The sequence below is a fragment of the Triturus cristatus genome, chromosome 7, assembly GCF_964204655.1.
Source record: "Triturus cristatus chromosome 7, aTriCri1.1, whole genome shotgun sequence".
Classification (NCBI taxonomy): domain Eukaryota; kingdom Metazoa; phylum Chordata; class Amphibia; order Caudata; family Salamandridae; genus Triturus; species Triturus cristatus.
The window spans coordinates 388,846,510-388,918,598 of NC_140590.1; positions in this window are offsets into that span (position 1 = coordinate 388,846,510).

A 72,089-nucleotide genomic window follows, 5' to 3' on the forward strand; every position below is an offset into this window, starting at 1 on the left:
GGGCAATCTCTAATTCATATACCTCTCTTAACAACTGCCAAAACTCCGCAAACGTTGGAGGTTTAGGCTCAATCCAAACCCTGGCGATGCATAATCGACAACAAGCCATAATAATAGAAAATAAAGCTGCTGACATTAAACCTGGCTCATCTATAAGCCCCAACAGTATCTCTTTCTCCGAAATAGCAATATTAGTTCCTGAGAGTTTACATAACTCCTGAGCAATCCGTGACCAAAAGGCGGATAGTGAGGGACATGTAATGAACATATGTCTAATATCAGCAGCATACAATGTACATTTAGGGCAAAAGGTTTTAGGTGTCATATTGAACGTAGCCCATTTTTAAATGATTTCAGGCGTATAGTATAGGAGAAATAACATCCGATGCTGCTGGAGTTTTAGGTTAATAGACGTAACAGAGGTATTAATGATCGATAATGACCTATACAGAACAGTTGTAGTGATGCTAATACCAAAATAACAATTTAGTTTCTCAACGGCCTGAACAGCGTCATCTACTACACCTATAATTAAACATTTGTACATTTTTCCAATACAACCCCTGCCCGAAATTGTAAGAATGAGCTTTCGGGTTCCCCCAGCGTATTAACACTCACTAAACCTTCCCCATTAATAAAAAAATCTCTAATTTGCAAAAATTTAAAGAAAGAATGATTGAGAACCCCGAATTCGTCTCTAAGGGAAGAGAATGGCCTAAATCCATCCTGATCATACAGTTGCCCTAACTGCAGTACACCGCATTGTTGCCAAATCTTCCAAGCAGGATCACCAAATAAAACCCCCAGCCTGGGATTCCCAGATAAATAGGTGCTAGCATGCAGTTCAGGGATGTTATACTGCTTTGAGATATCTCGCCAGATCCAAGCAGCATGCCTCAAAATCTTAAAGCGAACGCGTTTGAAGTAATTTGGGTCTGTCATCTGAGCAAGTACAAACCTATACTCCGACCCGCATGTTAACTGATATGAAGTCCACTTTTGAGACGTACCAAGACCTTCCATCAGGCTCTGCAAGCGCGTAGCAAAAGCAGCCCAAAAGTATAGTTTAAAATCCGGTAATCCGAAACCGCCCCTCTCATATGGGAGTTTGAGAAGTTTAATAGTCCGCCTGGCCCTTTTATACCCCCAAATAAAGCTGCCTATAATGCCATCCAGTCTTTTAAAAAATGAAAATGGAACCCGCAGGGGAATACTCCTGAACAAATACAAAAACTTTGGAAGGACATTCATCTTAATAACATTGCAGCGCCCCCAAATAGTTAGAGGCAGTTGGTGCCACCTGCGCAGGTCCGTAGCCACTTTCTTAAATAGTGGTTCGTAATTAATCTTCACTATTTCTTCCGTATGACTGTTAAGACTAACCCCTAAATAAGTAGCCTTTTGGGTAACGCCCAGAATAGGTGGGCAGGGGATAAATTCAATATTAGTGATTGTTTGAGTTTTACTAGTGTTGAGCTTATACCCGGAGATTAATCCAAAACGCTGAGCCTCCGAAACAATCTCCCCCATCGCTTGGACGGGGTCCGTAGTAAAAACAGCTATATCGTCCGCATAAGCGGTTATTTTAATATACACTTGGTTAAAGGAGACCGGGCTAATCCGCTGATTCCGTAGCAAATGACAAATGAAAGGTTCAATATATAATGCAAAAAGTAAGGGGGAGAGGGGACACCCCTGTCGGGTGCCCCTCTGAATAGCAAATGTATCCGAAGTCAGGCCGTTAAGCCTAATAACAGCCTGCGAGTTTGCATAAATTTTCTGGATTGCCGAAACAAACTTGAGACCGATCCCTACTTCCAACATTATAGCCCAAAGTGCCCCCCACGTAACTCGGTCGAAAGCCTTCTCGGCATCCAACATTAACATCGCTACTTTGCCACCCAGACATTGGGCCGCATCAAACACAGCTATGGCAGTATTAATATGGGTTGTAGTATCCTGCCCTGGGACGAAACCGTGTTGTTGATCCGACACTATTAACTTTATATATGGAGCGAGTCGGGAGGACAAGATCTTGGAGAAAATTTTGGCGTCATGATTAATAAGTGAGATTGGGCGATAGGAGCCTCTCTCGTCTTGAGGCTTCCCTTTTTTAAGAAACACAATTATATTTGTCTGTTTCCAGGACGGGGGAGCGTCCCTGCCGTTCAGAATATCGTTCACCATCTTTAAAAAAAACGGTCCCAGAATTCTTAAGAAAATTCTGTAAAACTCCAATGGTAAGGCATCCCCCCCAACAGCTTTCCCTGCAGGTAAAGCCTTAATTGCTTCCAAGATTTCTGCTCCGTCCACATCCCTGTCCATTGATAGGGTAGTAAGAGAGTTTAAAGCATTCAAGCCACTCTCCTGTAGGTAAGCAGCTAGCTCATGATGATCACTTGTCATATCATCCCTATATAAATCTGTATAAAATTGCCTAAATTGCTCCAAAATCTCTACAGATTGGTGATATGTTCGACCGTCCTCCCCGATGATACTCTTAATTTGCGTATGGGCCCTAGAATCCGCTAGCTGATAGGCTAACACCCGTCCAATCCTCTCTCCATATTCATATTGTCTTAATCTAGATTCGTGATACTGACTGGCCACCTTCTCCCTTAGCTCGCGAATGATCTTAGCTCTCGCTATTACAAGTTGCTGGTGGATATCAACTTCTCGAGGATCTCTATTTTGTATAGCTTTAATGTGTTGCTGTTCTAATTCCAAACACTCCCTTCACCCGGCTGCTGCAAGCAGTACTCTAACCTGATTTTGACGAAATAAATACTGTTGAGTGATGCCCCTGATGAATGCCTTAAGGCTGTCCCAAACCATAGACCATGAAGCAGTATGGGCGTTAGTGTCTATAAAATCCACTAATTGTCCTTGCATGCGCTGAATATAGTCATAATTTTTTAGAAGAGTTTTGGGAAATGTAAAACCCCTTGCCGCCCGCAGTGTTGTTGATCCGAGAAAAATTGAGACCAATAGAGGGTTGTGGTCCGACGTAATTTTTTGACAAACCTCGATATTAGAGTCTGCTAAGCGAGCTTGGTTGACGAACACCATATCTATCCTAGAGTATTGACGGTGTGGTTGCGAGAAATATGTAAAACCATTAACTAATGGATAAACCTCCCGCCATAAGTCGACCAACTGGTGTATTCGCAATAAATCTTTAATAGCCGCCCTAGTAGATACCATTCTAACCCGACCCAAGACATTTGAGGAATCTAATTTCTGATCTAAAATGCAATTAAAGTCTCCCATAAGTATAAGTTCACCATCCCAGCCCAGCAGCTCTGAGTTTAAAAAAGAAATGTCCTTAGAGCAGTCGCTATTCGGACCATAAACCACACAGATAGTAAGTTTGTGTCCGTGAACCAAAAGTTGAGCGATGACCCATCTACCCCTGTTATCGCTAAGTGAACGTAGTAACGTAAATTTGGTAGTTCGTGCTTGCAAAAGAGCAATACCACGTATTGAGACAGTCTGAGAGGTGCATGTTATCAGCTTAAATCCCATTTGCTTAAAAAAGTTACGATCCTTGAAAGCCAGATGAGTCTCTGTTAGACCAACAATCTGTGGTTGATATGCTTTTAGTTCCTCCGAAACTAATCGCCGTTTAATAGAAGAGTTCAGACCAGCCACGTTCCAACACATTATACGAACTCTAGACATTTTCTTCCAAGTATTACACTTAAACACAGCCCCTCCAATCCAAAATCTTGTCCTAGAACGACAAATCCATCATAACCTATAACCTTCTTTTTGACGCTCTTTTGGCTTTTTTCAACTTTTACCCCCCCTACACCTACCCAATCCCCCAACCCCTACCTGTGTCCCCCCCACAACCCTGTGCCTACGGAACGGAATCACCCCCTTTCCCAGCTGTCAAAAAGACAGCAACACACCAAGGTGCACCCCCTCAGAAAGCGCCTCCCCTCCTCCGACCACCGATGACTAATAAGTACAGCAAAATACAGATACATTGCAAAGCCCCGCCTAACCGTACCAAATAAGTCATTGCACATAAGTAATTCATCTCAAGACGGAACGTGAAAATACATAGATATACAAAAACCATTATATGCTCCCCATTAAGAGCTCCCCTTATCATTTCTTTGATAATTGTTGCCATTTAGATAGACTTATCTTAGCCTCTTGTTCATTAAAGAAAATGTGTGACCGCCCATCTTTGATCACCTTGAGACGGGCAGGATCTTGTAAAAACACGGATGCACCGACAGCTTTAAAAGGATCCATAAGCTGCCTTAGCTGCCACCGTCTGTCCATAGTGTGTTTACACAAATCAGAACGAACAAAGATAGATATTGAATCATATTGTACTGGGGCCATAGGTCGAGCTTTAAAGAATATGGCTTGTCTCAGTAAAAAGTTCCCAATACACACCAATATTGGTTGGGGGAATGTTGAGGATCGAGAGGGGCTAGCTGCTAGGGGGAGCCGATGCGCTCTTTGGATTTGCGTGTCCATATCCCAGTCAGCGAGATCAGAGAATGCTTTAGAAAAAAGACTAACAATAAACCCTCGGGCATCGGCACCCTCCCTTCCTTCAGATACCCCAAAGACCCTCAGGTTCTGGCGTCTTTGCCGATTTTCTAAATCCTCGACCTTAGATTGCATAGTAATCATCAGCTGATCTTGAACCTTAATTGAGGCACAGGCAGCAGCATTGGCCTCCTCCACTTCGGCAACCCGCTGTTGAAGGTCTAAGACTTCAATACCAAGATTTGAGACCTTTGTAGCAACCTCCTCCAGAGCAGTTTTAATCTCCTGTCTATCCGTTCTGGCCTGAAGAAAATAGTGCTGTGTCTCCTCGTTTTGAGTTGCCAGTACTGAGAGTACTGTAGATAAGGTGGGTTTCCGAATGCGGAACTATTTTAGGATTCGAGACTTCGCTACTGCATTTCTTAGCGGACTCAGCTGCCGTTTCCACTGCCGAACCCACAGGTGTCGGGGATGCCAGACCCAGAATCCAAGAGTTTGAGGAGAGCTGCTGATCCCCTACTGTACTAGTTAGATCTTCCCTTTCTGACATTTTATCACTGGATGATACCGGGGTTATTACAAAGGGGATTTGAGTAATAGGGCTTGCAGAGGTCTCTGTACTTTCCAAATTTGTAGAAAGTGTTACACCATCAGTCACACCATCAGTCACAGTGTCTCTGGTTTGAGCTGTCGGGGCTTGGCCTTCTCCCGCCACTATCGGTAGCTCTACGGGAGTACCAGGAGCAGATCTAGGTCTCTCCGGCCGTGTTGCCGGGCCTATTATTGAATTGCCCAGACTAGCAGGTAAACCAATATTAGATAATCGAGCAACCATAGTTTTCACTTCTCCTTTTGTGGACACCCATTTGCGTAGCGGGCTTGCTCCCAGATCCTTTTTTGAGGAGTTGATAGCAACCGGTCTTGTAGAGCCTTTGCCTCCAATGACAGCACCAGCTACTTGTGTCTTCCCGTGGCCACGACCCTTTCCACCTCTACTGCCACCCCCACAGGCTTTAACACCTTTAGTTTTACAAATTTTAGACGGCCCCGCTTGGGTCTGTGGCTCTACCTGCTCTGGCTGCTCAGACTTCACTACATAGTCCAAAATATAGTCATGAGGTAGAGATAGGCTTGGAGATAGAGCTGCATCCTCAGTACTCCCAAGCGGTAAGCCATCAGTTTCTGGGAGGTGGTCCGTACTAGATAACCCAGTTTTCCCGGCTTTCCCAACCTCCTCCACATCCTTAGCCATCCCGCACTCAACTGCAGCATTAAGTGCCTCGGCTATGGGAAAACCCGGAGTGGAGGTTTCCGAACCAATAGCCTGGAAAAGAACAGAAGCTTGTCCAGATTTCAGAAAGTTCATGATAGGTTTACCGAGGTTGCTTGTGTTAATGTTTGGTGACACGCTTGCATAGGTGCTCCCGCTGCCGCGGCCCCCCCTGTCTCGGCTGAGTACCTGGATAGGACTGTGCTAAGTATTGCTGCTTACAGCCGTTAGCACCTCCTCTTCGTTAGTTTCTGTAGCAGCTGCTTGTGGAACTTCTGGTTCTCCACCGTGCTCAGCCCGGACTCGTCGGGTACTCCGAGGAGGGGCCATCCCGGTAACACGGAGTTGCTCACCTCGCACTAAGCTGCAGTGCGTCTTTGCAGATCCGGAGCCTGAACGCCACCTCGCGCTGCGAGCGCCGAAAACAGAACCGCTAACTTGCGTGAGACGGCACATCAGGTAAGTGCCTTACAATCGGCTCCTTTCCGCTTTTTACTAATAGTATATTAATTTGGTATAATAGTTGAGTATTTCACGATCCTCCATTCTTCGACCCGTCTTAGTCTTAATCCCTTTAGCGAGGCGGAGCGGTAGCCATCGGTCGGTGGTCAGAGCAACGGGAGGGGAGCTCTAGGAGGAGGCGTCCTTCAGCGGCGAACCAACGTCCGCCATCTTCCTTTCCTCCCATCTTCCTTTCCTCGTCCTGGGTGCACTTCCTTGTGAAATTTGGAAAATGTTCTAACGAAAGCGAAGGCTGAAATGTGGAGATTTCCAGAGCATCCTTTTCTCTTGTGCATTTTTTAAACCCACGCCTGCATGGCCAGCCACCTCCAAGACCTGCAGCGCGTGCTTAGGACCAACAGAATGCCTTTAACAGCACAATGCCCATGACTTGTTAACTTGCACTTGAATCAATCCACATTGGCTTTGCTTATTAATTTATTTCACTTCTGTTACTACCGAGCACACCTGTGGGGATCGCTGTTGGGCTCGTTTCCTGCTCCTTTCTGTACTTGTTTTGCAGGCTGAAGAGTTTGATCTGTCACAAGATGTGCAGTTCCCGCATTGATTGTCCATGATTGATTCTACCCCAGTGTGTCTGTCTTGATAATCCCAGTTGTCTCTGCGTGCATGCTATTAATGCATTGGTGTCCTTCGGCATTATTTTAACTGGCACTAACTCTGGAGAGAAAGAAAGGTGCACTTTTGTCATAAAAAAGGTGCATTTACCACGAAAACATAACGATAAAACGTTCCTGGTTGGCCATATCTTGTATAAATAGGTAGCGACTGCTTGGTAATGTGGGGTGTGGAGGTTTGTCTGGATGGACATACAGTAACCAGTATGAGCGACCCTGGCACCCAGCATTCATTGCGGATTCTGCCTTGGGGAGGCGCTTCCATAGAGAAGCGGTTGCTGTATTCTTTTTTTTTTTTTTTTTTTTTTTTTTTTTTTGAAAAAGTTTTTATTGAACAATAATTCGGTTACAAGTATGGGCCTACAACCACCCGGGCCGGCCGCTAGGTACATAAGGAAATATACACAGATCAAGGCTGCAATCCGTTCCCAGGGCACTGCCCCGCAGTGGCTCAAGATAGTTCTCGAAGAACAGCAAGTGTCAGTCCAACAAGAACAGAAACAAAAGGAAAAACAATAAAAACAAAAGGCGAGTTACGAGGGATACCAGTGCTGTTCAGGCTCCCCCCGGGAAACTCCAGTCAGAACTTTGAGCAATCCGTTAAAGAGAGGAGTACCGGGAGGCCGGGGACGGAGGGGGGGGGGAAGGGGGTCAAGGGAGATGAACGTCCATATGTAGTCGTTACAAAAAGCGCCAGGCGCCGTCAAGGGTCAGGGGGACATGGCGATATCAGTGTCTACCAGGGGGGGCGTACAGATGCCTCCGCGATACGCATTCCATTGACCCCAAATTCTACCCCATGCCCCCGGCTTGCCACGGGCCACATACACTGTCTTCTCCCGAAACATACACCAGTCCATATTCTCCTTCCATACTGACACGGTGGGCGGCCGTTGAGCGCCCCAAAGTTGCGCTATATCCCTCTTGGCAATCATGTTCCCTAGGGCCGCCCACCGAGTCTGAGCCGCGTTGTAGTCATTGGGCTCCCACACATTCAGGACACAGCGACGCACCTCCGGCAGCAGCACCACCCCGGTGACCTGTCCCATAACCGTGTGGACCCGGCGCCAGTAGTCCGCCACCTCGCGACACTCCCAAAGGATATGAAGAAAGGTGGCGTTGAGCCCGCAGCCTCGTTTACAGAGCCCGTCGTCGGAAAATCCCATCGCGACCAAGCGCGGACCCGTAACATACACTCGGTGGAGAATCTTGAGCTGTACCAACCGGAGACGAGCCGGAATGGCAACCTCCTTGGGGGACGACAGTGCAGACTGCCAGTCTTCGTCGTCCAATTCGACCCCATCCCCAGTCCAAGCCTCCCGAAGGCGCACCAGGAGATCCGCCCGGTGATTAATCAATTTTTTATAAATTAAAGAAATAGTACTATCAGGGACATGTCCGTCAAGTACGCGGTCCTCGAGGGGCGAGGAAACAGGGATCTTGGTCCCCTCCCCGAAGACCGAGAGCAGGGCGTGTCGAACCTGGGCGTAGCGGAAGAACTCCCTGTCGGTCAGCTCGTATTCGGCCTGGAGCACCGCGAAAGTCTTGACCGCGCCCTTGTGCCACAGGTCTCCCACTTTGCTGATACCAATCGTGTCCCACTGGTCAAACCCCTTGGTGGTCCACAAGCTGCCCAGGCGGTCGGAGGCAAACAAGGGAGTAGCACATGTCATTCGCTCACTCCAGCCCATGGCCGCAGTGGCAGCCCTCCAGGTCCGCACAGCAATCTTAGTAGGACCCGTAAGGGTCCGGTCAGCCAGGCGGGAATAAAGTGCCCTGTTGTAGTTCCCGCCGGGAAGCAGGAACTTGTCCATCTCATATGCCGGATTCAAGCCGGGCGCATACGTGGCGTGGTTAATGGCAGATAGCTGCGAGGCCCAATAGTACCTGCGAATGTCAGGAAGCGCGATGCCCCCGTCATACCAGGGGAGAGTGAGCTTGGCAAGAGCAATACGCGCCCGGCCGTTCCACACCAGTCTCCTCTGCAGGCTCTCCACCTCCCGAAAGTAGGCCACTGGGATAACGTCGAAGGAGTTCTGGAGTGCATAGAGGAACCTGGGAAGGGACATCATTTTAAACAGCGCGGCCCGACCCAGCGGGGACAGGGGCAGCCTGCACCACCGGGCCGTGTCCTCACGCAGCCGCCGAAGTGGACGCAGAAGATTCTGCTCGTAGCGAGCCACCGGGTCCAGCGAGACGTATATCCCCAGGTATTTAAAGCCGCTCAGAGATATTTGAATCGGGAGCCGAGGCGGCAGGAGAGGAGGACCACCAGCGATGGGATAAACGCAGGATTTAGACCAATTGATCGTGAGACCCGAGTTGTTCCCAAAGGAGGTCAGAACGTCAAAGAGGACGTTGAGTGACTGCCGCGGTGAGGTGAGATACAGGAGAATGTCGTCCGCATACAGCGAGACCCGATCTTCAAAGCCCGGGCCCCACCGGATCCCTCCAAGCGAGGGCTCCCAACGGAGCCAGGCAGCGAGTGGCTCCAGGGCGAGAGCAAAAAGCAACGGGGACAACGGGCACCCCTGCCTCGTGCCCCTGCCGAGGGCAAAGGGCCGAGAGACCCGCCCATTCACCACCACTTGAGCCATGGGTCCCGTGTAAAGGAGCCTCACCCAGCCAATAAATCCCTCTCCAAAGCCGAATTTATCCAAGACGGCCCAGAGGAATGGCCACTCAATAGTGTCAAATGCCATCGTGGCGTCCAAAGAAACCAGCACGGCCGGTTCGGTGAGGAGCTCCGCCCTGGCGAGGACCCCGTGCAGACGCCGCAAGTTAAGAGCGGTGTTGCGGTGCGGGATAAAGCCGCATTGGTCCGGATGAATAAGGTCGCACACGACACTCAACAATCGATTGGCCAGGACTTTCGCAAGGATTTTAGGCTCCGCATTGAGCAGTGAAATAGGCCGGTAAGAGGTACAGCGGTCACGCGGTTTGCCCTCCTTGGGGAGAACGACTATAGTGGCCAAGCGCTGGTCGGCCGGGAGGGAACCCGCCGCAAGAGAGTCGCGGAACATGCGGCTGAGGAAGGGCGCAAGCTTATCAGGACGCAATTTGTATAGTTCAATGGGCAGACCATTAGGACCCATAGCCTTGCCCGAGCGAAGGGAACGAATCGCGGTCGCTATTTCATCCGACGATAAGGGGGCGTCCAGCCGCTCCCGGTCCTCAACGGACAGGCCGGGCAGAGCAATATCTCTCAGTAGGAGGCGAGAGTCATCCTCGTCCCTGTCAGTCACCGGGGAGTACACCGCCCGGAGGTGGTCAGCGAAGCATTCCACAATCTCATCCGGCTCAGTCACACACACACCATCCGCAGCACGCAACTCGGGGACCACACGATTCACTCTCTCCTTTTTGTCCAGCCATGCAATCAACTTTCCCGCCTTGTCCCCCGCGTCATACAATCGGCCCTGCTGCTCCCTATACATAGTTTTGGCCGCGTCAGTGACCAGGGACCTATATTCGAACTGTTTCAGGCTAAGGGCATGTAGCCCGTCCGGAGTAACATTCGCCTCCAAGGCCGACTCCAGCCCCGAGATGTCAGTCTCCAGCTTCACCACCGCCTCGCTCCTAACCTTCTTGGCCACCACTATCTGGGCGAGGGCGTGTCCACGTATAACAGTTTTAAAGGCTTCCCAAAGGGACAACGCAGACGACACCGACCCCTCGTTTTCACTGAAGTATTGGTCCATGGCCTTAACCAGGCTGTCACGAGTCACAGGGTCCCGCAGGTACCAGGGGTTAATGGGAGCTATCCGCCCTGCGGACCGCGACCCGGTGTCAAAGACAAGCCACAGCGGAGAATGGTCGGAGATACCACGCGCCAGGTGTCTGACCTCTCGAATCCGACCAGTCTGCGCCGCGGGCATAAGGAAGTAGTCTAACCTGGAGAGACTCCCATGCGCCCCCGAATGAAAGGTGAACTGGCACTGGGTCGGATGCATTAGTCTCCAACTATCCACCAAGCCGAAGGTCTCCAACATCCCACCCAGCCATGACTGGGCAGCGGGGAGGGTCCTCGGTGGGTGACGATCCAGTTCACCCGAAACCACAGAATTAAAGTCCCTGCCCATGAGCAGGAGGCCGTCCGGGAGGTCAAGCAGCATTCGACCCAAATCAGTGAAGGTGGAGTTCTGGAGGCCCGGGGGGACGTAGACTGAAACCAGGGTAAGGGGCTGCCCCTCCCACCTCCCAATCAGACACACATAGCGCCCTCTGTCATCCGAGACTATCCTCGTGATCTCCACCGGAAGGGAGGCACGCAGGAGAATGCCCACCCCCCTGGAGCCAGTTGTGAAACCAGAATGGGCTACGAGGCGGTATCCCCCCCTGTTCATCGCATGGCAGACATTGCCGACCAAATGCGTCTCCTGGAGAAACACCACATCAGGAGTCAAACGACGCAAATATTGCAGTACAACACCCCGCTTAATACGGTCCCCCAACCCATTGACGTTCCACGACATAAGCCTCAACCCGTCTCCCCCCATCCCCTCCAATAGATCAAGAGGCCCCCAGCCCGCAGCACCGCTCCCAAATATGGATAAAAATCAATACCTCGCCCTGTGAACAAAAAACACACAACTAAACAACCCCTCTTCCCTCCCAACCCCACCCCAAGTCCAACGCCCTCCACCCTGCACCCCTGCGGGCCAAAGACCCCCCCCAACTTGCAGTGTGCCTGTCGCCCCACTAACCCCATTCTACAAAAAGACCCCGGAGGAGGAAAGGGACCCGAACCCGCCCGCACCCCTCACGGGTCCTGGTAAAACACAGTATGCAAGAGAAATAAGACCCAACTGTACAGTGCAAAACCGCAAAAGCAAGGACCAAAGGTCAGTCTAAGGGGACCCGTCACCTGCGGTGCCCCCAGAGGGCCCGGGCCGGCCACCCCCGTCCGGCAGCGAGTCCAGCCAGTCACTTGCGGCCACAGGAGTGTCAAAAAAGGCTGTCCGCTCTCCATGCTCCACTCGAAGTTTCGCCGGGTAGAGCATCGAATACTTCAGGCCTAGCTCGCGGAGACGGCGCTTCACCCCCTGGAATCCCATCCGCTGTTTCTGGACCAGTTGCGTGAAGTCCGGGTAAAAGTTGATGGTCGAGTTCTCGTAGCGGACCGGGCCACGGGTCCGTGAAGCCTGCAGAATAGCATCGCGGTCCCTGTAGTGGAACAGTTTAGCCACGATAGGCCTCGGGAGGGCCCCCGGCCGCGGCCGGCCGCCCGGAACTCGATGGGCCCGCTCCACAGCGAAGAATTTGCTTAGGCCAACCGGGGACAACTGTTGCAGGATAAGTTCCTCGACCACGAGGTCCACCGGGCGACCGTCGGAGGACTCCGGTACCCCAATGATGCGGATATTGTTGCGTCGGGCCCGTCCCTCGAAGTCCTCAAGCCGCCGGGCCATAAGGTCGTTTACCACTCTAATGTCCCCAAGCGCGGCCCGCAGATCCGACACCTCCGCACCCAGGGTGGAGGTTCGTGTATCAAGGGCCTGGACCTTCTCGTTGGTTTTAGAGAGGTCGGCCCGAATCAGGGTGACGTCGATCGCGACAGTGTCGATCTTACGGGCCAGGGCCTCATATTGCGTCGCGATAGTTTCCCTGATGCCCTCGATGGCACCCATAATGTCCTGTAGGGAAGGGTCCGCAGCGACGGTCGTGCCTCCCCCCGCAGCATCCGGGGAAAGGCCAGCAGCGCCAGGGGACCCCCTGCCCTGGGTATAGCGGTCCATGTTGTTGCTCTGGACCGCTCCCCCGCGCAGTGAAGCCTTGGTCTTGCGCCCCTCCGGACCCCCTTTGCCCGCCATGTGAGCGCAATCACTCAATGGGACCTCCGATCAAGGGGTGCGCGGGTGCCAGCGAAAGGACCACAAACTGTCGGTGTAGGGGTCGGAGGCGTCAGACCCGCCAGTAGCAGATGGAAGCAAACCTCGGGCAGAGGCCCAGGAGGCACCTCGCCACCCCGAGCACGCACGCCAGCTGATCTCCTGAAGGCCAAGACCGAAACCGAAAGTGCTGAATCGGTAACTGGCGCCGCGCTGAGGCCGCTGTTGTTCAATTGCAGCCCGGCCCCACGGGTCACCTTCACCCCGGCCACCTCCGTCGGGTGGGTCCCAAAAGTTCCGGCGACGATAACTCAGGATTCCCAGGTCCGATTAGAGTTATGAAAAGAGATATATAGTCAGCTGGTCCTCATCTCTCAGATTCCATACACCAAGTCAGGATATTCTCAGGATTTATTCCGAGGAGCAGAAAGGGTCCGGGGAGCCCTGTGCTCACGCGACCATCTTGGATGCGCGCTAGGCTCCTCCTCGGTTGCTGTATTCTTTCATGATTATCTCTCCTTTACTGCTCTTAAGATGGATTGTCAAAGGCTGCCCTAATGCGGCACTGCCATCAAGGAACAATTAATAAAGACGCCCGCAGTCAGTCAAGCAGCCACTGAAGGGCTCTAACGGCCAGAGCTGCCGACTTCGGAGCTGGGAAACCAGGTCCGAGTCGGGGCATCCACTCAACATCCTGTGATTCTGGGTAAATCACTGAGAAGCATATTATCAAGAAACGGCGTTAAAATTATAGCCGCTTTAGCTGCCGCTGAAGCGGCGATAATGGGCTTGATAATATGCCCTTGAGAATTCCAATAGAAGCCCAGGTTCTGGTGTCAACATGGGCTTCTATGGGAATTATCAAGGGCGTATTATCAAGCCCATTATCGCCGCTTTAGCAGCTGTTTTCTGCCGCTAAAGCGGCGATAATTTTAACACTGTGCTTGATAATATGCCCCTTAGTCTCCCCGCACCTGCCAAAAATATGAATGTGTCCTTGTGTTTTATAACTGGTGCTCATGTAAAGGGCACCAATACTTTCGGGTCGAGTTCGCGCTATATAAAACTGCTAAAAGTAAATAAATAGAATAGACCACCCTCAGCCATATTATAGAATAAACTGGTGAACACCACACACAAAGCATACGTATGTGTGCATGCCTGTAGGTGTATGGGTACCTCTATGTGCGGTTTGTGTGTATGTGTGCACTTCATGTTGTTTCTGCATAAGTGTTGCTCTGTGCGCGCATTCCTGCCTGGGGTGTTGCATGCACTACTGCAAAGCCAGACCGGTTGGCTTTGCCATTGCCAATGCTGGTTTCCACTTCCTTTCACAGTTGCGAATCCTTTTTTGATTAGGCAACTACCTAAAATACCAAGAAACAGAATTGTCAATGCGAGTGATCCATTTCATAGCAGCAACACCATCCGAAAGCAAGGTCAGCATGTCTCATACATGTCTCACACATCTCTCATAGGGTGACCAGACATCCCGTTTGTGCCCTGACAGTCCCAGTTTTCGGTGGACTGTCCCAGTGTCCCGACACATTTCTTTATTTCGAAGAAATATCCTGGTTTTTGGTTTAAAAGTCAGGTAATTGCAAGGATAACTGGAAGTTAGGCTCTCCTTGCATGGGCGCTTCAGAAGAATGAAAAAAATAAGCAATCTATTATTTTTCTGTCGGGCAGCACAAGAGCAGGTTGGCTGCATGCTTCCAGCAGAGGGGAGACAGGGTGGGGAGGAGGGCAGGGGGAATAGGGTTGAGGTCCTGCCATCGATAATTTTAAGGAAATGTAGCCGTGTGTGTGTGTGTGTGTGTGTGTGGGGCTGTCTGTCGTGAGGGCACATACTTTAAAAGCCTACTATCCATAAACACACGCACGCAAAAACTGAGACGGGCCAGACATAGAAATTAGACTAAAGGCTTTAGTCCTACTTTTATTTCTGGTGTGTCCTGGTTTTTGGCTCTCAGAATCTGGTCACCCTACTCATAGATGGTGCTAAAGGAATTTGCATCACAGCCAGTATTGTTATTAAAGCTGTAAACCAAGTCTCCCATTCTGCAGAGAGTAGGTCAGAAGAAAGAGTGTAAATGACTTTTTATGGCCTGGCCATGCAGATGTTTTAGCAGGATCTTGAATACTAAAAAGATCTAAAAGAATGACCCTCCCAATCAGGAGTAGTTGGATCTTGTACTCTAGGAAGTTTAGGTCTGGCAATGAGTGAGTCCAACCTGTTTTCATGTGAATGGGTAGAGGACGACTCGTACTAGACTAGATGCCTGGGCCTTAGTTTGCAGACGGGTTATTCCATCACAAAACTGACAGATATCCTGTTGCCTCATCACATGTGAATTATATCCTGTTGAATTTGTAAAATGAAGAGCAAAACCCTCCACCAAACTCTAAATCAGGACCTAACTCGAGATTAGTGATAAAATTAGGCAAATCCCGAGCCCATTGTATATCATGATTCAAAGGAGAGATGTTTACATCATTAGAGGCAGAGCGGATGCAAACACATCTAACAGGTGTGCTGAAGATGAACAAAAATGACATCCTTCCATGAAGGTCAAGTCAAGTCAAAACAAGCTTTATTCGGTGCAAAATGTACCACCATAAAAGTATTCTAATCAGAAATAATGCTTACAATTTAAAAAAGTAAAAATGTGCAATCAGGTTTAAAACGGCAAGACATCATGCTCAATCAATACATCAAGGTACAGTACACATTTGCATAATATATAGTGCAAATAAGCAGAATGACCTATGCCATTTATATACAAAAAGTGCTATTGTATATCCCGGTATAAGGCACAGTGCAAAATAGTCAAGATAACCTGTATCATATAGATACAAAAGGTGCATTGTGCTATCGTGTGGCCCAGTGAATGATACATAAAGTAACTACATGGCCTATGACATATAGATACAAAAAATGCAAGGTGTTTTTTGATTTATCCCGGTATAATACACAGGACATAATAGGCAAAAGGGCCTGTATCATATAGATACATAAAGTGCATTGTACTGTTGTATGTCCCAATGAACAATACATGAAATAACTACATACACTCATCTGGCTTATCTTGTAATAATGCTTCCAAATGTGAATAAATCTTTCTTCGTCTTATTGCCATTAATGTTAGTTAATTAAAGTTGCTTTTTTGTCGAAAAAAAGGACCATAAAAGCATTCTACATCTATGCATACAAGACACAAAAAACGACAATTTAAAAAAAAAAAAATGAGTTACAAGTTTAAATAAAATTATTAGATAAATGTGTATATCTAGAACATTGTATCACAGAATAAATCAAAATTCATAGGAATAAAGCAATAGGACAGAACATCCTGATAATTCTAAGTTAGCAGCATAACTTTATCACTCCAGAAGACTTTCCTTTAGTATTTTATTCCGCTTATTCCACGCACAGCCTAAAAACTTTGCCACCCCGCAGATCAAAGATGGAGTGCCGTCTGTTCTTAGAATTCGGAGGGCAACAGAATGTTTGGTTGTGCCAAGGTTTCTGCAGATTGGTTTTAGCCATCTGGCCCTTGCCAGTTTATATGCAGGGCAAGCAAAAAGAAAATGAGCTGTGCTTTCCTCCGGGGCAGGGCAACATGGGCATGATTGTGCTGAAAATTTCGGAGAATTCCATTTGACTGTGAACAAATTTAGGGGTAGGGACCCTAACCTAAGTTGGATATAAAGAGTTCTATCTCTTGGGACTTGAATAAAGTCCATATATGGTTCGAAACAGCTGTATTGTTTGTACGAGAAGAACCCCTCGGTTAGTTTTCCCATATGAGGATTTCTTAACTCCCGATCACCTACCCAGTTCCAGTAAAGTAGTTTAAGCTCCTCTTTTGCCGGAGGGATCTGACTTGCCCATGCCCCGGACAGCCCAAGATCAGTTAGTAATTTCTTGAGGTTAGCCAGCCATTTAACTTTGTTGCCTAGGTCGAGTGCAAGGACCTCTGAGAATGCTGCTGCATAACCAGAGAGCTCCTGCGTCCGCCGTAGGCGTGCCCAGAAGAACAAAGGACGGGACCACTAAAGGGGCGCCTGCCCATATCACATAAAATTGGTCTCAAGGGGGTACTAGTGGGAAGTGAGACTAGCTCTCTGAGGAATTTATGTTCCGACTTGGAGATGTCATCAGTGTTATCAAACCCCCAGAGCTCGGCTCCATATAGGGGCGAGCTCACTGCTTTACTCTCGTAGACCGCGAGAGCAGGAGCGACCGGTTTGCTTGATGATAAACTTTGTGTTTTCCTGATGGCTCCTGCTACTCGCTTGTGGTTTAATAACATTTTGTCCAGATGGGATCTCCAAATCATCTTGTCAGAGAGTCTAACCTCCAAATAATCAAAAGTTTTGACTCTCTCTAACTGGGTTCCATCGAGGGTAAGGCTGGATCTAAACTGTTTATGAGGATTAAAGGCCATAAACTTCGTTTTTGCAGTGTTTATCATAAGACCACGATTTGTACAGAAGAGATGAAATCTATCTGACAACTTCTGTAAACTAGCTGGAGTTTTGGAAATGAGGAGTGTGTCGTCGGCGAAGAGGAGGGTCGCGATTTTGTCCCCAGCCAGAATGGGTGCGTCGGCAGGGTCTTCTCCCAAAAAGTCAACCACCCCGTTCACATACAATGAAAATAGGGTGGGAGCCAGGACGCACCCCTGTCGGACCCCCCTACTAACCGTGATCCTATCAGTAACTTGGCCCTGGGAACCCCATCTTACACAAGCATAACTATCCTCGTGTAGACTGATCAGCAGATTTAAGATTTGTGCTGGAATGCCCATTTCTGCTAGGACTGACCACAGTTTCCCCCTAGGAACCAAGTCGAACGCGGTCTTGAGGTCGATAAAGGCAAGATAGAGGCTGCCCCTACCAATCACTACCACTTTCCAATACAGGAGGAGCAGCCTAAAAATGTGATCAATAGTCCCAGTGTTCCTTCGAAACCCCGCCTGATACTGGGAAATAATGCTACCATCATCAATCCAGTCCTGAATCCTATGTAGGAGTACCCTGCCGACCACCTTCTGGATGACATCTATCAGGCTTATAGGCCAGTAGTTGGTGGGGTCCTCCTTGTCCCCCTTTTTATAAATTGGGACTACTTCGGCTCCTTTCCAGGAGTCCGGGACTGGTGCTCCCTTAAGGATTAAGTTAATCAGAAGGAGAATCTAATTAGCCCATTTGACAGGTTCAAGTCGGAGTAAATCTCCCGGAATTCCATCCGGTCCTGCAGCTTTGGCAGGAACGATGCGGTTGATTGCATCTACAATTTCTGTAGCGTTGAAAGGTGTACCTTCATCGACAGAATGTAAATAATGGGCCTGTTCAACAAGCTGCTGGTTGTCCGGGGAATCCTATCGTGAGTATAATTTGGAAAAGTGGGCATACCATTCTGAGTTGGTAATGTGATTAGGGATTGGGGCAGTACCTCTGGAGTCAACAGCTTTAATCAAATTGCAAAAGACTGTAGATTCCCTTGGATTGCAAGCAACTTTAAGTGCCTGCCAATAAGATTCCTCCCAATCACGTTTAGCATTTTTGATGGCAGCATTATACTCTTTCCTGGCTTCTTTAATTTTAAGAGGAATTTTCCTTTTAAGGGCAAGAGATGAGGCCTTTTTTCTTTATTCTGCAACCCTTTGTGAACCAGGAGTTAAACCCCTTTTTATTTCTGTCCTTGTGGTTAGCGGTTTGCCTAATCTGAAAGTGAGAACTCATCTGAGTGATAGTTTCTTCATAGATAGAAGTTGCCTTGGGTATTGCAAGTGGATCTATATCAGCTGCCTCCAATTCCTTAGTTCCCAACAACAGGAGTTCAAAAATAGACTGGATTTTAAAATCTTGGCCAACAACCTTCGTCCACTTCAAAAACCTGCCAGAGTTGGAGGGGACGACATCCTTAGTAAATAATATGGGATCAGTGCTTGGGACCTGCTCGGGCAATGGCCAAGAATTCTTCAGGGAACAAGACAAGAAATGATGGTCACTGTCCACTGTGGAACCAACTGCCATATCGGTAGATGCAGTCCAAAGACGAATATCTAATAAAATATATTCGATACGTGAGGTAAACCCTACTCTGTTGAATGTATGGGCTCCTAAACAATCAGATGGAGCTCTACCATTCAATGCCCTCAGACCAAATTCGGAAGTGATTGCATTGATTTGGATAGCCACCTGAGTCCACTTCTTAATGGGTACTAAATCTAGAGAGGGTATTCCCCATTGGAGATCTTCATCTGCTGTCCCTAGGAAGTCATCCGAACCCAGGGGTCCGAAGGTACAATTAATGTCTCCTGCTATCATAATTTTCGAGAGTGGGTGGCAGCTACTTAGTTTTTCCTCAAGAAGGGAGAGGATGGGCAAGGTCTTACCACCAGTCATCCCTCTTACGTAGATATAAAAAAGTTCAAGGGTTTCCCCACCCTTTAGCCCTTTTATAGTAAGCCACAAGAATTCTTGGGATGGAACTACATGTTGTTTTACTGTCAACCCCAAGTCGATACTGATCCACACAATCAGGCCACCAGAGGGGCGCCCCTTACCTGTATGCAAAGCTGAGGTGAAAAAAGTAGTGTACCCTGATTTGTGGAGTGGTGTCAAACTCCAAGTTTCCTGAAAGATACATAAATGGTGATCTTCGAATAAGCTACTCCAATGGGGCAATGGTATCTTATTCCTGAGACCCGCAATATTCCAAGAAATAATTTTTAATGGAGTATTGCATGACTCAGGTTGTTTCCGGTCCAGGGAAGACATGGCTTGGCAGTTCGGGCTGGACTGTTCCCATGAGGCACAGGGTCAGACTGATTTGCATATGGCTATGTCTGAACTGGGGTGGCAGAGTGGGCTAAAGAACGGTGATGGATTAAACCCAGATCAGTTGACTGGGGGTGAGTGCTTGTAATGTTCAACACTCCGTCCATTATTTCCTTTGGTTTTTGCTCAGGTTCATTAGCCACCACATCTGCAGCTATATGATTCATGGTAGTCATCGGGTTAGTTAGTAATTGGTCATACCCTAAAGTTTCTTGTCCTACCGGCTCTACATTGGAAATGATGATAGGAGTAGCACACAAGGTCGATCCACCTAATGATGTGGAATCCAAGGGTAGGCTTCTAGAAGCATAGGGGTAGTTAGAGACAGGCCCTTCACATCCCCTAGAGCCCAGGTCAACGGTGGATACTGTGCTACAGTTTCCAAGAGTAGCCATATACGGTATATCATACAAAAAGACATGGGGGCGGCCAGGCGAAATGTGTTTACCCTGATGAAGGTGTTTATTCTGCCTTGAGTCCTGAACAGGGTTGTGTGGAAGTCAATCGATTTGGCTCAATGGTGAGGGGGAACCACTCTCTAGAGGTTCCTGGTGGCAAACTGCTCTTCTCTCTACTGTGAGTGGACAACGCCTGATCTGTATTGAGGACGAGTCAGGGGGAGATGTGCGATACTCCAGGGCAACCAGGTTATCCGCCAGATCTGCGTTTCACAAGGTTAGTTCAATATTGTCAAACGCCCTATCTGCAGATGGACATCTACTTGCTCTTAGTATATCCTCCCGTGTTATAGAGCGACAGCCTCTAGTGTGCCGTAGCCAGTGAAAAGACTTGTTCACTAGAGATTCTCTACTCTCAAAACGACATGTAGAGTTTAGTTTGGGCACGTTTACCATAAAGACAGTGTGCGTTTTTCCCCTTTGGTCCCAATGGTTATAGGAAGATGGAAAGGACATTGGAACCCGCGATTTTAAGTAAGTCTGAGGGTGGGAATCAAGTGATAAAACACTGCTCCTAAAATTAGAGTATTTTTAAACTAAAGGATGATTCTCAAAGAGGTTCTCAATGCAGGAGACATGGGGTGTGTTATGAGTATCATAATTATGCTTGTGCACACGATGGGACACTGGGACCTGTACCTTTCATGGCCCTTCTTCCCCTTTCCAAGTGCTCAGTATTGTAATGGGGGAACACTCTAGGGTAGATGGAAACTGGTTTGGGAGACAAGCTGAAGGAGAAGGACTGACTAGGGAGGTAAGTTTTATAATTACATTTTTCAAAGATTCAACCTCAACCTTATGAGACTGAAGAATTTCAATCAGATTATTGTCAGAACATCTGCAGAGGCAAGTCCCATTTGGATAAGTTGGGGGGGGGCAGAATAGGAGCCGTGATTTCAACAGGTGTAATAGTGGGAAGGTCTGCTAAAATTGCAAACCTGTTTGAGCAGGGTATAGGGATACCGGGTTGGCTCGTTGTTACACTCGAAGAATCAGTCTGTAAATCCGGGGCTGGAACTGCAGTTTGTTTGTGGACCAGAACCTTTGGTAATTGCTCATCAGATTTACATCGTGATTTTTTAAACATTAATGGTATGATAGATGACGAGGGGACATATGTGTTAGCTATTGTTAGGGGGGGGCAGGAGGTTTCTCAATCAGAAGATCCTCACACTCTCTGACAAGGGTGTCTATCCGATCCATGACACAATTGTCGGCGGCACTTTTGGGGATCTTCCTGGCCTTTTTTTATCTTCCCTACACATGTATTGGAACCGCTGCCACCCCCAGCCCCCTCCATAATTTTCCGCTTCCCCATTTAGGCACCAAGCGCCAAACAGTTGACAAAAAATATACAATAAAGGCTAAAGATAAATTACAACTTTTTTGTTGTAGATTCTAAAGGAAGTACATGAGTTCATATGTCTATCTAGACAATAAAGGGGACAGACTTGTAGTCACAGTACCTCTAGATTGATCGGCCTACTGGTGTAGGGAAATATGAAGGAAGGCCCAACCCAGCCTCCTCCAGGCGATGACGGGCAAGGACGGGCCCGCCCTTGGCTCGGGCTTAGGCCAGGCGCCGCCCGCGCGCGGCCCGCGCCGCGGAGAGAGTATCTGCGCTATAAGCGCGTTGGTCGAGTGGCTCCTCCCCTTCTCTGCGAGTCCCGCTGCACCTGGAGCAAGAAGGGAGGATCCTGGGGGATGTAGTCCTCTGGACTCAAAGGGTCCTGGGCGCGATCACTTTGGCCACTGCAATGGACCTGGGACTCCTGTCCCACCTGAAAGGGTAAACTGCGGTCCCCAGGAGCAATGGCACACACAGCGGCAGTCACGGCGTCCCGCGCCGCGGAGAGAGTATCTGCACTATAAGCGCGTTGGTCGAGTGGCTCCTCCCCTTCTCTGCGAGTCCCGCTGCACCTGGAGCAAGAAGGGAGGATCCTGGGGAGATGTAGATTTCTGGACTCAAAGGGTCCTGGGCGCGATCACTTTGGCCACTGCAATGGACCTGGGACTCCTGTCCCACCTGAAAGGATAAACTGCGGTCCCCAGGAGCAATAGCACACACAGCGGCAGTCACGGCGTCCCACGCCGCGGAGAGAGTATCTGCGCTATAAGCGCGTTGGTCGAGTGGCTCCTCCCCTTCTCTGCGAGTCCCGCTGCACCTGGAGCAAGAAGGGAGGATCCTAGGGGATGTAGTCCTCTGGACTCAAAGGGTCCTGGGCGCGATCACTTTGGCCACTGCAATGGACCTGGGACTCCTGTCCCACCTGAAAGGGTAATCTGCGGTCCCCAGGAGCAATGGCACACACAGCGGCAGTCACAGCGTCCCACGCCGCGGAGAGAGTATCTGCGCTATAAGCGCGTTGGTCGAGTGGCTCCTCCCCTTCTCTGCGAGTCCCGCTGCACCTGGAGCAAGAAGGGAGGATCCTAGGGGATGTAGTCCTCTGGACTCAAAGGGTCCTGGGCGCGATCACTTTGGCCACTGCAATGGACCTGGGACTCCTGTCCCACCTGAAAGGATAAACTGCGGTCCCCAGGAGCAATAGCACACACAGCGGCAGTCATGGCGTCCCACGCCGCGGAGAGAGTATCTGCGCTATAAGCGCGTTGGTCGAGTGGCTCCTCCCCTTCTCTGCGAGTCCCGCTGCACCTGGAGCAAGAAGGGAGGATCCTAGGGGATGTAGTCCTCTGGACTCAAAGGGTCCTGGGCGCGATCACTTTGGCCACTGCAATGGACCTGGGACTCCTGTCCCACCTGAAAGGGTAATCTGCGGTCCCCAGGAGCAATGGCACACACAGCGGCAGTCACAGCGTCCCACGCCGCGGAGAGAGTATCTGCGCTATAAGCGCGTTGGTCGAGTGGCTCCTCCCCTTCTCTGCGAGTCCCGCTGCACCTGGAGCAAGAAGGGAGGATCCTAGGGGATGTAGTCCTCTGGACTCAAAGGGTCCTGGGCGCGATCACTTTGGCCACTGCAATGGACCTGGGACTCCTATCCCACCTGAAAGGGTAATCTGCGGTCCCCAGGAGCAATGGCACACACAGCGGCAGTCACGGTGTCCCCTTCCATGAAGGATCTTGGGTAAAACTTTACAAACAGCATTATCAGTGGCAGCCTGGCTACTGATGAACAAGATTTCAAATTAGGCTGTGTCTCAGCATTGCCAGCAGGCGAGAGCGATTACAAGCTAACCAGTGAGGATGTAAACATGGTGCCCTATGCAGCAGTCATCCGCAGAGAACAAGTGTGTTGTAGCCACAGATTTAGAAGAATGTAATTAACAACACCTAAATACCACCAGTCTTTTTACAGGCTCACGCCAGACTTCATATATTAGGTGTCTGTGTCCAGGCTGTGGACACACGTCATGATGGAAGGACTGAGACAGGGAAGAGCTGAGGAGGTATTGTTCAGAGAGCCACCACGTGTTTGTCATCGTGATGGTATAGTGATCTGTCTATATGTAATACGAAGTGGGTGACTCAGTGGTGCGTTACCTAATGGGCAATATCCCATACGTACAAAAGGAGAAATATAGTTAGCTGACAGTCTATGACTTTCTGCACTAGCCTTTAATTTAAACGATGAGAGGATGTGGCGTAACTGCCAGCTCGCCTGACTTTCGAACCGATAGACCTAGGTTCGATGCTCGGCGACACCTTATGAATCTGGGCAAATAACTTAATGCCCCGTGCCTAAAAGTAGAATGTGTCCTTGTGTAGTGTACAGTGTTTCCAATTCCATACGTTCAGGTCGAGTTCAGCTATGAAAATTCTGCTAAAGACTCGTGCAGATTAAGTCAACACGGTAAAAATTCAACAAACAGTCATACTGTAATTTGAACGCTAGATGGCAGTCTGCAACTCGGAAAATAACATTTTCTGTTCCCTCGGTGATGCCGAAATTGAAAACTGCACTGGAGCAATGCAAAGTAAATCAAGCACATTTCTGTGCTATGATTTACAGGTATGTATGATTCAATGCATTCCAGCGTGATTTAGGGGCTGAAAGCTTTCACGATCATTTGTTTTAAGGCACCAGTTATAGAACCAATGTAGAGCATCTGTCAACTCGGCACGATTTAGGGCCCCTGAGGGATATGGCCAAGTACGAGTCGTCTTCAGTATAGCTCTGGTCCTAGTGAGCATGCATCACAGAGCCGGAAAACGATCTTGACTACTACTGAGGGGTGTATTTTATTTGCCGCTGTGGGGAAGGCCCTAGAACCTGTACGTAAACTAGGCGATACTATTAGGTGTTGACTAGGGGCCAGATGCATCATAGGGTTTTGCCCGTTCTGAGTCTATGGGAAAATGTGTTCATGCATATGGCCCTACTAGGTTTGTGTCGCCCAGCCACCAATTCGACAGTTCTAGAAAGCCTTCTGCGCAATACTGGGGTGGGAATTTTTTTTTGCAAACTAAGGGGCAGATTTACAAGCCCCTTGCGCTGCCAGTAAGTAATTTTTTATGATGCACTGGCAGCGCATTACACTGCCCCATATTTACAAGCACAGGAAAATCCACCCTGCATGGCTTTTCCTGTCCTAGTAAATACAGCCCCTTTAAACGCAGCACTTTGCGTGAAAGGGGCATTCCATGGGTGTTGCTGTGGGTGTTCCCAGGCAACACCCATGGAACCAGACACATTTCCAGATTTCCGAGGATTCGTGAACCTGGAAATGCGTCAGTCTGCTACGCCTCCCTAGGGGTGGTGTAGGGAGGTGCAACCAGGAGAAATGTTTTCATTTCTCCTTGTTTGTTTCCTCTTTCAATGTGTGCTGCATTCTACAGCACGCATTGAAAGAGGAAAATGCCTGTAGTGATTTTTTTGTGCAGGAAGGTGCACCTTGCTGCACAAAAACAATCTCCCTATGACGCAGGGATCCTTGCACCGTGGTGCAAGAGTGCCTGCTCCGGGGCATGGCAGTTGTTTGTGCGCCAGCGCAGGAAAAAGCACAGGAATGTGACATATCCTTGTAAATTTGTTGCATTCCTGTGCTCTGAAAGTGTCGCAGCGTAGCGCAGCCAAAGGGCTTGCAGTGTCACGCTGTGGACCCTTCTTGTAAATCTGCCCCATATTACGCGAAAGGGGTTTGGCTCCATGCTGTTATAGAGGTGAAAGACCAAAATGCGTGCTTTGTCATTTAATCTACTTTCGAGAAATGGGGTATGCCCAAAAATTAAAAGTTCAGAAAAACGTGACACGTCAACCACTCTGTGTTCATTTGGTTAGTGGTTTGGCAAATTCATTCCATGCTTATTGAGCAAAAGAGAAACATGTTTCTCCCTAATGGACAGGTAGTTTCTAAAGATACAGGGGTTCAACAATAATGAACGCCTGACAAGCATCAATTTTTGAATCTCGGCCTCTGATTAAAGGTTGTATGCAAGAATATCATAGTCAGAAATATAGTGTGATATGAATATCAAGTCCTAAATATCGTTTACAGAAATATTGCCCTATTTTTTTGTTATTAAACAGATTGGGCAGATTTACAAGAAAGCGACTCAGGCATATGTACAAGGACTGGCGAAACTACCACTAGCGCTAGTTAGCGGCAGTTTTCTTACCGCTGTGTACAACTGAAAACTATTCCCTAGTTAGCGACGTATGTACAAGACGTCGCTACATGGCGATAGCTTCAGGGATCAGCGGTGAAAACTTCCGCTAACATTAGCGTGATGACTATACGAATTCCGGTGTTAGCGGGCTAAAACCAACGAAAGGCCCAATAGCGGCAAAAAACACGCACGTTTGTCAGCTCAATGTGAGTTTATTTACCTCTATTGGAAAAAATAGCCTATCAGTCGACCACCAATAGAAAATAGGCACACAAAAAAACAATGAAATGCAGAATGAAGCAGCCAGGGCCAAGTGCAGCACACATCAACAATCCCCTCAAGCCTCCCAACATCCAGGTTGCCCAGGATGAGAGCCTGAATGCCTCGCTGGACCTGCGCCTGGAGCCTGGATGCGTCGCTGGACCGCCGTCTGGAGCCTGGATGACTTGCTGGACCTGCGTCTGGAGTCTGGATGCATCGCTGGACCTGAATCTGGAGCTTGGATGCCTCGCTGGACCTGCGTCTGGAGCCTGGAGTGGGATGCGGAGGAGCTGTGGAGTCGATGAGCCGTGGCGGTAGACATTGAGGCGGGGTGATCGCCGGTACCTGTTGGTGAAGTCTGGCCGGTCGCATGGAGACACGTTGCTGACCTGTGTGAGAAGACCGCCTTGAGCCCTTTGGAGCTGTGAATGGTAGAGGCGCTCCTGCGCACCAACTTAGGGAGGTCTGCATTGCATACTATGATCCACCACTACACCAGGGTGCACAGAGAGGATTACCAACAGTGGGCGGCACCTCTCTGCATCACAAGCTGGATGAGGTTGCACTGGCCGGACGCTGTGGAGGGTGAGGCCCCTGAGGTGCGCCAAACGTGTGTTGCCGGAATGCTGCAATTTCACGCCTAAGGGGGCCCTGCTGCATCAACTGCATCAGAAGGTTCACCAGCGGACTTGCCGGCGACTGCTGTTCTCACACTTGTGAAATCCCACCTGTCTGAGGCTCCTGCTAAGTGAGTCACAGATTTGGAGAGAGTTTAGCGGATTGCTCCACGGTGTCAATGTCCAGGTAGGGAGAAGGTGGGACACGTAACTGAGGAGGCCCAGGCCTAGCACCAGTAGACGATGCACCCCCAGTGTCAGCTCATCCAATATGGCGGAAAAGAGTCACCCCACTGCTTCCAAGCAGTGCAAGAAGAGGAACAATCATCACATGATGATAACTTCCTGATGTTATCGTGCCATGTTTCCTTTGTTAAGGCTGCTTCACTCACAGAGCAGGGCAGGGGCGAAGTGGCATGCCCACTCAAGTGAGCAGTGACTGTTTGGTCGGCCCGGTCATACCTTACAAAGGAGTCATGAGCATTGTACTGTTCGCGATGCAGGCTACATGGAGAACATGCCCACACCTCGAGCCCCTGACTGAACACCTCGTCCCGGCACCAATGACCAATCCCAACGCTGCATTGCAGCGTTGTTGTTGGCTTAGGGGAGGGAGCCTGGCTGCCTACTTCCTGTTCCTGGAAGCAGACTCTGGAGAGCAGGAGTAACGAAGACACGGAACCCGGCCTTGAGGTAAGATTTCTCTCATTTAAATATTTACAACACCCGCTCACACACACACCCACGCGTCCACGCGTCCACGCCCCATCCGGTGTTCTTTGCAGCATTTCCCACCTCCCATCAGTCCAGTCCCACCCGCAGTACTTCTCAATGGCGGCCGCTGTGCGGCCATGCGCAGCGGGCGTACCACTGGGGCGCCAAAGGTATATATGGAGTTATGACGCATACCATTATATCGCTTTCCATTACAATACATACTAATACTAGGCATATTGCAACAGTAGGGAAGGTGTTGGATTGCAGAGATTCAAACATTATTATTCCCACTTCAGTCAGTGCAACCCTAAAACTAACCCTTGCACCCCAAAACACACCCCAAAAATCATATTTGACCCAAATGCACACCCCAGTTTTAATGATTGAACCCAAAACACACCCCAAATTTCACCCCATAATACACCTCACATTTCATCTCAGACACCCGAAACCCATACCCACCCTAAAAATTTAAAATACCCCATTACTGACCTCACAATGCATTGTAATGGAATGCGATGTAAAGGCAGCTGCGTTAGATTTGTGTTCTAAAGGCATTACGATGTAATGCCTGGACCGGACATCATTGTATACATCACATCTTCACCATACCCACCATACACAACCGCCATCATCGGCCCCCTCACAGCTGGATCAAGGTACCGAAGTACGTCTCATCAACTCCCTCAGCACCACTACTCCACCAACACTTACAGACGATGACACCTCAGAGCGCAACCACCACTGATGGATCTCCAACTGCTCTGACACCCGGCACCCCTCAAGAACGGCACTGCGTCAGTACCTTACGCCTGTATGTTGGCAAGCATAAGGTTGACGCAATGCCACAGAGATAGGGTGGCCCCATGCATTGCTGGAGTTGCCTCATGGTTGTGACACGACCGCAGCAATCTGTGACTTTAGCACAGACAGACATGTCAGGATTCGAGATGTATCTGTCATTACTTGCGTCATAAAACGCCACCCAGTGAATACAGCGCATCCGTGGTGTCGCAAGAAGGGGGTAGTGAAAAGTGTTGAACGCTGCAACATTTTTCATGAGTGAGGCACAGGAATGCGAACTATCTTATTGATGGTGCGCAGTCCTGCCCTGTAGTTTTGACGCAGGGCAGCGCAGCAACATTGCTAGCAGTGCAGTCTAGCAACAAAACCTGCTGAAATGAGGCCCCAAGGGTTATTTCCATTTTTAGGACCAGCTATTTTCTGGTCTTAAAAAACTGCCTCTAACTGCAGTTAGAGGCAGTTTATTTGGTCCTCCAAACTTAACGAATCCCCTTGTAAATATCGCAAAGTGGACTTAGCGGCCGTTTTTGCATGGGAACGCCTTCCTTGCATGTCATTATCGATAACAGATGTGGCGATCTTTATAATGGATGTTTTCACTGGAAATCTGTCGCTAACAGAGGTTAGCGACAGCTTGTACATATGGCGATAAAAATATATCGCCGGAAAACCGTCGGAAAAGTGCCGCTAAGATGGCGTTAACTCCTTATACATATGCTCCTCAGTACGTTGCACAAGCCTTTTGGCTGCGCAGCACTGAGTCATTTTCAAAGCACAGGGATGAGACATATTTACAACACTATGTAACATCTCTGTGCTTGCCCCTGCGCTGGCACACAAACTGCTGCCATGCGCCAGAGCAGGCACCCTTGCACCATGGTCTAACGATACCTGCGTCGTGGGGAGATTGTTTTTGTCCAGGAAGGGTTCCCTTCCTGCACAAAAACAATCTGAAATGCCATTTTTCAACTTCTATGTGTGCTGCATTAGCACACATAGATGTTGAAAAATGTCATTGTTTCAATGATTGTTTATGTGCAGGAAGGGAACCCTTCCTGTACATAAACAATCATTAGAGGTGATTTCCTCTTTCTATGTGTGCTGCAGAATGCAGCACGCATAAGAAAAGGAAAAGAAAACAAGTGGAAATTAATGAATTTCTAATCGTTGGGCCTCCCTACGCCTCCCCTGGGGAGGCGTATTATTCACACGCATTTCCAGATTTAAGATTCCTCGTAAATCTGGAAATGTCACAAACACATCTGGGCACACCAATTCACTATATCTATAATCCAAAAAACAACCATCACAAAGTGAGAATAAGGATTGATGACACTCAAAAGAAGTATAAGTTCAATAAGCCACAAATCAAAATGTCCTTTCAATTGAGGAAAAATTGAAAAGAAGTCTTGAATCAGGTTCTTCTTTTATATTTAATTTTCAGTTCACAATGGAATGAAAAGCAACGGCAGCCGACGTACGTTTCGCCCCCCTGGGCTTTTTCAAGGCTGCAAAAAGATAGTGTAATACCATTTATGTACATAGTGACACACCATGGTCACCTATAAAACAAAACCCATCAACAAAAGTGCCCTTTACAGGATGTTTACATGATGAATATAAAGCATGCAGTTAATGCACCAAATGTCATGATACTCAACCAAAATACTGTTATTACCATTATAAACCATAACCTATTTCAATCAGGATATAATCACGTGAAGGTTACAACATATACCCCGGTGATTCATTTAAGACAATGCATCCAATTCGGAGTATAAAAGTGCAAGCTGGGAGTAAACCCCGATAAAGAAATATATTTGCTATCGATGGTAAATATGAGCTGTCGACTCCGACAGGATGCCCATGTAAGAATAAAGAAGAGAAAAAGTCGAGAAAATTCAATTAGTATACACCTATTAGACACCCGTGTGTGTCAATCTTCAAGAAAAGAGGGAAGAAACCATTCAGTACCGATTCACCCTAAATTGTGACATAGTTCGCCTTCAAACAGACCGACCTCACCTTAATTTTGAGAATACTGTTTTAGATCACAAAAAGGCAAATGCTTCTATAGTAGAGAAATCTGTAATACATAATGGTAAAACATAGTGCCAATTGAGTGCTAATTCCTTGTATAAACTTAGTGGGGGAAAAAATAGTACCAATCAAAGATTATAATTCCAAGAGCTCCAAAAATAAGTGTACTTTTATTACTCCCTATACAACTATTAGTACAGATATCTTTAAGATTCTTAAAAAACATTGGCATTTATTAACTCATGACACCACGCTGCAGGACGTCATTGGACCAAAACCCAAGTTGGTACATGCTAGGGGTCGTACACTTAGACAACAACTGTGTCCAAGTTTTATTCCCGCGCAAAAAATTACCACCTGGTTACCCTCTGCCCCAAATGGCTACCATAGATGTGGTTCATGTGTTCACACGGGTGTCTAATAGGTGTATACTAATTGAATTGAATTCCCTGCTTGCACTTTTATACTCCGAATTGGATGCATTGTCTTAAATGAATCACCGGGGTATATGTTGTAACCATCACGTGATTATATCCTGATTGAAATAGGTTATGGTTTATAATGGTAATAACAGTATTTTGGTTGAGTATCATGACATTTGGTGCATTAACTGCATGCTATATAATCATCACCTAAACATCCTGTAAAGGGCACTTTCGTTGATGGGTTTTGTTTTATAGGTGACCATGGAGTGTCACTATGTACATAAATGGTATTATAATATCTTTTTGCAGCCTTGAAAAAGCCCAGGGGGGCGAAACGTACGTCGGCTGCCGTTGCTTTTCATTCCATTGTGAACTGAAAATTAAATATAAAAGAAGAACCTGATTCAAGACTTCTTTTCATTTTTTCCTCAAAGGACATTTTGATTTGTGGCTTATTGGACTTATACTTCTTTTGAGTGTCATCAATCCTTATTCTCACTTTGTGATGGTTGTTGTTTGGATTATAGATATAGTGAATTGGTGTGCCCAGATGTGTTTGTGATTTTATTGTGCTATAGATTTTAAGAATCTTAGTATCCTTATACCTTGGTGGGTAGGTATATTAACATCATAGGAGCACCCGGAATACATGTTCTTTATTATACAAGTCAGGAACTATTAATTCAAATGGATGTGCAGGTCATTTAGCATACCCATGTTTTTTCTGTAATTAATAAATCTGGAAATGTGTCTGGTCTCATGGGTGTTGCAAGGAAACACCCACAGCAACACGCATGGAACACCCCTTTCACGCAAAGTGCTGCGTGCAAAGGGCCATATTTACAAGGACAGGAAAAGTCACGTAGGGTGGCTTTTACTGACTTGTAAATATGGAGCAGTAAAATGCGCCACGGTACAACACAAAAAGTGACGCACAGGTGGTGCAAGGGGCTTGTAAATCTGCTCCATAGAATTGATTTACAAAACCACATGAAACATCAGGCCATGTAAAATTGTTTAATTATAATATTTTCCACAGGGTATACCTCATCCTAGGGGTGGAAGGCGACAGATGATGGGGTAGGTAAAATAAATTTAAAAAAAATATAAGCACTTACCTTGTGCTCGCCGCATCGCCGACTCGGCGATGCAGTCAGTGAAAAGTAAGTGGTTTTATTTATTTATTTATTTAAATTTACCTACCCCATCATCTGTCGACTTCCCCTTCACCCCACCACTCTTACTAGTGCCGGCACCACTGCAAAATGCAGCCCCAACTACCCTGCATCTTAGGTATGTTGCCCCAGCTGTATTAAAATACCTATTCACTCTCCCTGTGATGAGGTATGCCCTGTGGAAAATATGATACTTGAACAATTTGAGGCTGGAGTTTTGAGGTGTCTTGGGTACCCGGTCCAGCAAAGTCGTCCAATTGCCCTTGGGTATCCGATTCCCCAGCGAGTCTATAATGTGTCCAGTGGCTGAAGCATGTCTCCCCTTATTGTCCTATATAAACAGTAAAACACTTTAAAGATGACCAAGGACATTACTATGTATTGGCAGCTCTTATGGTAAGATGGTTCTAAGATTCTCACCCTCCAATGTGTCATAACCACCACTGAAACTGTCCTGTGGAGCAAAAAATGCCCTTGGGGTAAGTCAAATTCCGTGTAAAACTCCTCAAAGGGGAGAAGTGCCTCGGCTCGAAATAAGCACCCCACTTGTGTCGCACCAGCAGTCACCTAATCCTCCGGCACACCACTCCTACTGTGCGACTGTATGTGCAGTATACCTATTTATTTATTAATTTTATTTGTAGAGTTTTATATTGCGCCAACTTGACCCGAAGGCATCAGAGCGCTTCACAAAATTTGCATTGCAGTAGTTATAGGTTTACAGATTGCGGTAGACATAGAGGCCAAACATTGGCGGACCGTGATCGAAACATAAGACGGCATGATTATCAGTGGCACAGTTTTTAAGGTCGAAACAATACATAAAACGAAATGTATGGAGACATTGGGATCAGTAGCTGATACATTTTTGAGGTAGATACAGCACATATATATAAATACTGTTTAGCAATGCATAGTTATATTGGTACCGGCTACACGGGAATAAGTGGACCTATATAGGGCCAAATAACAATGGGCTGCAGTGTGATGTCGAATGGAAGGATACATTCTAGAGATAGACCAAGCCTACAGATATACATACTGTTTTAACAACGCATATTAGTAGAACATATTGAGGTGGGCCCACAGACACAATGATAGTGTTCAGGAGAAGTATAAGAAGGCATTATTATCAATAGCTGATACATTTTTTAGGTAGATACCCCATATATATATCTATATATCAATATCTATATATCTATATATCTATCTATATATATATTCACTGAAAAAACCATAGGTTTCAGACATGTTATAGTTAGCGGAAATTTTACTGATAATAAACCAATGAAATTCCCCCGTTATAGTTAGTGCAGGCAACTATAACTCACGCGACCGCAATCTTCTGCTGATGACATATGTGTCTTTATGAAAAAAAAATATTTCTAATATATGTATAGCTAAAAATTTATGGAAGAAGACATGGGCAAATAAGTGTCTAAATACAGTATTAGCATCAGCAGAGGATTGCGGTCGCGTGAGTTATAGTTGCCTGCACTAACTATAACGGGGGAATTTCATTGGTTTTTTATCAGTAAAATTTCCGCTAACTATAACATGTCTGAAACCTATGGTTTTTTCAGTGAATTTGCAAGGTTTTTTAAATGCTAATTCCTAACTATAACGTGTGTGAAACCTATGGTTTTTTCAGTGAATTTGTACGTTTTTTTAAATGCTAAGTTACTTTACGCCATTCGTGGCGTGCACGCCCACTTAACGCAGTTCGGTCCGTGCGCGCACGGTGCGCTTCGCGCACCGTGCGCGCACGGTGAGCACGCGGTGCGCTTCGCGCACCGCGCGCCCACTTTACGCAGTTAGTGCCGTACACGCAAGGTGGGCACGCAGTGCGCTACGCGCACCGCGTGCCCACGTTACGCACCGTGCGCACATGGAGGACATATTATGCGCTTCCTTGTGATAGGTAATCTGTTAAATTTAATTTGTAAGTGATGACAATAATATGCCATGCACAGAGAGTTTTTTTTTTTTTATTAAAATTTTTAGCGTAAGTGCACCGTACGCGTACGGTAAGCGTAATCGGCGAAATTTTCAAAAAATAAAAATTTACCGTTTTTGGCCTTTGAGGACTCAACTAACATGGCTATGTGCATGGGCGCTGTCTAAACAGCCCCTTTATATGTTTTTTGCCTTTATTTACAGCCCCCCCCTCAGAGTGCGAGAGAGAAAATGGCGGCCGCCGCTTCCTGGTTTCGACCGATTCGAATGTTTACTTAGATGTAACAGCCAATCAGAATCGCGCTCGCGCACGCCACCTTACGCGTACGGTAAGCTTACGGTAAGCGTACCGTAAGCTGGCTCAGATATATATATTGATTTAAAGGCTATTTTCTCAGAATCTACTGAACAGATTTACACCAAACCTACAAAAGGCACTTCCTTGACCTGAGGACTACCTCTCTGCCAAATTTCTAGTAATTCTGTTCAGCCGTTCGGGCTGTAGCCCTGTCTAAAGGTCCTGCATGGGAAAAACGCTAACTATAACATGTCTGAAACCTATGTTTTTTTCAGTGAATATAGATATATATATTATCTACTGGTGGTCATCAGTAGATAGTTATAGTTAGGACCGTGTTTCCATAGGAAATCTGAAAATTCTATTTTGAATAACTTTGTCGCCGGTTGACGAATCTTCGCGAAATTTTCAAAACTAATGGGGCGCTCTGCTCAGCTCCTACCCTGAAAGTCTCGGGGGGATTCGTCAAGCGGGGGCCGAGAAAAAAGGGGGGTCCCAAAACGCGTTTTTCCCATGCATTTTCCCATAGGACCTTTAGTTGAAGGTACAGCCCGAACGGCTGAACAGAATTACTTGAAATTTGGCAGAGAGGTAGTCCTCAGGTCAGGGATGGACCTTTTGTATATATGGAGTCAATCTGTTCAGTAGTTCCAGAGAAAATTGCAGTTAAAAGCACTAAACATATCTATAGCCGCGCACCGTGCGCGCACCATGCGAGTACTGTGCGAGCACCCTAACGTGCGCGAGCGTAATTCTGATTGGTGGTTACATGTTAGTCAACGTTCGAATCGGTCGAAATCAGGAAGTGTCGGCCGCCATTTTGTTTGTTTTCAGTGCGAGAGTGAAAAAGGAAGGTGGCGAACGTGAAAAGGGGGCAGGGTAGAGAGTTCCTGACCCCCTAGCCTTTGTCAGGGGTCCCTGAAGGACCCCGGAGGCAGAAAAAAACATTTAAAATTTTTTTTTTTTAAATTGTGGGGGTGCGCGCACCGTGGGCGCACGGTGAAAAAACAATCACATTTTTTTTCTAATACGTAGTTTCTTATAAAATAAATATATAAAAAAATAATAATACATACATAACTTAGCATTTAAAAAAACGTACAAATTCATTGAAAAAACCATAGGTTTCACACACGTTGTAGTTAGGAATTAGCATTTAAAAAACCTTGCAAATTCGCTTAAAAAACCATAGGTTTCACACATGTTATAGTTAGGTGGATATTTCACTCGTAAAAAAACAATGAAATTCCCTCGTTATAGTTAGTTCAGATAATTATAACTCGCGCGACCGCCACTCTATCACAAGGATGATGTCATCAGTGATGTCATGAGTGATGCCACTGACCATTTCATGAGTGATGTAATATGTGACGTCATGAGCAGGATTGCGGGCTGCGAGTTATAGTTATCTGAACTAACTATAACGGGGGAATTTCATTGGTTTTTTACGAGTGAAATATCCACCTGACTATAACATGTGTGAAACCTATGGTTTTTTAAGTGAATTTGCAAGGTTTTTTAACTGCTAATTCCTAACTATAACGTGTGTGAAACCTATGGTTTTTTCAGTGAATATATATATATATATATATATATATCTATATATATATATATATATCTATATATTACCTACTGGCGGTCGCCAGTAGGTAGTTATAGTTAGGACCCTGTTTCCATAGGAAATCCGCAACATTCTATTTGGAATAACTTTGGCGCCGGTCGACGAATCCTCGCGAAATTTTCAAAATAGGTGGGGCGCTACGCTCTGCTCCTACCCTGAAAGTCTCGGGGGGATTCGTCAAGCAGGGGCCGAGAAAAAAGGGGGGTCCCAAAACGCGTTTTCCCCATGCATTTTTCCATAGGACCTTTAGACACAGCTACAGCCCGAACGGCTGAACAGAATTACTTGAAATTTGGCAGAGAGGTAGCCATAAGGTCAAGGAAGTGCCTTTTGCAGGTCTGGTGTAAATCTGTTCAGTATTTCCTGAGAAAATAGCATTTAAAAGCATATATATATGTGGGCGGAGCCTAACCACACATCTCATCCTGAGATCTGATTGGCTGTCAGCACTTCATCCAAGAAGTGTTGGCAGCCATCTTGGGACCAATATACATGATAGCACCTCATTAAAAAGCATTGCAGTTAATAGAAGGTTTTAAGACTTTAGTTACATTATAAATCATTTGTTGATGGTACCATACTCATTTTAGGAATTGTGGTATGTTCTGAGGTGATTTCACCATGTGAAAAAGCCTTCTGCTGGGATATCATGATTGAGAGAAAAATATTTTCTCATGCTTTTACCACAGAGGTTTAGAAGGTGATCTATAGGCTAAACTGAGAGCTTATTTTCTGTAAATTCACATTATCTTTCTCAGTCATGTGAGAATGAAGTCTGACATTCTCAGTAAAACATGTACATCCAACAAGGGCAGAGACTGTCAGTTGATTCCTTTGTGTTCTACTGCAGCTTCCCAGAGTGTTCCAAAGAACTACTAGAGCGCTAACAGTCCTACTTATGATAAACGTATGGCACACCTGAAGCCATCTTGCTTGGATTAAAGTGGTAACTCTTAAAACATTTAATTTAAAAAGGAACAAAATGAGGGGGTTCATTTTTCCATAAAAAGTATGATTAGTGCTGCAGAAAGAAAAATTAGGGCACATTTTGAGTGACTTCTCAAATCCTCTTCTATTTCATTAAAAAATTCTGACATGCAGACTGAAACATGCACTTTCAATACCAGCAGCAGTTTTCCCTGGTGAGCAGTAGCTTTACTACAGTGATCTAATGAGCAAAAAGAGTGCTAACATTCTGAATTTATGGCAAATGTGTGACACATCTGAATGCCTTCTTGATGGAATCAAAGTAAAAAACTGAAAGTATTTCCTACTGAGGAGACTGCAGTAAATGAGGAAATTAGGAAACTTCATAACAAATAAGTCTCCCAAGATGGCCACCAGAGACAAAAGAGCCCAAATGTAGCCCAAATATCACCCAGATGTAGCCCAAGTATAGCCCAATGACAGAATGTCCCAGAATGTTCTTAAAAACAACTAGAGCGCTTACTGTCTTCATTATGACAAAAGTATGGCACACCTGAAGCCATCTTGATTGGAATAAACTGGTAACACTTAAAACATTTAATTTAAAAAGGAACACAATGAGGAGGTTCATTTTGCCATAGAAATTATGATTAATGCTGAAGAAAGAAAATGAGGGCACATTTTGAGTGACTTCTCAAATCCTCTTCTATTTCATTAAAAAATTCTGACATGCAGACTGAAACATGCACTTTTAATACCAGGAGCAGACTTCCATGGTGCAGTAGTTTTACTACAGTGATCTAATGAGCAACTAGAGTGCTAACATTCAGAATTTATGGCAAATGTGTGACATATCTGAATACCTTCATGATGGAATCAAAGTAAAAAACTGAAAGCATTTCCTACTGAGGAGACTGCAGTACATGAGGAAATTAGGAAACTTCATAACAAATAAATCTCCCAAGATGGCCACCGGAGACAAAAGAGCCCAAATGTAGCCCAAAATCACCCAGATGTAGCCCAAATAAAGCCCAATGACAGAAGTGTGCAAAACACTTATTATATTGTGTTTTTGCAGTGTTATATAGTGCAGACTTGTCAGGTATTGGAGTGCTTTACATGAGCATTGGTTACATCACACAAGAACAAATTCATTTTGGTTGTAGACATGGGGAGACTAAGTGATTTGACCAGAATCACAGAATGTCGAGCTGAAGCAGAAACTTCAACCTGGTTCCCCAGTTGCAAAGTCTGCAGTTCTGGAAGTAACACCACATCCTCTCCCCTAAGTGCAACATTTAATCAAGTGGTCAACTGGATAAAAAAACATAAAGATAACAAATAATTTAAAAGTGCTTTGTCGCTATTTGAAAACTCAGAAAATATGTCCTTATTTTAGTCTTTTAGAGCACTAACCATAATTTTGATGCCAATAAGACCCTCTCATATATGTAATTTCTAAAGGAAATGCTCTAGGTATTACAGTTTTGATTACATCAAGATGATGTCAGGCGTTCCACACTTTTGTAATAAATATAGAATGTTAGCAATCTAGTTGTTCATTAGGATACTGTTGAGAGGCAGAGGCCAGGGGCACGGACTCTGAAAATTGAAGGCAGGTAGGAGGGTGCAAAGGCAACAATTTAACCACATTGAGCAGGCAGGAAGGGCCGTGGAAGCACAACAGACTATGGAGGGCAGTGGAAAGGGGGGCAGGGGCAACAAACCAACAATACAGGACTTGCAAGAGAGGCTGTTGGAGGGAAGATCTATTACGGGTCAAGGAAGCTAGGGGCGGTCCCCAGATCCCCGGGAGCCACCACAGAACTGAGCAGGAGAGTGAGTCAGGGACAAAAGGGGCACCTTAATTTGAGCCGGGGTGCCTAGGAACGCTTGCTCCAAAAATGAAGAAAACAGACATATGAGACATGGAATTGGAGGCAGAATACAATGGCAGTTTAATGAGAAGATGCAACTTCAAAGAAACCGCAGAATAGAGACATAAAGTACAAAATACAGAATCCAGATAATCATACAGCTGTCATAATATTCTCTGTATCTCAATTAATGTACTGACAGAGAGAGAGAGAAAACACATCTATAAATGCATCATGAGAAACAAGTTACACCAAGGAAAATGTTACCTAGGAACACTCACGTTTACTCTTAGAGCAAGCATTCCTGCAATTACAATACAAAATCTTTTAAATGCAAAAGTAAAGAGAACAATGGTTAAACATAACATGACATTTCATATAGGTAAAATAGAATAAGATACTTCAAGCAAAGCAGAGCAAGACATTTTAAGCAAAGGAAGACAAGAGCTCCCAGCTCTTGGGGAAAACCTGCACTGCCTGTTAACCTACATACAGACGGCGAGGTAGTCCGTCGATATCTGTGGGTGCTCCCTTTTTATATCATTTTGTGGGCTCCTTTGCACGCTACATCTACCTACGTATGCTACCCAAAAGCTTCGTCTGCAGATTTTACCAGACATTTCGTCATTTACCCACTTAATGCTGACAATGGACTGGGTGAAAAGGTCAGTCTCTCAGGCCAATCGCTTATCGTAAGTTCCATAGAGCAAGCAGAAAATAATGGGTATTGTACGGGAATTCAATATATTCATGTATAAAATCTCCTCAGTTCTCCTAACTTGACGCTCTGCGGTTGCCACTTCCTTAAAAGCGGGAAACCTGCCCAGGAAGCAAGTACCAGTCCAGGATGCAGCCTACTGTATGTCGACAGCTTCAGGGGGATGTTGAACTTTGATACCGAGCACGGAGCACTCGGGTAGGGTGGGGGCTACTAGTTTGGATCAGAAGGCCTCGCAGACCTGCCTTCAGACTGCTATACACTAAAATTGCAGAGCTATGGTCAATTTAACAAAGAGGCCTACATATTGAACAGAAGGGCCTACACAGGGGTTTTATGCTGGCTGAGTGGTAAGGATGTCTCAGGATAATTATATAGCAACACAGGACCCGCTGGTCAATTTAATACGGCCTACAAATGCAGCTGGCAGGGCAAGGACAAGGGTCTCATACTTCAGGTGTGGACAGAACGGGTCAGGGGCCCCCTGTGATACAAAATCTACCCTCCTTCAAGGCTGTGGCAATGTAATAGACCATTGTGGGCAGAAGGAAGAGGCAATGGTAGTACAACCATACATGCCAACAGACCCGATTCAGCCAGGAAACGTCCAATGTTTTTAAGCTCAAATGGGCTTTATTTGATCTGTCTCCTGTCTACAATATCCTCTTTTTCAATGTAACTCAAAGGGGAAAATCAATACCCCAGTTTTTTTTCAAAATCTCCCTCTTACCAAGTTCAAAATGTTCGCAAGTATGGTACATTGGATCATGGAAGGAAATGGGATAGGGACATGGACTTGGATAACAGAGGACAGGAGGGACATGGAGAGGTGCACCAAACTGACCCTGCAGGGCAGGCATCAGGGTTTGCAGCAGCACAATACACCACACAGGGCATGCAGGACGGGAGTGCAGCACAACAATCCATAGAAAGCAAGAGGGAGGGGACAGGACCATGCACATGGACAACAGAGAACAGAGGGGCAAGAGGCAATGGTAGCTAGCTGACCATAATGGACAGACAGGAGAGAAAGCTGCAGCATAACAGACCATAAAGGGCAGGAGGGACGGATCAGGGGCATTACAATGGAACAGACAAGCCAGGAGGGAGGGAGTAGGGCTGGGGGCAAGGGGGCAGGGCAGGAGCAGCAAGATAGCCATGGAGGTCAGGCAGGATGGGCACTAGAAGCAAGACACACCATGAAGAGCAACATTGAGACTGTGATGGCATACACACAGACCATGGAGGGAAGGTGGGAGGGGGTCAGGGGCAGCTAACTGACCACACAGGGAAGGTGGGAGGGGCCATGGCAGCACAGAAGACCATGCATGGCAAGTGGGAGGGTTAGTGGCAGCACAATGGCTATGATGGGCAAGAAGGAGGGTGGAGGGGCATGCACAAAGGACGATGGAGGATAGAAGGGAGGGTCAGGACCTGTGCACAGACAAGAAAGTTCAGGGGAAGGGACCTCACAACAGACCACACGGGGCAGGCAGGAGGAGCAGTTGCAGCACAACAGACCAGGGAGGGCAGAAGGGTGTGGCAGTACAATGGACGATGTAGGACAGGAGGAAGAGGATAGGGGCATGGCATGTGGACAGGCAGGGTGGAGGTGGCAGGGACAGGTTACAGTCATCTGACAATGCTAGGCAGGTGGGAGGGGAGTGGCAGCTCAACAGAACACTCAGAGTAGATAGGAGTGGCAGGTCCATGGGACATGGTGGGCAAAAAGGATGGAGCAGGGGCATGCACAAAGACATCGGAGGGCAGGGGGAAGGAGAATAGGGGCAGCAAGCTAAGCACAGAGTTTAAGCAGGAGGTCAATGATGGGGCATAGAATTGGGCAATGGAGGGCAGGAGGAGTGGACTGGTACATCATACTAAATTGAGGGCAGTGGCAGCACATCAGTGGATTAGGCACGGTAGGGCATCAGACATGTCAGAGCTTCACTAGTGGTGTAAATACATTCCACATGGATTCATTGCATGCATAGTCGCCTTTTAATGAATATCACGCAAATCGTCATGGTGATAGGTACGTACGGTTTGTCCAGCATGTCCTAGGTGTGTCTATAAATATATATTTTAAAAAAATAATAATAAACAGTGACCGGCCCTGGGGATTGGGGTCAAAAAAATATAATTAGGAGACTGGCCCTGGGGGATGGGGTCATCAGGGCCAATAAATTAGAATAAGAAGGGGAACCAAACAGCCCCCCTTCTTAAAAAACTAAAATAAATAAAAGACTGGCATCGTGCCGGAGGCCATGCCCCCTCCGTGCAGCACTCTGCAAACGCGCCCCCAACAGGCATCTCCAGTATGCGCCAGGGGGCTGCGCTGCAGCCAGGTGTTCTGAGGCCAAGCCCCTTTTTACACCTCTCTGCAACGCAGCTCTGTGGCGCTTACTGGAGGTACCTTGTGGTCTAGTTTGACCCTAGGGACCCTTAGGATTCAGGGGGACTTAATCTCTCAACTTAGAACAGCCACAGGGCGCGTTTACACAGTGGTGAAGGGAGGGGACGGGGCCTGAGGTGACGTGTGCAAACACGCACTATGGCACGTTTTAAATTGGGGATATAATTTCCCTTCAATACTGAGGGCCCCTGGGGGCTAACTAGCCCACCAAGTGCTTCCAGTAAGCGCCACTGAGCTGCATTGCAGAGAGGTGGTCCAGGCCGTGCCACTTTTTACACCTCTCTGCAACGCAGCTCTGTGGCACTTACTGGAGGTACCTAGTGGGCTAGTTGGACCCTAGGGACCCTCAGGATTCAAATGAACTTAATCTCCCAACTAAAAATGGACACAGGGCGTGTTTACACAGTGGTGAAGGGAGGGGACGGGGCCTGAGTTAACGCTTTTGCTAAAACGCCCTGTGGCCTGTTTTAAGAGGTAGTTTTAATCCCCATGCCCTATTATACACTAGGGGCTTACAGAGGAGGTCATGCTAATCACAGGGGGACCCCAACGCATAATGTTCCCTAGTGTATGTAGGTGTTTTCACTGTATTCTAAGTGTCTTTTAACATAGCACTGGCTCTAGGACTGGTTAGTCAGACTCAGTTACCACCAGTATCCGTCTGAAAAAGTTGAGGGTACAGGATGATTTTGCAACAAGGCTTCTTTCTGCTCTTCTTTTTGTTCTTTCTGCACGTTATCCTTCTTCCTGCACTTATCTTCGTATTTGAGGACTTCTGTTGCTTCTTTCTGCACTTCTTTTGTTTCTTTCTGTGCATTTTTTCTTCTTTCTTCACATGTCCTATCTCTGTAGGCATAGTTAGAAATTAGCATTTAAAAAACCTTTGAAATTCACAGAAAAAACCATAGGTTTCAGGCACGTTATAGTTAGGAATTAGCATTTAAAAAACCTCAGAAATTCACTGAAAAAACCATAGGTTTCAGGGGTGTTATAGTTAGCTGGACTTTTCACTTGTACAAAACCATTGAAATTCCCCCGTTATAGTTAGTTCAGCTAACTATAACTCGCGCGCCCGCAATGCACTGCTGATGACGTCACATATTACATCACTCATGACATGGTCAGTGACATCACTCATGACATCACTGATGACATCTCAAATGACATCACTGATGACATCACTGATGACATCATCCTTGTGATAGAGTGGCAGACCTCCTCTCACCCTAATATAACCTTTGATACACACATTCAAAAATAGAGACTAAAATTTTCAAAACAATGGACATACCAATACCAGTTACAACAACCTCTTCAGTAATTCTAAGATCCACATACACATCCACTCATTCACCAACAGTCCTATACAGTCACTCATACATGTACTCACTCATCATATGTACTCATACACCTATACATCCTGTTACAAAATGCCACTCATCCATAGAGTTACTCACACACATAGTCACTCATGCTAATAAAGAATCAAACATACATTTACTTGCATATACAGTTATACACACACCACCATACTTACTTCTACGGAAACTTACACATACTTAGTCTTTTAAACAATCACTTATAGAAACACATACTTATTCATACAGGAACTCTTTCAATCTCTCACTCTCACATATACTCACATATATACACCAATAGTCACATATACTAGTTTAAAACATATGTAGTTACTCATAAAGACACTATTGAGACAGTCATTCACTCACTAACACACCCATACACACACTCATCCACCCATACAGTCCTGCACACATGCTGTGTTCAACACATACAAACAGTGAGTCACTAATTCATGCACCTATGCACTATGTAATACCCCCCACCGAAACATGCAGACACTCAGACTGATACTCAAAAAACCAACTAATAACCTATATAGACACCCATGTAGCTACTCACCAACCCATGCAGCCACTTATACACAAAGTGAGAGACTGATACAGATATTTACATATTTAAACATTACTCACTAAGCCATGTATTCACTATGATACACTTAATCAGTCAGTTACACAATCAATTTTTCAAAAACAAATCATCCATTTAGACACTTATATACACATTTATTCTTCCATCGACCTTGAGATATACATATATAAAACATATTTAATTTTCAGAAAAACACACATTCACTGGATGATGTCATCAGTGATGTCATCAGTGATGTCATTTGAGATGTCATCAGTGATGTCATGAGTGATGTCACTGACCATGTCATGAGTGATGTAATATGTGACGTCATCAGCAGTGCATTGTGGGCGCGCGAGTTATAGTTAGCTGAACTAACTATAACGGGGGAATTTCAATGGTTTTGTACAAGTGAAAAGTCCAGCTAACTATAACACCCCTGAAACCTATGGTTTTTTCAGTGAATTTCTGAGGTTTTTTAAATGCTAATTCCTAACTATAACGTGCCTGAAACCTATGGTTTTTTCTGTGAATATATATATATATATTACCTACTGGCAGTCGCTAGTAGGTAGTTATAATTAGGACCTATTATCCATAGGAAATCCGCAACATTCTATTTGGAATAACTTTGGCGCCGGATGACGAATCTACGCGAATGTTTCAAAACTCGTGGCCCGCTCCGGTCCGCTCCTATCCTGAAAGTCTCGGGGTGATTTGTCAAGTGGGGGCCGAGAAAAAAGGGGTCCCAAAACGTGTTTTCCCCATGCAATTTTCCATAGGGACCGTTAGTCGCAGCTACAGCCCGAACTGCTGAACGGAATTTCACCAAATTTGGCAGAAAGGTAGACCTTGGTTCAGAGTCATGCCTTTTGCTTAAATTGTGTAAATCCGTTCAGTATGTCCTGAGAAAATCAAAATCACATATATATCTGGGCGGAGCCTAACCACACATCTCATCGTGAGATCTGATTGGCTGTCAGCACTTCATCCAAGAAGTGTTGGCAGCCATCTTGGGACCAATATACATGATAGCACCTCATTAAAAAGCATTGCAGTTAATAGAAGGTTTTAAGACTTTAGATATATTATAAATCATTTGTTGATGGTACCATGCTCATTTTAGGAATTGTGGTGTGTTCTAAGATGATTTTACCATGTGAAAAAGCCTTCTGCTGTGATATCATGAATCATGTTTGAGAGAAAACTATTTTCTCATGCTTTTCCCACAGAGGTTTGGAAGGTGATCTATAAGCTAAACTGAGAGCATATTTTCAGTAAATTCACATTATCTTTCTCAGTCATGTGAGAATGAAGTCTGACATTCTCAGTAAAACATGTATATCCAACAAGGGCAGAGACTGTCAGTTGATTCCTTTGTGTTCTACTGCAGCTTTCCAGAGTGTTCTAAAGAACAACTAGAGCGCTAACAGTCCTCCTTATGACAAACTTTTTGCACACCTGAAACCATCTTGATTGGAATAAAGTGGTAACTCTTAAAACATTTAATTTGCAAAGGAACAAAATGAGTGGGTTAATTTTGCCATATAAATTATGATTAGTGCTGCAGAAAGAAAAATTAGGGCACATTTTGACTTCTCAAATCCTCTTCTATTTCATTAAAAAATTCTGACATGCAGACTGAAACATGCACTTTGAATACCAGCAGCAGCCTTCCCTGGTGAGCAGTAGCTTTACTACAGTGATCTAATGAGCAATTAGAGTGCTAACATTCAGAATTTATGGCAAATGTGTGACACATCTGAATGCCTTCTTGATGGAACCAAAGTAAAAAACTGAAAGTATTTCCTACTGAGGGAGACTGCAGTAAATGAGGAAATTAGGAAACTTCATAACAAATAAGTCTTCCAAGATGGCCACCAGAGACAAAAGAGCCCAAATGTAGCACAAATATCACCCAGATGTAGCCCAAGTATAGCCCAATGACAGAATGTCCCAGAGTGTTCTTAAGAACAGCTAGAGCGCTTACTGTCTTACTTATGACAAACGTATGGCACACCTGAAGCCATCTTGATTGGAATAAACTGGTAACACTTAAAACATTTAATTTAAAAAGGAACACAATGAGGGGGTTAATTTTGCCATAGAAATTATGATTGGTGCTGAAGAAAGAAAAATGAGGGCACATTTTGAGTGACTTCTCAAATTCTCTTCTATTTATAAAAAAACTTCTGACATGCAGACTGAAACATGCACTTTTAATACCAGCAGCAGACTTCTGTGGTGATCAGTAGCTTTACAACAGTGATCTAATGAGCAACTAGAGTGCTAACATTCAGAATTTATGGCAAGTGTGTGACATATCTGAATACCTTCGTGATGGAATCAAATTAAAAACTGAAAGCATTTCCTACTGAGGAGACTGCAGTAAATGAGGAAATTAGGAAACTTCATAACAAATAAATCTCCCAAGATGGCCACCAGAGACAAAACAGCCCAAATGCAGCACAAATATCACCCAGATGTAGCCCACATGTAGCCCAATGACAGAAGTGTGCAAAACACTTATTTTTTGTGTTTTTGCAGTTTTATATAGTGCAGACTTGTCAGGTATTGGAGTGCTTCACATGAGCATTGGTTACATCACACAAGAACAAATTCATTTTGGTTGTAGGCATGGCGAGATTAAGTGATTTGACCAGAATCACAGAATGTCGAGCTGAAGCAGAAACTCCAACCTGGTTCCCCAGTTGCAAAGTCTGCAGCTCTGGAAGAAACACCATACCCTTTCCCCTAAGTGCAACATTTAATCAAGTGGTCAACTGGATAAAAAAACATAAAGATAACAAATAATTTAAAAGTGCTTTGTCGCTATTTGAAAACTCAAAAAAGATGTCCTCATTTTAGTTTTTTAGAGCACTAACCATAATTTTGATGCAAATAAGACCCTCCCATATATGTAATTTCTAAAGGAAATGCTCTAGGTATTAGTTTTGATTACATCAAGATGACGTCAGGCGTTCCACTCTTTTGTAATAAATATAGAATGTTAGCAATCTAGTTGCTCATTAGATACTGTTAAGATGCAGAGGCCAGGGGCACGGACTCTGAAAATTGAAGGCAGGTAGGAGGGTGCAGAGGCAACAATTTGACCACACTGGGCAGGCAGGAAGGGCAGTGGCAGCACAACAGACTATGGAGGGCAGTGGAAAGGGGGGCAGGTGCAACAAACCAACAATACAGGACTGGCAAGAGAGGCTGTGGCAATATAATAGACCATTGTAGGCAGAAGGAAGAGGCAGTGGTAGTACAACCATACATGCCAACAGACCCAATTCAGCCAGGAAACGTCCAATGTTTTTAAGCTCAAATGGGCTTTATTTGATCTGTCTCCAGTCTACAATCTCCTCTTTTTCAATGTAACTCAAAGGGGAAAATCAATACCCCAGTTGTTTTTCAAAATCTCCCTCTTACCAGGTTCAAAATGTTTGCAAGTATGGTACATTGGATCATGGAAGGCAAGAGGAATTGGGGTAGGGACATGGACTTGGATAATAGAGGACAGGAGGGACATGGAGAGGTGCACCAAACTGACCCTACAGGGCAGGCATCAGGGTTTGCAGCAGCACAATACACCACATAGGGCATGAGGGACGGGAGTTCAGCACAACAATCCATAGAAAGCAAAAGGGGGGGGACAGGACCATCCGCATGGACAACTGAGAACAGAGGGGAAAGAGGCAATGGTAGCTAGCTGACCATAATGGACAGAAAGGAGAGAAAGCTGCAGCATAGCAGACCATAATGGGCAGGAGGGATGGATCAGGGGCATTACAATGGAACAGACAAGCCAGAAGGGAGGGAATAGGGGCCTGCACATGGAAACAGAGGGCTGGGGGCAATGGGGCAGGGCAGGAGCAACAAGATGACCATGGAGGTCAGGCAGGATGGGCACTGGAAGCAAGACACACCATGGAGAGCAACAGTGAGACTATGATGGCATACACACAGACCATGGAGGGAAGGTCGGAGGGGGTCAGGGGCAGCTAGCTGACCACACAGGGATGTGGGAGGGGCCGTGGCAGCACAGAAGACCATGCATGGCAAGCGGGAGGGTTAGTGGCAGCACAATGGCTATGATGGGCAAGAAGGAGGGTGCAGGGGCATGCACAAAGGACCATGGAGGATAGAAGGGAGGGTCAGGACCTGGGCACAGACAAGAGAGTTCAGGGGAAGGAGCCTCACAACAGACCGCGCGGGGCAGGCAGGAGGAGCAGTTGCAGCAACACAGACCAGGGAGGGCAGAAGGGTGTGGCAGTAAAATGGACCATGGAGGACAGGAGGAAGGGGATAGGGCCATGGCATGTGGACAGGCAGGATAGAGGTGGCAGGGACAGATTACAGTCATCTGACAATGCAAGGCAGGTGGGAGGGGAGTGGCAGCTCAACAGAACACTCAGAGTAGATGGGAGTGGCAGGTCCATGGAACATGATAATGATAATCCACATTTGTAAAGCGCGACCAATCACCCATAAGGGTCTCTAGGCGCTGGGGCAGTCGGGAAGATTAAGCAAGCTATTGCCCAGAGTCACATGGTGCTGGGCTAATCTGCCGCTGGCGCCGGGGATCGAACCGTGATCCTCAGATTCCGGAGTCAGTCGCCCTGGCTGCGGTGTCACCCTCTTCTAGCAGGACTGATACGGTGGGCAAAAAGGATGGAGCAAGGGCATGCACAAAGACATCGGAGGGCAGGGGGAAGGAGAATAGGGGCAGCAAGCTAAGCACAGAGGCTAAGCAGGAGGTCAATGATGGGGCATAGAATTTGGCAATGGAGGGCAGGAGGAGTGGACTGGTACATCATGCTAAATGGAGGGCAGTGGCAGCACATCAGACCATGCATGGCAGAAGGGAGGAGGCTATTCCATGGATTCAGACAACAGAGGATAGGGCGGAGGTGGATGGGGCAGCAAGCTAACTGTTTAGAGAAGGTGGGTATTAGGAACTTTCTTGTTTTTAAAATGTGTGTCTGTGCGAACTACTTAAAATATGAACAAGTATGCAGCATAATCTCACTTTTATTCAGGAAGAAGAGGACATTTGTGACTGTGACTCCGGGGCTCACTTAGCAGAAACAACCCCTCAACCTCCACCCCCCATCGCAAAATGTAATGCCCGTGAAAAGGGTAGGTGAACACAGTGTTATATAGAATAGAGTCCTGAGAGCACGATTGAAAATGAAAACTAGATATAGTGTATGGTATAAACTATGCACCAAAAAGTGTGATATAAGATGAACCGGGCGTGAAATATAATATGCAATACATTGTGCGCAATGACAGATTCATTGGAGAGCACGAGATAGTACAGGCACTAGCGCGTGCTATGCGATATGCGCCTTGGAGTGTAATATGCACAGGGGAGAGTTGTGTAACCTAACTAGTCTCTAAAGTTGTAATATAAAATATGTGTTGGGAGTGTAACGTTGCATTTGCACTGTGACAAAGATATGGATCCCAGATTGTAATATGTATGGCATAGCGCTGTGCGTTATAACATAGGCATCGAGGAAGGCACATTAGATGGGGCAATATAACCCGTGCGAAGGCAAGTGTTGTATGACATATTCACGGGGTGGTGTTGCAGTGCACATGGGCTAGAGAGTGTCATAGCATACGCACTAGCTGGTGGAACACAACACAGAGGTGTATGGCACTCGGCGGGCAATGGTGGGTGTAACACAGCATTGGGCTCAGCCAGGAGCACGCTGTGGCTCTCAAGTGAGGTTCGTCTCCTTTCCAGAGAGCAAAATAAAAAGTATTACACATCCGGCGGTGGATGTGTGTTTTATTAACCGTGAGGGGGGTTTCTTGCATAGTTTTGGTCGAATTTTTGTCGAATCCCCTTTGAATGGCTTGGTGTGCGTGTGTATTAAATGTGCCCGTCAATAGCTACCCATGTTTGTATAAATAAACAACAAGGGTGTCTACTTGGAGAGTACCCACTGGCGGGGGCGCTGGGATCAGGCACGGTAGGGCATCAGACACGTCAGAGTTTAACTAGCGGTGTAAATACATTCCACGTGGATTCATTGTATGCATAGTCGCCTTTTAATGAATAGCACGCAAATCGTCATGGTGATAGGTATGTACGGTTTGTCCAGCATGTCCTAGGTGTTTCTATAAATATATATTTTTTTTAAATAATAAAAAACAAAGGCAAGCCCCGGGGGATGGGGTCCTGAGGAGGGGGGCAACGCAGCCACCCTCCTAAAGAATTCTTTTTTTAAAAAGGCCATGCCCCGGGAGTTGCGGTCCCCAGGGCCGATCAAGGCCTTGGGAGGGGGGCCACGTGGCCCCCTTCCAAATTTATTTTTCTAAAAAAAAATTAGGGGGCAGGCCCTGGGGGATGGGGCCCCTAGGACCAATCAATTAGAAAAAGAAGGGGGGCCACACAGCCCTCCTTCCTAAAATAAATAAATAAATAAAAGACCGGCATCACGCCGGTGGTCACGCCCCCTCCTTGCAGCACTCTGCAAATGTGCCCCCTGGTGAATTGTAAGTTGGGGAATTAATTCCCCTTCAATACTGAGGGTCCCTGAGGGCCAACTAGCCCAACAGGTATCTCCAGTATGCACCAGGGGGCTGCGTTGCAGACAGGTGTTCTGAGGCCACGCCCCCTTTTACACCTCTCTGCAACACAGCTCTGTGGCGCTTACTTGAGGTTCCTAGTGGGCTAGTTTGACCCTAGGGACCCTAAGGATTCAAGGGGACTTAATCTCTCAACTTAGAACAGCCACAGGGCGCGTTTACACAGTGGTGAAGGGAGGGGACGGGGCCTGAGGTGACGTGTGCAAACACGCCCTGTGGCACGTTTTAAGTTGGGGAAATAATTCCCTTTCAATCCTGAGGGACCCTGGGGGCCAACGATCCCACCAGGTGCTTCCAGTAAGCACCACTGCGCTGTGTTGCAGAGAGGTGGTGCAGGCCGTGCCCCTTTTTACACCTCTCTGCAATGGCGCTTACTGGATGAACCTAGTGGGCTATTTTGCCCCTAGGGACCCTCAGGATTCAAGGGGACTTAATTTCCTAACTTAAAACGGCCACAGGGTGTGTTTTCACAGTGGAGAAGGGAGGGGACGGGGCCTGAGGTGACGTGTGCAAACACGCCCCATGGCGCGTTTTAAGTTGGGAAAATAATTCCCCTTCAATCCTGAGGGCCCCTGGTGGCTAACTAGCCCACCAGGTGCTTCCAGTAAGCGCCACTGCGCTGCGTTGCAGAGAGGTGGTCCAGGCCGCGCCACTTTTTACACCTCTCTGCAACGCAGATCTGTGGTGCTTACTGGAGGCACGTAGTGGGCTAGTTGGACCCTATGGACCCTCAGCATTCAAATGAACTTAATCTCCCAACTAAAAATGGCCACAGGGCGTGTTTACACAGTGGTGAAGGGAGGGGACGGTGCCTGAGTTAACGTGTGCAAACACGCCCTGTGGCGTGTTTTAAGTTGGGGAAATAATTCACCTTCAATCCTGAGAGACCCTTGGGGCCAACTAGCCCACCAGGTGCTTCCAGTAAGCGTCACTGCGCTGCGTTGCAGAGAGGTGGTCTAGGCCGTGCCCCTTTTCACATCTCTCTGCAACGCAGCTCTGTGGCGCTTACTGGAGGTACCTAGTGGGCTAGTTGGACCCTAGGGACCCTCAGGATTCAAGGGGACTTAATCTCCCAACTTAAAACGGCCACAGGGCGTGTTTACACAGTGGGGAAGGGACGAGACGGGGCCTGAGGTGACGTGTGCAAACAAGCCCTGTGGCGCATTTTAAGAGGTAGTTTTAATCCCCCTGCCCTATTATATACTAGGGGCTTACAGAGGAGGTCATGCTAATCACAGGGGGACCCCAACGCATAGTGTTCCCTAGTGTATGTAGGTGTTTTCACGGTATTCTAAGTGTCTTTTAACATAGCACTGGCTCTAGGAATGGTTAGTCAGACTCAGTTACCACCAGTATCCATCTGAAAAAGTTGAGGGTACAGGATGATTTTGCAACTAGGCTTCTTTCTGCTCTTCTCTTTGTTCTTTCTGCACGTTATCCTTCTTCCTGCACTTTTCTTCGTCTTTGAGGACTTCTGTTGCTTCTTTCTGCATTTCTTTTTTTCTTTCTGTGCGTTTTTTCTTCTTTCTTCACATGTCCTATCTCTGTAGGCATAGTTAAAAAACTTAGCATTTAAAAAACCTTACAAATTCACTGAAAAAAACATAGGTTTCAGGCACGTTATAGTTCGGAATTAGGATTTAAAAAACCTTTGGAATTCACTGACAAAACCATAGGTTTCGGGGGCGTTATAGTTAGCTGGACTTTTCACTCGTACAAAACCATTGAAATTCCCCCGTTATAGTTAGTTCAGCTAACTATAATTCGCTCGCCCGCAATGCACTGCTGAGGACGTCACATATTACATCACTCATGACATGGTCAGTGACATCACTCATGACATCACTGATGACATCTCAAATTACATCACTGATGACATCACTGATGACATCATCCAGTGAATGTGTATTTTTTTTGTAAATTAAATATGTTTTGTATTTGTATATCTCATGGTCGTTGGAAGAATAAATGGGTATATAAGTGTCTAAATGGATGATTTGTTTTTGAAAAATTGATTGTATAACTGATTGATTAAGTGTATCTTAGTAAATACATGGCTTAGTGAGTAATGTTTTGTCGTGGTTGAATGTAAGGTGGTTTCTGGATAGCCAGGATTGAACTTTGCGTAGAGTGTTGTTTAGGTGTTGGATGTTACTGACTGAGGAGATTTTCATGTAGAGATGGGCGTGATTGGCAATTCTAACTTGCTTCAGGATTGTTGCAAGAGGTTCCGTATAGAGGTTAAATAATGCAAGAGACAGGGTTGACCCTTGTGGGACACCTAGTGAGACTGGTGATGCCTCAGAGGGTTCATTGTTGAGTTTGATTAGGTGCATGCACATTCTTAGGAAAGAGACAAACTATTGAAGGACAATTCCTTTGACACCTACTCTCTTCGAGAGGGTGTTTAGGAGGATGTTGTGATTGACAGAGTCGAAAGCAGATGATAAAACCAGGAGGACTAGGAGGTATGATTGTCCATCGTCGAGTGCTCTGTGGAGATCATCTACAATGTTAGGAATGGCAGTTTCTGTACTGCAGCCTTTCCTGAAGCTTGACTGAAAGGTGTCATGTTAGTTGTATTTTTCAATGTGGTTGTTGAGTTGAGTGAGTACACATTTTTCAATGGTTTTGGCGAGGAGAGAGAGGTAAGTTCTGGGTCTGTTGTTCAGGTCATTTGGGCGTTCGGTGTTTTGATGAGGGGGATTACTTGGCCGAGTTTTAGGGGAGCTGGCATGGAGCCGCTCGATAGGCAGAAATTGATGATTTTGGTCCGAACAGGGGAGATGATGTGACTGAACTTTTTTACAAGAGTCGCACGGCAGAGGGTCTAAGATGTGAGATGTCGGCTTCATCTTCTCAAGTATTTTGCGGACTTCTTCACGGACAGGGTTGAATTCAGACCTGGTTGCATTGTTTTTCAGTTGCAGGGAATTGGGGTTGGAGAACTGTATTGTGGGGGGAGGGGCTGTGTTGATGCAGGAGGACAGGCAGTCTTGGGCGGAGAGACTATTTCGCAGGGGGCATTCTTGATGCAAGGTAAAGGGGTGAGAGGCTCAAGAGAGAGTTCGATACTAGAAACCTTTTCAGACAAGAATGATGCAAATTCTTCAAAAAATGTTGTGAAATTGTTATTTGCGTGTTGGGGGAAAGATGATGTTTGCTGCTTGATGATGTTGAATCGTTCTTTGGACTTGTTCTTTGACCGGTACAGTTGTTGTCAGAAAAGGGAGGATTTTTCTCTGAATATTTGTTTTTGATAGTTAAGGCCGTCAGCCCGGAGGATTGAGAGATTACATTCGGAAGGTTGTTGTCCCCAGTTTTTCTTCACTAAAAGTAGGTGATGCCTTTCATTGTTGAGGTTGTTGTTTAGGCTGGATCTGGAAGGGATACTTCTTGACTTCTTGAATTCCATGGGTCCAACAGCTTAAATGAATTCTGTCATTTTTGTGTTGTAGTGGTTGGTGAGGTCGTTGGCAGAGGAGAGGTCAGGCAGGAACAGGATTTGGGAGTTGACTAGTTTTTCTCACTCTTAATTGGGAATTTGGTGGGTGTTCCTCACCCAGCGCTTGGGACATCTGGGTTAGAGACAGGCCTCTGGATGGAAAGTATTGAGTTGAAAAAGTATTAGATGATGGTTGGTCCAATCAGATGGAAGGATGGCATTCAGGGATAGTGTGTTGTGCTTAGAGATGATTGCGTCGAGGGTAGAGCCCTTGTTGTTGGTTTGAGCCTTGCAGTGCTAGGTAAGATCGTTTGCTTCCAAAAGTGTGGTAGGGGTTTATACTGGGGGATCCTTCGCATTGTTCAGGTATAGGTAAGATTTCCTAATATAATGTCAGTAGTGTCCTTTGGGGAGGTTAGCAAAATCAGGTCAGCTTGGTCTTCAAAGAATCTTGGGTTATCGACCTGGAGGGTGAGAAATGAGAGGAAGGCATGCCTAATGAGTTGGAGAGGGGCATGTCTGGCAAATACAGGGTTCGTTCACATGTCTTCTGTAAACACCTGCTCCAACAGAGCCCCTAACACCCAGACTTCAGTGGTGTCCCCAGCAGGGTGTGGCCGGCTGGCCTTCAAGATCACCCAGAACAGTTGCTGGAGTTCAGGGACTAATTGTCCCATCTTGTGCCCTGGGGTTAAACTGCCTGGCAGCCACTGGGTGAGCCATTGAAGCTGCTCCACAAGGTAAAAAGCCTCAAACACAGAGACCGCTAAGCCTACCTCGTCCACAGGGTGCTGCAGTGTTGCCAGAGCAACTCTTCTGCAATCCGTTCCCCAATGAAAGGTCACCTGCTACTGATATACTGATAGGGGAACTGTTGCCCAGATGTCAGTAGATGCTCTGAGCACACAAACTGCCCTCCCAAAATTCCCATCCAGCACGTTGGCCGAGTCATGGAATATCTTAACTTCTAGTTACTGCAGACCACGGGGTTCCCATTGTAGCAGTGCCAGACCCTCAGGTGAGACACAATTCACTTGCATTGGGAACAGTCTTGACTTCTGCCAATCAACTCTTACTCCTGACAGTGCCTCAGTCTTCCAGTAGCCGTCTGGCTCCCTCAATGTCTGCCGTCATGTCTCCGAGGAATATTAGAAGGTCATCTGCACATAAAGTAATGTACTGTTGTTGCCCCCCAACTACTGTGCCTTGGTAGCAGACCGCAGATCTGGCACAACTGGCCAATGGCTCCATTGTCAGCGCAAAAAGCTGGAATGACAGGGGGCAACCCTGTGGGGTCCCCCTACCTACCTTACAGCTCTCACAGAGGGTGTAACCAGTTTTGACTCTGGACTTAGAGTCCGTATACAGTAGGCTGATCCAGGCGATAAACCACATCCCAAACTGAGGCGATCCATCACTTCATATAGGAAGTCCCATTCTAAGCTATCAAAGGATATGTGGCTTAGAAACTCAACAGGGAACCCATCTGTCCCAGGTGCTTTTCTCCTCTCCCTCTAGAGATCCCCTTATTTCCTGCGGTGTGATATCTCCCCCAGTTCTTCAGCCTCCTCAGGGGTAAGAACTGTGAAAGTTAAAGGGGTGAGGAAAGTGGTGATGGCATCATCGGCATGTTTGGAGGTGCTCGCATAGAGGCTAGAATAGTATCTCCTAAAGTGTTGGTTGATGCCTGCCTGCCTACAGAGCCTCGTGCCCTGGTCTGTCTCTAGATCCACTATGACTAAGCCCCGTCTGGCAGGATTTGCCAGCCAGGCCAAGAGCCTACCAGTCCAGTCATGTTCCGCATGTGGTATTATAATGTATTGCTTGTAGTTGTAGCACCTGAGCTTCTCAACCTGCCCGCAAAAGATGCTCTGTGGTGTCAAGCAGTATCTGATGTATTTTAGGGTGGCCTGGTCTTCTTTTATCTGCGCCTCTTAATTCCACCTCTAAAGTCATAACATCAGCTACCAGCATGCACCTAATTATTATTATTATTATTATTATTATTAATAATTGATTCTTGATAGAGTGCTGGCTACCCTTAGGCATCCCAGCGCTGGTTGCAACCATAAGCATTTTCCCGGTCTTACTGCAATTTCTGGAAAAGCCACGTTTTTAGTTGTTTCCTGAATGTAAAGTGGTGGGTTGTAGAGGGAGTGACACCCACTGCCTCTGCTATACACTTTCCTCTGACTACTATTTTAAAAGCATCCCACTCCATCTGCAGGGAGGATGCTGTGCCAGTTTTGTGCTTAAAGTTTATCTGAATGCACTCTCTAACAGTGTCCCGAAATACCAGACCCTCTAAAGACTCTGGCATTAGCCTCCAAGTGGGAATACAAGGCCACAGCTGCTCCCAGCCCAAATGGAGGAGAATCTGGTTGCGGTCCGAAATGGTTCTGGTGAGGTATTCAATCTTGTGTACTAAACCATGGGCATCCGGGATGCAGAAGACCGTATCCAATCATACATGGAGTTCGTGGAGACCGGAAAAAAAGGAGTAGTCTCGGGTCAGAGCATGCATGCTGCGCCAGGTGTCGACCAGCCCCCACGTGTTCTGCCAGTTCGCAAATAAGCCAACTGTTCTGGTAACTGGAGAATCCCTCAGCGGGGAATAAGAGCGATCTAGAGCGGGGTTCACTATGCAGTTATGGTCTGGTCCCATGGGGGTCAGAACCCTAGGCAAATCCTCCAGAAACACCCCTTGATCTACATTTGCGCCGTAAATATTAATTATTGCTATGGTGCGGCAAGCAAGGTAATCTGTCACCACCACAAACCTGCCTACTGGCTCAATGTGTTGGAAGGGGACCACAGGGAGTACCCAGATTAGTACTCCCCCCGCATATGCGGAGTATGTAGTGTAGTAGGCTTGTCCCCGCCACCTTCTCTGCAATGCTACCCCCCTTTAGCTGTAAGATGGGTTTCCTTCAACAGTGCTATGTGGACCCCTTGTCTGTTGAGGTACAGGAACACTTTAGACAGCTTGGTCATTAAAAACATTCCCTTAATGTTCCAGGGTACGAATTTGTATTTTATGAGGGGCGACATCGTGTGTATCAAGGAATGTGCTGTGATCTCCACCTTCTAGCCCCTGCAGTGCCACACAATCACTCCGACCAAGACTGGGACAGTAACAATAAAGTCAAAACCACAACAATCAAACAAACAACTGTCATCCCAATGCTCACACCCCAGGACAAGTAGACAACAACCCCCCATCCAAACTTGTATTCAAGTCTCAAACACTCACGGATGAACCTATGCTTAGTAACTCTAAAGGGGGTATGGCTGTTCAGATGCCCCAGGTCAGGCTCCCCACCACCCAGCAGTGTATGGAAAATGGAGATCTGTGGCCAGGGGGTTCAGGGTGCATTCTTAATGGTCTTCAAAACACCCCAGTCAAAGCCCCCCCCCCCACAAGTAAAGAGCATTACAATACCAACAAAGCATTAGCTGGAAATAAGTTTATTGGCTGTCCCTGGAGTCACTCTAGGTAGGTCCACTGCAGAGGCCTCGTACAAAGTAGATCTGTGATCTGAGTCTGAGTCATGGGTGCCAACACCACCTATTGTAGATGGGATGCTCATTCCAATGCTACTCATTGTCACCACCACCTCCACCAAGCGTTGTCGTTCCTGCTGGGCTTCTGCCCTGGAGGGGGCCACTCTGCTACGGTATTTGGCTCTTCACTTCAACCTGACTCTCATAGACTTCTGGTGTGAATTGGGCTGCGGGTGCTGATCTATCCACTCCCAAACCTCCTGCGGAGACTGGAAGAATTGCACTCCGTTCGAGGTCTGGCGGAAAACATAGTGTACGTAAGCCCCAACTGGCAGATGCTTTGCTTTGCCTCTGAGAAGCTGGATCATTGTTTTTGGACCTCCTTGGTGATGTCTGGGACGACCATGTGTTAGAAATGGGGATTCTGGTTGACTAGGTTATGCACCTAAGCCAGGCAGAACCCACCACTCTAATCCAGGCAAATAAGTTAAACACCAAACATAACTTGTGCCCACACCCTAGTAGCTTGACGCAGAGCAGTCAGGCTTATCATCAGAGGCAATGTGTAAAGAGTTTGCACAATACACTCACACAGAAATACAATGAATACACCACAAAAGAGACTCCACACGGGAACATAAAAAATATAGATATATATAGTATATTGTACATAAAACAAGACCAAAATGACATGGATCAGAAATACTGTGCACACCGTGCAAATCATAAGATAGTACTCGTTATCCGACAATGCAAAAATGAAAACAACATACCTTATAACATCAGTTAATGAAATGCAGCAGTTAGTTTAGAAGAAAAACACATAAATCACCAAATATTACTAGTACAAAATATCACCGTAGAACAGCAGTAACGATCAGCCCTCATAATCACAGGAACCCCTGCACTTTTATATGTGGGGTTATTGCCATTTTTGTGAGCCTGGATGAAAAAGGAGGGGGTTTAGAACCCAATGTGTAGCGCATTGGTGGGCCTGCGCTCTTTTTAGGCGATTTGTGAAAATTTCTGGGATTTCTATCCCAAAGCAGCAATCCCCATTGGGATCGATCACCAGTCTCTCGGTGCAGGAGTGGGAGAAGTAAAGCACCCGGAGGTCCTGGTGAGGTTTATCAACTTCTAGCCATATAGCACACTGTGGCACAGGAAACCTCCTTCGGTCTCGCCTGGTTGCCCCGTATTTGGACATCAGTAACGGTGATCAACTTCTGGGTGGGAGAGACCTCTCTTGATCTCTCCAGGTTGCGCCACCTTTAGAAACAAAGGGGCAGATTTACAAGCCCCTTGCACCACTTTTGCGTTACTTTTAACATGGGAAAAGTGACGCACAAGTGGCGCAAGGGGCTTGTAAATCTGGCCCAAAGCACCCACGGGGGAAATGTATGGAAACACCATCCTCCCCCCAGTACCTGTGGTGGGTTTCCCAGCCAGGGTGGAGTCGTGTTACACTGTCCTTCCCTGGGCCCCTGCCACATTCGGCAAGTGTAGCTTAGGCCTCCTCCACAAAGACAAATGCCTGCGGTCAGCTGGGGGGTCGGCAGCACCTCTTTGACAGCGGGTATTCACATTGCTAAAGGGAGAGCAATTCGCAGCATGCTGACCCTGGGAAAAGATGAAAGCGCTCCATGCACTCCAACAACAAAGTCAGGAGATATCACTCACAGCGGACATGAGTTGAGAAGGGGAGACGACGGTCCCTGGTGTAAGGATGAAGTGCTCACCAGGCGCCAAGTGAGACCACAAGGAGCAATCAATTGCGCTCGCTACGCGCTCATTGCCAAAGAAAAGGAGCCTCATAACAGCGCTCACCACCAAAGACATTTTAAGGCATGGGCAAAGTGGGATTTGCCCCAGGGCCCCAGCCTTTCAGGGGGCCCCCTAATACAGACAGCTCTGTTCTGAAGATAGTCTTGCCCTGATGACCTTGAATAATTCTTAAACAGGTGGTTTAAAGTACAGTTTTCCTTTAATGTTTTTAATGGTGATGATAAGTGAGAATCTATTACAGACATTTTGCAGAACAATTTGTTTATTTTTCATGTAACGTCCATAAAAAAAAGTTTAGTTTAGATCAGCCTCACATATGATAAGTGGGAGGGTGTCACAAAGATTATTTGCAGTAATGTTAGTGAGCTCCTACTGTGTTACAATATTGAAAACAAACATCACTATTCCTGAATAATAGTTGTAAACAAATTAAAGAATTTGGGTGAGTGTACATGTGCACCTTCAATGACCTGGCCGAAGAGGGCATGAAAACTCTGAAACTGGAACATAAATTCAAAGCTGTTCCTAACTGTAGGCCCCCATAATACGTTTGGCCCAGGGCCCTCAAAATCCTTAAAATGTCCCTGCTGACTATATGCTGCGCTTGAAGAATGCAGGGCAAGTCACAAGGCCTGGGAGAGCACTGGGACATGAAGAGGTGGGCAGGTGGCAGTCCAGCACATAAGGCAAATGCCAAGTAGCAGTCCCTCCTGCAGCCCAGCAGTTAGCTGGCAGTACGCCAACAAAACAAGGCAGGCAGGCCAAATGGTGGTTCCTCCTCCGGGCACCACAGTCCTCTTAGCAATGTGGAGACTATAGTGCCAGCAACGTCTGGTTATAAGTCCACGCAGTGTCTGTTTGGACCAGAGTCATGGAGCAGTAGGCAGCAGGGCAACAAGCAGAAAAGCAGTCCAGTTCAGTCCTTTGAGCAGCACAGCAATTAGCAGGCTGCAGGGCAAGAAACAGAAAAGCAGTCCAGATGAGTCCTTTAAGCAGCGAAGCAGTGCTTCTGACAAAGCTTCAGTTTTCAGATCCCAAAGTGCTTGACCAAACATGGGGTCAAAGCCCCTGTACTTATACTCAGAAATGTCTTTGATGTCAGGGGTGACTTCAGAAGAACCCTTTCAAGTGCACAACAACCCCTTTCAAACCAGCCCTAGCTGCGTAAGTCAGTAGGGGCTAAATCAGCCCTTTGTGTGACACAACCTAGACAAATGTAAAGTGTGAACGCCCTCTCCCAGCCCAGGAAGACCATCAGTGTGCAGATAAATGGAGATTTAACCCTGTCACACCCAAACCTTCCTGTGCTGTGGCTATTTGGAACGTATGCACCAAGTGTAGCTGTCACCCAGCCCCAGATGCGGATTGGAGTCAGGCTGCAAATCACAAAGAGTCATAAGCACCAAGAAATGCCCCTAATACATGCAGCTAGAAAGTGCCTGTAAATACAAGAGAACGAAATGTCTAGCTGACGACTTACTCTGCTATTTTCTACTTCAACAAACTTAGACCAAACTCAAATTGTATTGGTCTCCATAATTTATTATGTTAACTACTTGTTATACCTGTTTTAAGGAAAACCATTTCATTTAGTTTTGGAGAACAGAGATAGGAAACACACTTTTTTGCTTTAACATTGAACATATAGACAAACTAACACAAAACTCTAAAGAACCATTACAAGTATAACAAATGAATCAGTTACAAATGTGTTCCAGCATTAAACCAGTCAATATTTTCACAGCAACACTCCTCTCGGTTTGTGATTGTGTTAATAAATCATCCAAAGGGTGCTGGCCAACGGGAACAAAAGTTCAAGCTCGAAAGGTGTACAAACTTCAAAATAATACCCTTAGAGCAATTTCTATTTCCATACTAATGTTCCCCAAATTGTAAAGCGTGCAGACACATTTCAAATCCCAATATGATTCTTGGGATTTTCGTCAGAGCTAGGACTGGATATAATCTACTGTATGTGTGATTAGAGCATCTTCTTTTAGTTAGATGACTAAAGCGTCACTCATGTTGCTGACCATCTGGTTTTCTTGCACACACTTGAAGGGAACTTTGACTGATCAGTCAGAGCAAAACATCAGAACTAAATGGACGGTAGAATTGCTAAAGAAAACTTGAACGTGTCATCGTAAAATTCCAGTATGAGGAGAAGTCTCTAAAAAAAGTTCCCTTCAAGTGTGTGCAAAAAAACCGGATGGTCAGCAACATGAGCGACGCTTTAGTCATCTAACTAAACGAAGATGCTCTAAACACACATACACCAGATTATATCCATTCTTAGCCCTGGGGAAAATCCCAAGAATCATATTGGGATTTGAAACGTGTCGGCACGCTTTACAATTTGGGAAACATTAGACTGGAACTAGGAATTGCTCTAAGGGTATTATTTTGAAGTTTGTACACCTTTCGAGCTTGAACTTTTGCTCCCGTTGGTCAGCAACCTTCGAATGAATTATTAGCTCAATCACAAACCGAGAGGAGTGTTGCTGTGAAAATATTGACTGGTTTAAAGCTGGAACTCATTTGTAACTTATTCGTTTATTATACTTGTAATGTTTCTTTAGATTATTGTGTTAAGTTGTCTATGTGTTCAATGATAAAACAAAAAGTGTGTTTCCTAACTCTGTTTTCCAAAACTAAATGAAAGGGTTTTCCTTAAAACAGATATAAAAAATAGTTAACATAATAAATTATGGAGACCAATACAATTTGAGTTTGGTTTAAGTCTGTTGAAGTAGAAAACAGTAGTGTAAGTCATTAGCCAGACATTTCATTCTCTTGCACTTTCTAAAAGTGGTATTTATAAAACAGTAATGTAAAATCCACCTACACCAGTAAGCAGGATTTATCACTGGCATTCTAAATACACCAAAAATAGCAACACTACTCCTTTCTGATTAGGAATTATCACTTAAACTTATATAAGGGAATTCCCACTGCTAGCCTGAGAGGAGTAGGCCTCACATCAGTGAGAAACAAAATAGGCTGTTTGTCACCACCAGGACATGCCACACATAAAGGCACATGTCCTAACTTTTACTTACACATCATCCTGCCCATGGGCTACCTAGGGCCTACCTTAGGGGCAACCTATGTGTAATTAAAGAGGAGTTTAAGGCTTGGGAAAGAGGCAGTAAACTGTGCACACAGGCCTGGCTGCAATGGCAGGCCTGAGACAGGTTTGAAAGGCTACACCTGTGGGTGGCACAAGCAGTGCTCCAGGCCCACTAGTAACATTTAATTTACAGGCCCTGGTTATATGGGATACCACTTACAAGGGACTTACAAGTAAATTAAATATGTCAACGTTGTTTGAAGGACGTGAGGAGTACCCGTCACCACGCAGGAGTTACTAACGACGCCTTGTATAAGGATATTTGAAATAACTTTGGTCTGGATGAGGGAATACTCACCGAGGGTGCTAAAAAGAAAAAACAATTAGGAAAGATCCGTTTGCTAATGATATGGTCTCAGTTAAAGATCATTAATACAAGCGGAGGGTGTTCCCTGGTAAAATCACCACTGCTGCAGAATCAAAAACGAGTGGACACAACTTTGTTAACGGACCAGATCTTCCCTAACAAGGAAATGGCTATAAACTCAATAAACCTGAGGAACTAAGGATATGAAATAAGGAGTGAGATATAACGGCAACCAACCAGTGCCAAAAATAGGAGAGACATATTTTGGGTCTTGATAAAGATGGAATATTGAATCGAGCCATCGAAACGCATCGACGCTGAAATTAACACAATCCGCGAGAACAGGTTCTCCTAATGAGAAAGAAAAATTAAAAGGGACTTAGGATGACCTACTGAAAAATTTCTGAGAACGGATGTGTTACTTAATGACAACATATACTGTCTGTCTTTGTCTCTCTGTAATTTGTTTGTTGGAATATTGTGGCTTTATTCCACAAATGGAATAGGTTTTTATCAAATGTATGTGAAACACGTGGTATATGAATTTTGTTTTATGATTATAGACAGGTTCACGTCTATTTTTTAAATTGTGTTGTATTGTGCTTTTAATAAAATTCTGGTAATTTGTGTACATGAAATATAATGACTGTTATCATTTCATTCTAGTTGAGGTTCATGTTCTAACACATGGGCTCGAACTTGCCGCTGTGCACAGGACTTAACCCAGTCCCTTAATTTATCCGTTCGCCAAGGGAACTCTCTTTCTACCTATCTTTTACTTACACATCAACCTGCCCATGGGCTACCTAGGGCCTACCTTAGAGGCGACCTATGTGTAATTAAAGGGGGGTTTAAGGCTTGGGAAAGAGGCAGTAAACTGCGCACACAGGCCCTGCAATGGCAGGCCTGAGACAGGTTTGAAAGGCTACACCTGTGGGTGGCACAAGCAGTGCTCCAGGCCCACTAGTAACATTTAATTTACAGGCCCTGGTTATATGGGATACCACTTACAAGGGACTTACAAGTAAATTAAATATGTCTAACATGTGTAAACCACTCATATTATTCTTTAGAGGAGACAGTACATGCACTTTAGCACTGATTAGCAGTGGTAAAGAGGCCAGAGTCCTAAAGTCGACAAAAAGAAGGTCAGAAAAATACGCAGCGGAAGGCAAAAAGTTTGAGGATAACCCTGCAGAAGGGCCAGGAACAACACCATGACTTTGCTATTGTCTACTTTGATGTTCCCCTTCAATTTGACTTGGATCAGGATGTGGGCCCGGTCCTTGTATTGTAACACTTTGGCCACCACTGGCCTTTGCAGTGCCCCAGGAGGCGGAGGCGCACTGGGACCCAATAAGCTCATCCCTGTGCATAAAATGGGGAGAGTCCGTCTGGCGCCACTTCCTCTTGCATCCAATGTTCTAGGTAATTCAGCATGTGGCCCCTTTCCACCTGTTCATGTAGCCTGCTCACTCAAATGTTATTGTGACATGACCTGTTTTCCGCGTCTTATGCTATGAACTCTAATGCCAGGACTCCTGCCTCCATATCTGTGAGTTTCACCTTTGTGGTTGTCAAAGTCGAGGGGGGGTCCTCCACCAGTTCTCTCTCCACTATAGTGACCTGTTCGGCCAGCTGTCTATGATTGTTTTCAGGATCCCCATTACAGTCACCATAGTCTCGATTTTTGTTTCCAGTACATCCTAAGAGGCAGTTATGGGTTGGAGGATATCATGAATAGTGGGGCTTCCAGGGGAGTCCACCTGTGATGCAGTTGCTCCCACACCTTGGAGGGGCTCAGCAGACTCCTCTGGTGTTGGACCCCAGTGTTCATATCTTTTTTCCAGGTGGCCTTCCCCATTTCGCCCAAGAAATCATGGAGAATTAGGCTGGTATGATGACACTTCCCCTAATCCTGGTGCATGAGACAAGGTTCCAAGAGAACAAGGGAAGGAGGGGAGGGAACCTACTGTATTTGGGAATCCACCAGCAGTTTTCAGTAGGTTACAGGGTGGCGCATTGCACTGATCGTCACTGTTGTGCTCACTGGTGCTCCTCCGGGAGTGCCGAGTCGACAAGGAGCCGGTTGGTCTCCAGGAAGGCAACTGTCAGTGCTACAGCAAGGTGCAGCAAATTGTGATGGAGGCCGCATTGTTTTGTAAGAGCATTGCCGATATGGGGAAGTAATCATCAGGTCTTGGGCCATACAACGAGCGACATGTTGAGTTCAGCGCTCACCTATGCCCCTATATCCTACTGGGAGTCCAAGGCTTGACTGTGCCCAGATGAAGGGTTGTCCATCTTAGGAAAGGGAATGGTTCAATGCCCCACATTATCGCTGAAGGGTACAGCAAATCCCCTCAATTTGAGAAATGCCTGGCCACAGTGCCCCAGCACATGGTTCCAAATGTTACTCTCAGGCCCGGGGGAGCCTGCTCTGTTGGGGAGACTCAGTGCACCGGCCCTATTAAGTAGGCTGCCCCAGTGCGTCTTCGTCTGGGGCAAAACTTGATGTTCAATGTTAATGCCTTTACGCCGACCCATCCCCTCTGCCCTCCAAGACAATGTGGCAGCATTCTAGTCTCTCAGTTCTTAGCCCCCGGGACACGGGTTTCCAGTGTGAGCTTTCGTCACCTTAGAGGGAGTTGGCTCACTATCAACTCTCTGGGCCACGCATTACCTCAAGGCCCTCTCAGGGAGTGACAGCAGCTCTCCCCACCTCGCTCCGGGCTCCAGCATGGAAGACCTCACCCCACCATTTGCCGTTGAGTTTGCCGTGGTGGTCGCACTTGCAGTGTTTTGCCTGCAGTCCAGGTCCTTGTGCAGGAAGTGACCAAGGCCCCCAAAACCGCAATGCAGGCACTCAGCGATAGCAGCGAATTCAAGTGGGCACTTGCAGTAAATTTAGGACTACCTAGAGACTGTCTATGGCTGCCATCTTGGGAGCAGGTCCGCATGGCTAACCTTCATCATCGCTGTGGCCACGTCCTGTCTCGTTACATGGCAGCCTGCACTATCAGGTTATTCCAGGAGGTAGGGGGGTGCTTAGTGAACATCGAGAACCCCCTCAGCTAGATTATTATGTCAGAATGGCACTGGATGGGGTTAGCCAGGCAGGAGCTCCGGTAGTTGATTTCTACACCATTGAGGCCTGGCCATGCCCACAATATTGTCCAATTGTATGTATGGATTTTCTATCATTAACTCCAAAACACAATATTTTTAAAAACAATATTTAGGAGGCAATATTTAGGTAAGAGGATATTCTAGTTAAAATATGTATTACACTACCCCAGTTTGGGCCATCGCCCCTACCTTCTCTGTGGAAGACTGCCTGCCTTCCTTAGAGATCCCCACCTGGCAGACGGATTTTAGTGCCTTCAGCTGAGCCACTGATGCAGAGACGCTATTGAACGCAATGAAGCTTTGCTGAGTGGTGCCCTATTTGAGCCACTCATTCTGGAGAGTTCCTGTTTTTCAAAAATATATTTCCAAAGCAGGAGATTTTCCTATAAAAAAAAATCAATGACCACAATACGCAGTGTTTTTTCTCCCTTCTTGTGGGGGTCACTGAGAATTTTCTCTGACCGAGACAGCCATGCCTGCACCTCCCTGAATTAAACAGAACAGGATGACTGTCACTTTGTCCTGATTTATCTTTGGTGGATGAGCCATCAGGTCAACGTTTTCTGATTCAAGCATCAAGGAGCTCCAGGGGGAAAGGAAACAGGTTGGGTCGCCCCCCACTCAAATAAATAATATAACACAAAAGACCCAATCTGATCTCACGGTAATTCTTTAAATTTACTTTATGAGTAGGAATGAGAGATAATATTTTTTCTTCTTCGCCAATCTCCCTCAACTAAATTTGGGAGAATTGTCCCACCTCACAACAAGCTGTGTATTTAAAAACAATAGAACCACATCCAAAGTCAACAGTCACTGGGTCCCCAAACAAGATTTTCGAAATACCCTATGAAATCACAGGTGTAAAAACCACAACCATGTGTCACACAGTGAAAAAATGTGAGAAGACAAGGTAGCACCTCACGTGTGCAACACCAAGGCGGGCTTGCTGGTTAAATATCACCAGTTATGCCACGTTTATCATCATAGGTTGCTACCTTGTAAATGAAAAAATATAAACAAAAAGGTGTCCAGAAAAATTGTGAACTTGGTGAAAATATGTGAAAACATCACACACTTCAACCCCGTTTAATTAAAATTGAGATAAACCCACAGCAACCATTCTTTATTCTCAGCTCGTGGGTATATTCAAAATAAAAACATACTGCATGTTAGAAGACCAATTAATGTTGGGCCGACATGTTTCATTGCCGGTCTCTGATGGCAATTTCTTCAGGGCACGAGGGCTTCATCCACCTTATCTGGACCCTTGTTACGAACAACCAGTGACTGTGTAAACAGAAGGAAAGGTTCTTAAAGAAAGCGCACTGATAGCCAGAACAGAAAACACAAATTCAATGCATTCAACCTCTCTTTCCTTAATTATGAATCAACTTAAAATCTCCAATTACCCGGTGATAGCCAAGGCCACTCGTACCAGCTATGCACCGCGTCACACAGGCACTGCCTAGTCTGATTAGTCCTGTATCTTAAAAAGACACTTGTGTTGTCATAGTTCTGAAAAACAAAAAACATGATTGACCACATCCTTATGTGTATCACCATTAGGCCTGGGCGGTAAATTCCGTTCCGTTCGCGGAATTTGCGGAATTTGGGTAATTTCGCGTTCCGCGGAGAACGCGAAATTGCCCAAAAATCTGCGTTCCGCGACTTCGCGAAATTTTTTGCTTGTTCGCGTTCTCAATATGCGTGTTCGTGAGATATTTCACCCCGAGCACGCAAACAGCGATCGCGAACAGGAAAAAAGTATCGCGAACATGCAATTTCGCGTGTTCGCGGAATTTCTGCGTGTTCGCGGAGATTTTTTACCGTTTCGCGGAGATTTGCGTAACGCGATTACGCGAATTCCGCCCACCCCTAATCACCATCACACACCTCGAAAATGTAATAGCTTCCGCCATGTACTCAAAACCATATATTTAAAAAAAAAGTTTCTGTATTGTGTATTGCACCCTGCTGCCTTTCCACTCCATGAGGAGTACTTTAAAACGCAAAGCCTTATATCGGTGTGCTACCATCACAGATCGACCCCGTTCACACTGACATAATGTATCGTTCATGCACTGCTGCGTCTATCACCACAATTCACAACCCGTTGGTGAGATTCAAAACACAACTATAACATAGAATTTCAACCTAAAGCCGTACCCTCATCAGTTCTTAACAAGCCTTTATAGCTCTAACTGAATCATTTCATTCTTTCACTGTAAATAAGTTGCCACGGTCTTACCGCTTGATTTTTACGTGGGGAGCTTCGTATTGTTCCGCGCTAACACCTAAATGCGGTCCTCATCATTTAAAACAATCGATGACGGGTTTCCCTTGCGGGCGCCTTGCGTTCCAAATCACGTGACAAACCCTGTATACTAGGCGCCATCTTGAAATAGATAAAGTCCCATAACACCGTTATTCTGTATTGGCCACAACTACGTTTTTTGACCATGAACCAGTCACATAAAACTTATCATCGTACCTCAGTTTAGATGCCTCATGTGTCTTATCGATGTCACCATTACAAATTATATTTCCATTTCTACAAGTATCCTGAAACTGTTTTTTTACACTAGAAAACCTTTTTTATATACAAACGACCAAGCGAGAAATGCCCCGTATGTCATAAATCAAGGCGCATTATCAGGCCGGTCATTCAATTACAGACGCTTACCCCTACTGCTCCTCAGATCGAATATGTTGAGCTCTCATAAACTTCAAGTTTCTCCAATAATCGATATTTGCATATCACATGGGATACTTATACAGACACCTATTTGAGAGCAACCAATCTTATATATAGTTGTATCAGTACCACACTTGTTGCGCACAAGGGAAGGTGTACCATGTCTGCCTCTACCAAAGCAAATGTTGATTAATCTCAAAGGCTAATTCTATTCCATTCAATGCAGTAGTTGAGCCTAACTTGTTCTGCTTTCTCTGAGAAAATCCAACGAGCTTCCCTGTTGGCTAATAATCTATCCATATTGGAGGCATCACCTCTTACTTTCTCCAATACTGTCCATGTAAAAGATCTATCCTCATGTCTTTCATTGATAAAATGTTGTACTAGCCTTGTAGTCAGCTTTCCTGATCTAATAGTGCTGAGATGCTCCTGAATACGTATCTCTACCTTCCTAGATGTTAATCCAATATAATGTAATCCACACCTGCACGTCAGGCGATAGATCACATTTACTGTGTTACAGTTGGTGAATTGTGTAAGATGCCACACCTTGCCATCCATCAGTGTCACTTGATTAGTTTTAACAGTCAGTTCACATACTGAGCATGATCCACACGGATAATGACCCGCAGGTAAAGTGGAAATTTTTGTATCTGTTTTGGGACGTGAATGCACCAATTTATCCTTCAGATTACATGCTCTCCTAAAGGCAAATCTCGGGAGGGGCATCTTAAACTCTGCTGTAGAAAGTAAGGCCCAATGTTTGCGCATATCTTGACGAATTTTACTTGCCAATGGATCGTATGTCATGACTTTTTGGAGACAGTCACTCCTAGGTCTGTTGTTCTTTTCCAACAAGCTTCCCCATGTCCGATTCGTTCATTAGACGCATGCTACAAAAAGCACTCAGTCTGGAGAAAGTGCTCATGGTTATGAGAGTGGAGGAAGCTACAAATAGAAAAGCTGCTGATATGGAGGCTGGAGTGTCCCAGAGTGAAACAGCATTGAGCATGAAAAGTAGGCAGCAACCCATGGGAGAGACCCATTAGGTGATGTCTCAGAAGATGTAGTTGTGTTTCTGCTGTGGATTCTCCTTTCCACATGAAGGTAAATGTCTCACCATTGCACAGAAGTGCAAAGGCTGTAGGAGAGAAAACTATTTTGTAATGGTCGGTCAAGTGAAAGAGAGGCTGAGTGCATCACAATGAGATGAGATAATGTTTTAAATTGATATAACAAATATTTTGACTGAAAATTTGTTGTTCTCAGTAGAGTACTAAATCAAATAAAACTTTGACTTTTGACTTTGACTTTTGAGATGAGAAAATGGACACCAGAAAGTTCTAGAAACATTCTAGCCACTCAAACAAAGCCAAAACAACAACATCAACTGACGTAAGTTGAAACAAATCTAAGTAGATCATTATCAAAGTCTTCTAACAGAGAATAATCAACGTCATCAGTGAGTGACATTGATGACAATGGGTGTGCGATGATGATGTCAGTCACCGAACAGCATGCACATGTAGGATTAGCTGCTTGCCGACAAGAACACAAATCTAAAAGGAATCACCAATTAAAGCAACCAAGTTCATTTGGACATTGCTTTACACTCAAGGTAAATGGGTGCCCTACAACATTTCTTATAGACAGTGGCACGTCGATAAACATTATGCTGGCTGAAAAATACAATGAACTGTCCCCAACAACTCGTCTTACACCACTGAAAACAAAGGTGTACACATGGGCAGCTTTTACGCCACTACGAAATCAAGGATCATTGGTCTCAACCATGTGATATATGAAAATGAAATTCATCCTACAAGGTACTCCGTCAAGTGCACTATTACTCGGTTTCACCACTGCTACTGACATGAGACTTTCCTCTATTAACTACACCTAAATGCACACTCTCAGATAGTGAGTCAATTCCCATCATTGATTCATGCACTTGGGAAACTTAATACAATGAAGGTGCAGCTTCACATCAATGAAGACATTCACCCTGGTGCCCAGCAACACCAGTGAATTGCTTTCCAACCAACAGGAAGCCGTTAAGAAGGAACTGGAGGCACTGTTAAAGCATGACATCATTGAACGCTTGATTGGTCCTACGCAATGGGTCTCACCCATTGTGGTGGTACCAAAAAAGGACAGTGGAGGTTCATTGAGTTTCTGCGTTATGCACCTGGCTAACAGAGCAATCGAAAGGGAGAGAGATCCATGTCCACACATCGAGGACATGATCACACAACTGAATGGCGCCAAAGCCTTTTCCCATCTTGATTTAAACAAAGGCTGGCATCAACTTGACCTGGAAGAAAACTATAGGTACATTACTACTTTTTCGACTCATGTTGGTTTGTTCAGATATAAAAAACTCTGTTTTGGCAAGTCGTCAGCTGCAGAAATCTTTCAGGATGACATTTGTTGAGTGATTCAACCTGTCACATATACTTTTCCTTGACTTTTCTGTGACAGTGACAATATCCTGGTGTTTGGGGCTACACGAAAGGAGCATGATAAAGCACTCACACAAGTGTGCCGTTTGTTTACAGATGCAGTTCTCACTCTGAATGCAGAGAACTCTGAGTTCCACAAAAACAGGCTAAATTTCTTTGACCATATCTTTTCTGAGAAAAGACTGACTCCTGACCCTAAAAAGGTACAAGCATTGTCCTCTACTTTTTCCTCAGATGATTTGTCCATGCTGCAACCCTTTTTAGGCACGGACAGTTACTGTTCCAGATACATTAATGATTTTGCCACTGTGAGAGCCGCGCTGAGAGACTTAACAAGGTGAAAAGTTCAGTTTAAGTGGTCTGTGGTCTGAGTATGACCAAAGCTTCAAGAAAATTAAACATGCAGTTGAAAATGCAACTGAAATGGCCTATTTTGATCCTAAACTACACACTGAGATTGTAGGAGATGCAAGCCCAGCGGGGTTAGGCATGATCTTTGCCCCACACAATGGACAGCCAGCAGCACAGAGACACATTGTGGCCTAAGCTAGCAGGAGTCTATCTAAAACTGAATGTGCTTACTCTCAGCCTGAAAAAAACAGCTTAGCAGTAGTATGGGCTTGTGAACACTTCCAGGTGTTTCTGTATGGAAAGCATTTGACACTAATCATGGGCCACAAGGCGTTACTACATACTTTTGTAAATCCAAAGGCCAAGATCTGCCCTTGAAAGTTGGGGTTGTGACTTCAGAAGTACAATTATACCATTGCGCATAAGCCAGGGAAGGATCAAAACCCCGCAGACTACTTTTCACAAGTGCTGGTACAATGTCACAGCACAACATCTAAGGCAGCAGAAGCGTATGTTAACTTCATAGTAAAGTCTAGGAACCCTACTACAGTTTTATCCATTGAACAAATCACCGCTGCCACCAATGCTGATCGAAACATGCTCACACTCAAAGACATTGTTGCAAACCAGTCTATGAGAAAGCATACAGGTCTTCTCGTAGATGATGCTGAATATCAAGTTTAAGAATGTTCGGGAAGAATGTACCATCAAGAAAGATGGTATCATACTGAGAGTGTTGAGAATAGTCATACCTGAGAGCCTGAGTCAACAAGCAATTGAACTAGCACACGAAGAACACCGTGTTATTGCTGCCACAAAGAGAGCCCTCAGGGATCAAGTATGGTTTACTCACCTTGAAGAATAAGATGAAAGTGAACTGAAAGCATTTCATCTGTGTAACTGCCTTTCACCCAAGACGACCCAGAATCCCCTTAATATGTCTGTTTTTTCTAAACAAGCATGGGAGAGACTTGCAGTTGACCTCTTTTGGCCCCTCAGTAATGGACATCATCTCAAGGTAGTTATAGATGAGTGCTCAAGTTTTGCTCTAGTGGAAGATTTACTGTCAACCACTCATTACAGAGTTATTGAGAGGCTGGGTGATATTTTCACAGCATGGGATGTTCCTTCCATTCTTAAAACTAAAAATAGCCCACCATTCAATAGCAGAGAGTTTAAGGACTTTATGGTCATTTGAACATTAAGCATCATAAAAGTGTGCCACTTTGGACCCAGGCAAATGGCGTGATCAAATGATTT